Below are 72,089 nucleotides of genomic sequence, written 5' to 3'. Positions count from 1 at the left end.
TTCAGAAATTCTTTACAGCAAGAGCGCTACAAACGATTATGTTAGGTCACCACCAAGTCACAGAAAAACCCAGCCATTTTTCCAGCCAAAGAGAGGTGTCACAAAAAGCACAAATAGAGATAAAATTAATCACTAACCTTTGATGATCTTCATCAGATGACACTCATAGGACTTCATGTTACACAATACATGTATGTTTTGTTCTCTAAAATGCATATTTATATAAAGAAATCTCCTTTTACATTGCCGCGTTACGTTCAGTAGTTCTAAAACATCCAGTGATTTTGCAGAGCCACATCAATTTGCAGAAACTCTCATCATAAATGTTGATGAAAATACAAGTGTTACACATGGAATTAGAGATATGCTTCTCCTTAATGCAACCGCTGTGTCAGATTTCATTTTTTTTATTGCAAACCATGCAATAATCTGAGTACAGCGTTCAGACAACAAAGCAGCCAAAAAGATATCTGCCATATTGGGTAACATTAGTCAGAAATAGCATTATAAATATTCACTTACCTTTGATGATCTTCATCAGAATGCACTCCCAGGAATCCCAGTTCCACAATAAATGTTTGATTTGTTCGATAAAGTTCATAATTTATGTTCAAATAGCTTCTTTTGTTAGGGCGCTTGGTAAACAAATTCAAACGCACGTTCAGGTCCAGCCGAACGTCGGACGAAAAGTTTAAAAAGTTCCGTTATAGCCTGTAGAAACGTGTCAAACTAAGTATAGAATCAATTTTTAGGATGTTTTTAAAATAAATCTTCAATAATGTTCCAACCGGAGAATTCCTATGTCTATAAAAAAGCAATGGAACGAGAGCTAACTCTCTCGTGACCACACGTCAGAGCCTGTGGCACTCACAGTAGAAGCCTCAAACAACGTTCTAAAGACTGTTGACATCTAGTGGAAGCCTTAGGAAGTGCAATATGACCCCATTTACACTGTATATTTTAATGGCAAAGAGTTGAAAAACTACAAACCTCAGATTTCCCACTTCCTGGTTGGATTTTTCTCAGGTTTTCGCCTGCCATATGAGTTCTATTATACTCACAGACATCATTCAAACAGTTTTAGAAACGTCAGAGTGTTTTCTATCCAATACTAATAATAATATGTATACACTAGCATCTGGGACAGAGTAGCAGGCAGTTTACTCTGGGCACCTTATTCATCCAAGCTACTCAATACTGCCCTCCTGTCACCAAGAAGTTAACCAAACAAGAAGTTAACCAACCGTGCTATTTTGTTTGTTTTTGTTGCGTTTTACGTAACGTAGTTTGTACATAATGTTGCTGCTACCATCTCTTATGACCGAAAACAGCTTCTGGACATCAGAACAAAGATTTACTCACCTTTAATTGGACATATAATTTTTCTTTAATGAGTCGGACAAGAGGGATTTTCTCCAGACACCCAAACAGGCCCTTGTTCCCATCATTCGCAAGAGAAAGAGACAGAGATTTCACGGAAGGAGATCGGGTGCCTTTTGAGGATCATGCAAAGAGTGGATAATCTGCATTTGCCATCCGTACTACTAGCCAACGCACAATCGCTGGAAATTAAATGGGATGAACAAAAAGCATGTATATCCTACAAACGGGACATAAAAAAATGTAATAACCTATGTTTCACCGAGTCGTACCTGAACGACAACATGAATAACATATGATGGGTTATACACTCTATCGGCAGGATAGAACAGCAGCTTCTGGTAAGACAAGGGGTGGCGGTCTATATATATTTGTAAAAAAACAGCTGGTGGACAATATCTATGGAAGTCTTGATATTTTTGCTCCTCTGAGGTAGAGTATCTCATGATAAACTGTAGACAACAAAATCTACCTAGAGAGTTTTCATCTGTATCTTTCGTAGCTGTACAGACCGATGCTGGCACTAAGACCACACTCAAATAGCTGTATACCGCCTTAAGCAAACAGGAAAATGTTCATCCAGAGACGGCGCTCCTAGTGGCCGGGGACTTCAATGCAGGGAAACTTAAATCAGTTTTACCTAATTTCTATCAGCATGTTAAATGTGCAACCAGAGCGAAACAACTCTAGACCACATTTACTCCACACACAGAGATGTGTATAAAGCTCTCCCTCTCCCTCCATTTGGCAAATCTGACAACAATTCTATCCTTCTGATTCCTGCTTACAAGCAACAATTAAATCAGGAAGCACCAGTGAATCATTCAATAAAAAGTGGTCAGATAAAGCAGATGCTAAACTACGGGACTATTTTGCTAGCACAGACTGGAATATGTTCCAGGATTCTTCCAATGGCATTGAGGAGTACACCACATCAGTCACTGGCTTCATCAATAAGTGCATCAATGACGTCCCCCCACAATGACTGAACGTACATACCCCAATCAAAAGCCATGGATAGAGCTGCAGCTTTCAAGGTAGCGGAACTCTAACCCGGAAGCTTATACGACATCTCGCTATGCCCTCCGATAAACCATCTAACAGGCAAAGCCACAATATAGGACTAAGACCGAATCATACTACACCGGCTCCGACACTCGTTGGATATGGCAGGGCTTGCAAATTATTACAGACTACTAAGGGAAGCACAGCCGAGAGCTGCCCATCGACACAAACCTACCAGACAAGCTAAATATCTTCTATGCTCACTTCGAGGCAAGTAACACTGAAACATTCAGGAGGACTGTGTGATCACGCTCTCCGCAGCCGAAGTGAGTAAGACCTTTCAACAGGTCAACATTCACAAGGCCACAGGGCCAGAAGGATTATCAGAACGTGTACTCCGAGCATGTGCTGAACAACTGGCAAGTGTCTTCACTGACATTTTCAACCTTTCCCTGTCTGAGTCTGAAATACCAGCATGCTTCAAGCAGACAACCATAGTCCCTGTGCCCAATAACACTAAGGTAACCTGCCTAAATAACACTCACATCTGTAGCCATGAAGTGCTTTGAAAGGCTAGTCATGGCTCACATCAACAGCATCCTCCCAGAAACCCTAGACCCACTCCAATTAGCATACCGCCCCAACAGATCCACAGATGATGCAATCTCTATTGCACTCTACACTGCCCTTTCACACCTGGACAAAAGGAACACCTATGTGAGAATGCTATTCATTAGCTCAGCGTTCAACACCATAGTGCCGTCAAAGCTCATCACTAAGCTAAGGACCCTGGGACTAAACACCTCCCTTTGCAACTGGATCCTGGATTTCCTGAAGGGCCGCCCCCAGGTGGTGCCCCAAGGGCAGGTAAGAACACATCCGGAACGCTTATCCTCAACACATGGGCACCTCAGGGGTGCGTGCTCAGTCCCTTCCTGTACTCCCTGTTCACTTATGGCTGCCCGACCAGGCACGATTCCAAAACCATCATTAAGTTGGCCGATGACACAACAGTGATAGGCTGATCACCGACAACAATGAGACAGCCTATAGGGAGGAGGTCAGAGACGTGACCATGTGGTGCAAGGACAACAACCTCTCCCTCAACTTGATTAAGACAAAGGAGATGATTGTTGACTACAGGAAAAGGAAGACTGAGCATGCCCCCATTCTCATCGATGGGGCTGTAGTGGAGCAGGTTGAGAGCTTCAAGTTCCTTGGCATCCACATCACCAACAAGCTAATATGGTCCAAGCACACCAAGACAGTCGTGAAGAGGGCATGACAAAACCTATTCCTCCTCGGGAGACTGAAAAGATTTGTCATGGGTCCTCAGATCGTCAAAAGGTTCTACAGCTCACCATTGAGACCATACTGACATGTTGCATCACTGCCTGGTATGGCCAATGCTCAGCCTCCGACTGCAAGGCACTACAGAGGGTAGTGCGTACGGCCCAGTACATCACCGGGGCCAAGCTTCCTGCCATCCAGGACCTCTATACCAGGGGTGTCAGAGGAAGGCCCTAAAAATGGTCAAAAACTTCAGCCACCCTAGTCATAGACTGTACTCTCTGCTATTTGCTTTGCCCCCCTCAAAGACTCCAGTCATAGACTGTTCTCTCTGCTACCTGCGTGGCAAGCAATACTGGAGCGTCGAGGTCCAAGAGGATTCTAAACAGCTTCTACCCCCAAGCCATAAGACTCCTGAACATCTAATCAAATGGCTTCCCAGACTATTTTCATTGCCCCCTCTCCTTCTAAGCTGCAGCTACTCTCTGTTATTATCTACGCATAGTCACTTTAATAACTCTACCTTCATGTACATATTACCTCGACTAACCAGTGCCTCCACACATTAACTCCTTACTGGTAAGCCCTGTGTATAGCCTCGTTATTGTTATTTTACTGCTGCTTTATAATTATTTGTTACTGTTATTTGTTACTTTTTTTGTATTTTCTCAAAACAGCATTGTTGGTTTAGGGCTTGTAAGTAAGCATTTCACTGTAAGGTCTACTACACCTGTTGTTTTCGGCGCATGTGACAAACACAATTTTATTTAATTTTATTTAATAGATCCATTCTTCAGTGCTAATGTAAACTCTCTGTCAGTGCTCGCTCGGGCAGACACACCACCAGCCTGGGTTTGTGTTTCACTTAATCACACAAACACCACATCTTCAAACACAAAACAAATAATAATCCAAAACTGATTTGACACTGACTTTAAATGAACAATGTGTGTGTACTATGTGCATGCACGTGTGTGCGTATGTGTGCATGGTTCTCTTGCTTTTTACAGTAAGTCAGGGAAAGAATCCACCTGGAAGTAATTCCACCTGAACCTCGTCTCTGAAGAGCCCTTTCCAGCAACATCCATTAATTAAACATCCCTGTGGTAGAGAGAGAGAGAGTCGAAACAGCAGGTTCGGGACAAGGTAGCACGTCCTGTAAACAGGTCAGGGTTCCATAGCCACAGGCAGAAAAGTTGAAACTGGAGCTGGAGCATGACTAGGTGGCCTGACGACAGCAAGGGATCATCAGGCCAGGCTGTCCTGAGGCATAGAGGGAGCATACTTAAATTCACAGAGGACATTGGATAAGACAGGAGAATTACACCAGATTTAACAGACTGATCCTAGCCCCCCAACACATAAACTATTGCAGCATAGAGGAGGCTGAGACAGGAGGGGTCGGGAGACACTGTGGGCCCGTCCGACAATACCCCCGGACAGGGCCAACCAGGCAGGATATGACCCAACCCACTTTGCCAAAACACAGCCCTCACACCACTAGAGGGATATCCGCAAACCACCAACTTACTACCTTGAGACAAGGATGAGTATAGCCCACGAAGATTTCCCCCATGGCACGAACAAGAGGGGCCGCCAACCCGGACAGGAAGATCACGTCAGTGACTCAACCCACTCAAGTGACGCACCCCTCCTAAGGATGGCATGGAAGAGCACTAGTAAGCCAGTGACTCATCCCCCGTAATAGAGGCAGAGGCAGAGAATCCCAGTGGAGAGAGGGGAACCGGACAGGCAGAGACAGCAAGGGCGGTTCGTCGCTCTAGTGCCTTTTCATTCATCTTCGCACCACTGGGCCAGACTACACTCAATCATAGCACCTACTGAAAAGATGAGTCTTCAAAAAAGACTTAAAGGTCGAGAACATGTCTGCGTCTCTCACATGGATAGGCAGACCATTCCATAAGAATGGAGCTCTATTGAAGAAAGCCCTGCCTCCAGCTTTTTGTTTAGAAATTCTAGGGACAATAAGGAGGCCTGCATCTTGTGACTGCAGCATACGTGTAGGTATGTACGCCGTGGACCAAATCGGAGAGATAGGTAGGAGCAAGCCCATGTAATGCTTTGTAGGTTATTAGTAAAACCTTGAAATCAGCCCTAGCCTTAACAGCAAGCCAGTAGAGAGGCTAGCACTGGAGTAATATGATATTTTTTTTTGGTTCTAGTCAAGATTCTAGCAGAAGTGTTTAGCACTTTATTCAGTGCTTTATCCGTGTAGCCGGGAAAGTAGAGCATTGCAGTAGTCTAATCTAGAAGTGACTAAAGCATGGATTAGTTTGTATGCATAATTTTTGGACAAAGAATGTATTGATATGTTCGTCAAAAGAGAGATCAGGGTCCAGAGTAATGCAGAGGTCCTTCAGTTTTATTTGAGACATTTTGGCAGTCTTGACTCAGAATTTTGAACAGAAATGCAATGGTTCATTGGATCAGTCTAAAACGTTGCATATACACTGCTGCCATCTAGTGGCCAAAATCAAAAATGTATCTGGGCTGGAATAATACATTATGGCCTTTCGCTTGCATTTCAAAGATGATGTTACAAAAAATACAAAAGAACGTTTATTTTAATTTTAATTTGATCTTCTACCAGATCTATTGTGTTATATTCTCCTACATTCCTTTCACATTTCCACAAACCGTCAAAGTGTTTCCTTTCAAATAGTACCAAGATTATGCATATCCATGCTTCAAGGCCTGAGTTACAGGCAGTTAGTTTTGGGTATTTCATTTTAGGCAAAAATTGAAAAAAAGGGTAGGATCCTTATTAAGAAACATTTTGCAACAGAATCTGTGTAATGAATAGCCTATGACCCAGTGGACAGCCAGTGAAAAATGTGCTCTTGGAACAGCTGCATAGTATAGATCCCAGCCTATGGAATAAAAGTTTGAATTCCTGCCTTTTAAACTCCCTCGTGCTATTGTCCTCCATACTGTCAAAAACAAGTTTAATTCAACTAGGCAAGTCAGTTCAGAACAAATTCTTAAATACAATGACTGCCAAACCTGGACGGCACTGGGCCCATTGTGCACTGCCCTATGGGAGTCCCAATCATGGCTGGATGTGAAACAGCCTGGATTCAAACCAGGGACTGTAGTGACACCTCTTGCACTGAATTCCAGTGTCTTAGACCGCTGCACCACTCAGGAGGAACTGTAATCCATGGTTCAGTTTTCTTTAAACAGTCATTACAAACTTGAACAGTGAACTACTCGTTTAACCTTTTAAGAACCAAATCGAAGAAAACAGAGCACAGAGTTTCTATTGGACACATACAGGTAGGTCCCTCCACATTTAGTTTATTTGCTTCCCTTTAATTGTCATATCCAACAGTAGATCTCTTTGTTTCTTGGGACCTAGAGCTAGCATCTCTGTTTTGTCCGAGTTGAAAAGTAAAAATGTGCCGCCATCTACTTCCTTAACTCTGAAACAGGCTTTCAGGGAGGGCAATTTTGGGGCTTCACCATGTGTCATGTATAGCTGTGTATCGTCCGCATAGCAGTGAAAGTTAACATTATGTTTCCAAATGACATCACCAAGAGGTAAAATATAAAGTGAAAACAATAGTGGTCCTAAAATGGGAGTTTGAGGAACACTGAAACTTACAATTGATTCGTCAGAGAACAAACCATCCACAGAGACAAACTGATATCTTTCAGACAGATAAGATCTAAACCAGGCCAGAACTTGTCCGTGTAGAACAATTGTGTCAAAAGCAGCCCCAAGGTCTAGGAGCACGAGGACAGATGCAGAGCCTTGGTCTGACGCCACTAAAAGGTAATTTACCATCTTCACAAGTGCAGTCTCAGTGCTAGGATGGGGTCTAAAACCAGACTGATGTGTTTCATATAGATTGTGTGTCTTCAGGAAGGCAGTGAGTTGCTGTGCAACAGCTTTTTCAAAAATGTTTGAGAGGAATGGGAGATTCGATATAGGCCGATAGATTTTTACATTTTCTGGGTCAAGGTTTGGCGTTTTCAAGAGAGGCTTTATTACTGCCACTTTTAATGAGTTTGGTACACATCCGGTGGATAGAGAGCCATTTATTATGTTCAACATAGGAGGGCCAAGCACAGGAAGCAGCTCTTTCAGTAGTTTAGTTGGAATAGGGTCCAGTATGCAGCTTGAAGGTTTAGAGGCCATGACTATTTTCATGAATGTGTCAAGAGATATACTGTAGGATTTAAAAAGTTGAATGTCTCCATTGATCCTAGGTCCTGGCAGGGTTGTGCAGACTCAGGACAACTGAGCTTTGGAGAAGGAGGGGGAGTCCATCATTTGCTTTCTTATGATCATGATCTTTTCATCAAAGAAATTCATGAATTAATCACTGCTGAAGCGAAAGCCACCTTCTCTTGGGGAATGCTTCTTTTTAATTAGCTTTGCAACAGTATCAAAAATTAATTTGGTATTGTTCTTATTCTCCTCAATTAAGTTGGAAAAATAGGACGATCTAGCAACAGTGAGGGCTCTTCGGTATTGCACGGTACTGTCTTTCCAAGCTAGTCAGAAGACTTCCAGTTTGGTGGAGCGCCATTTCCGTTCCAATTTTCTGGAAGTTTGCTTCAGGGCTCTGGTATTTTCTGTATACCAGGGATCTAGTTTCTTGTGACAAATGTTTTTGTTTTTAGGGGTGCGACTGCATCCAGGGTATTACACAAGGTTACATTTAGTTCCTCAGTTAAGCAGTTAACTGATTTTTGTACTCTGACATCCTTGGGTGGGTGCAGGGAGTCTGGAAAGGTAAACCGGTGTAGACAAAGATGGGCTCTCCAGTAGGTACCAAAACATTCAATGGCCATGTTCTCAAAAGTGAGGTTACAAGTTTATCAACCTTTTAAAGCAGAATGACTTTCCCATTGTTCCTCAAATGCAGTGTATAATATATCATTTTGTAGCTCTGTGTCTCTGCTTTCATCCAATGTTTTAAAAAACCACACAATTAAAAATGATGCTACTTAAGACCGAATCAAGGCGGTCGGTCACATATTGTGGATAAAGAGTTACTAGTCTAACACAGAGGGTGTTTTTTAATTGAAGCCTATTAACCATAATACAGGTAGAATCAGGAATTCCCCAGGCAGCTGTCTAGGACCCTTGCTTTTTTATTTTAATTTTATTTTTAATGACATGCAACTTGCTTTGAGTAAAGCCAGTGTGTCTATGTTTGCGGATGACTCAATGCTATATATGTCAGCTGCTACAGCGAGTGAAATTACTGCAACAGTTAACAAAGAGCTGCAGTCAGTTTCAGAATGGGTGGCAAAAAATAAGTTAGTCCTAAATATTTCAAAATCTGAAATCATTGTATTTGGGACAATTCACTAATCCCTAAACCTCAACTAAATCTTGTAATGAATAATGTAGAAATTGAGCAAGTTGAGGTGACTAAACTGCTTGGAGTAACGCTGGATTGAAAGTGTCATGGTCAAAACATGTTAATGCAACAGTAATTAAGATGGTGAGAAGTCTATCCATAATAAAGTGTTGCTATGGTTTCTTAACAACACTACAAAAAAGCAAGTCCTATAGGCCCTATTTTTGTCGCACCTGGACTACTTCCTAATCATGTGGTCAGGTGTCACAAAGAGGGACATAGGACAATTACAATTGGCTCAGAACAGTCAGAACGGCTGGCCTTAAAATGTACAGGGAGAGCTAACATTAATATGCATGTCATTCTCTCATGGCTCAAAGTAGCAGAGATACTGACTTCATCACTAGTTGATTTTGTAGAGATGATTATCCTATTATACTGAATGAACCGAGCTGTCTGTTTAAACTACTAGCAAGTCCAGAAATGACTCTGGGAGGTACACAGTACTACATAGAGCCATGGATACATGGAACTCTATTCACAATCAGGTAACTGATACAAGCAGTAGAATCAGAATTAAGAAACAGATAAAAATCAACTTTATGGAACAGTTGGGACTGTAAAGAGACACATACATACACTCTACACACACATATATTTTGAATAGTAGATATGTGGTAGTAGAGTAGTGGCCTGAGGGCACCAACTTAATGTGTTGTGAAAAGTGTTATGAAATATAATGTCATGTAATATTTTTTATTTTATATAACTGCCTTAATGTTGTTTTACCCCATGACGAAAGGTAGCAACCGCCAAACCCGCCCCTAACCCGGAAGACGCTGGGCCAATTGTGCATCACCCTATAGGACTTCCGGTCACGGCCAGTTGTGACAAAGCCTGGGATCGAACCACAGGCTATAGTGATGCGGCAACACTGCGATGCAGTCTCTTAGACGGCTATGTCACTCGGGAGTCCCAGCACAGACCTTTTTTTATTTGCCTGTGCTACAAATGCCTATATCGGTCTGCTAATAAAGGACTAGTAAAGGTCCAGTGCACTACTTTTGCGGAAAAAAATTATGTAAAAAATCTTTGTTATTATTAAGAATTTGTGATTTTTCAGGGGGTGCTGCATCACCCTCCGCACACCTACTTCCCACGGCTGTGATGTGTTGTGTCATCTGCAGGATGTTTATACTTATGACTGCCTCTGTTTGCAGAAACATCTCGGGATACAGAAGTGGAACTGAGTGAGCTGAGAATACAGGAAGCTGATGTAGATCAACAAAGCAGTATTTGTGACTCTATGACCTGATGATGTGATCAAATTGACAAAATCATATCAGCTGTGTAACATCTCTTTGTCTGCCCTTGAATAATATCTATTGAGGCAGAACGTTTAATGTGAAATGTATATCAACTGCAGTAGTTGAACACAACTTGGTTGCTTGCGTAAATGAATAAAGTCAAGAATGGAGAACTGCTTCAGTAATTTATTGATCAGAAGATGGCGGTATTGTAACACACTGAAAGTGAAAGTAGCTAAAGTAAATGGTTGCAACTGTTCATGAAAAGCATTAGTCATCAGGTGAATGTTTCTTACCATAGGTGGTGCTGTACTAAGTTTGTCCACGTCCATGTTATATTAAAGACATCCTCCAAAGCTTTTTTAAACTTTTGCTGTTGAAAAGCAACATTCCAAGTATAAATATAGTAAAGTACACACACCAAAGGGTAAAGAAGTGTTTTTTTAGACACATCTGCAAACTTCAAGAAGTAGGGATTCAAGGAGCTGTTCTGATGGTCAGGTTCCCTCTTGCTTGACGCACAATAGAGGAGCAATAGAGAACCAAAGAGGACCCCCCCCCCACACACACACACATACAAATGGATTACAATACAAATACAATACAATTGTTAAGTGTAGCTCAGTTGGTAGAGCATGGCGTTTGCAACGTCAGGGTTATGGGTTTAATTCCCACAGGGAGGCAAGATTGAAAATGTATGCACTGGATAAGAGTGTCTGCTAAATGACTAACATGTAAAAGTGTGTAAAGTTTCATTTTTAACTGAGCATAAGTTTAAAGATCATTGCCCATTAAATTACCTACAATAATATACTGTAACCCACTAAAAACACATATACGTGTTGGCCTACGATGTGTGAGGGAGAGGAAACAGACCTCTAAAGTAGAAGCAATAGACAAGAGAGCTATGGTAGGTGGGCTCATATGTAGGAGGACAGGAAGTGGAAAAAGCCTGTAGATGCAGAGGAGAGAGAGAAATATTCAAAACATATTGTCAGTGTCTCCACTCAACTCACGTTTGTAATCACAGAGGTTTTGCTCTAACTGAGTGACACAAGCATGACCTGTCTTGAGATCTCATAAGACTTTGCATCTTTGCCCTGATGGACCCACCATGGTCTGACCACATCCTGCTGGTCCTCTGTCTCCTCTTCCTGGTCTGACCACAGTTGGTTTGCTCTAACTGAGTGACACGAGCATTGAAGCTCATTGTCAGTTAAAGCACCTATAGCTATAATATACTGTAACCCACTGGACCTCATCATGAGTCTCACATAATAGAGGACATATGGATGTGAACTATTAATAAATCAATTGAATGGGCAGAGTCCTCTAATGGTAACTCTTGCAGAGACAGAATTAAAAAAATATATATACATCATAGGCCAACACAGGTGTGAGGGAGAGGAAACAGAGCTCAAAAGTAGAAGCAACAGACAAGAGAGCTATGGTAGGTATGCTCATATGTAGGAGGACAGGAAGTGGAAAAACCACATAGAGTGAGAGAGAGAGAGAGAAATCTTCAGAACATATCGTCAGTGTCGCCACTCAACTCACGTTTGTGATCACAGAGGGTTTGCTCTAACTGAGTGACATGAGCATGACCTGTCTTGAGATCTCATAAGACATTGCATCTTTGCCCTGATGGACCCACCGTGGTCCTCTGTCTCCTCTTCCTGGTGCATCAATGGCAATGCTCATGGCAAGATGTTTCATATCTTGTCACACATACTTTTTGTGTTACATTTGAAAGGGATTGATATTTGCTAATTTTGGCAATTTACTTAACATTTCCTTCAACAGTATGCTACGTACAGTGCATTCGGAAGTATTCAGCCCATTTTACTTTTTCCAAATTTTGTTACATTACAGCCTTATTTTAAAATGGATTAGTTAAAAAATGTTCCTCATCAATCTACCCACAAAATAATAAAATTAATCAAAAAATACCTTATTTAAAGATTAAGACCTTTTGCTATGAGATTCAAAAATTGAGCTCAGGTGCATCCTGTTTCCATTGATCATCCTTCAGATATTTCTACAACTTGATTGGAGTCCATCTGTGGTACATTAAATTGATTGGACATGATTTGGAAAGGCACACACCAGTCTATATAATGTCCCACAGTTGACAGTGCATGTCAGAACAAAAACCAAGCCATGAGGTCGAAGGAATTGTCCGTAGAGCTCCGAGACAGGATTGTGTCGAGGCACAGATCTGGGGAAGGGTACCAAAACATGTTTTCAGCATTGAAAGTCCCCAAGAACACAGTCACCTCCACTATTCTTAAATTGTAGAAATTTGGAACCAACAAGACCCTTCCTAGAGCTAGCCGCCCGACCAAACTGAGCAATCGGGGGAGAAGGGCCTTGGTCAGTGGAGACTAGTCAGGATTGAGGGAAAGATGAACAGAGCCAAGAACCGAGAGATATTTGATTAAAACCTGCACTCACGAACTCAGACGGGGGCGAAGTTTCATCTTCCAACAGGACAACGACTCTAAGCACACAGCCAAGACAAGGAAGGAGTGGCTTCAGGACAAGTCTCTGAATGTCCTTGAGTGGCCCAACCAGATCCCGGACTTGAACCCAATCTAACATATCTGGGGAGACCTGAAAATAGCTGGCAGTGACGCTCCCCATCCACCCTGACAGAGCTTGAGAAGATCTGCAGAGAAGAATGGGAGAAACTCCACAAATACAGGTGCCAAGCTTGTAGCGTCATATCCAAGAAGACACGAGGCTGTAATCGCTGCCAAAGGTGATTCAACATCGTACTGAGTAAAGGGTCTGAATATTTAAGTGAATGTGATATTTCAGTTTTTTGGGGGGGAAATCTGTTTTTGCTTTGTCATTATGGGGTATTGTGTGTAGAATTATGGGGGGGAAATAATGTAATCCATTTTAGAATGAGGCTGTAATGTAACAGAATGTGGAAAAAGTCAACGGGTCTGAATACTTTCTGAATGTACTTATTGATCAACCAAAGTCAGTCAGAGATGGGCGTTGGACACTGTCAAAGCGTAACTTTCAACCGCAATTTGAATATTACAGGTCTTCATATTAATTGTTAATGCTGTTACCCATTTGATACTATAAAAACAAAGAGAGTCGCAGACTCCATATGTATAACCTCCCAGTAATCAGGGTGAAGAAGGCCCAGTGATGAAGAAGTGGTGAAGAAGGCCCAGTGATGAAGAAGTGGTGAAGAAGGCACAGTGATGAAGAAGGCACAGTGATGAAGAAGTGGTGAAGAAGGCACAGTGATGAAGAAGGCACAGTGATGAAGAAGTGGTGAAGAAGGCACAGTGATGAAGAAGTGGTGAAGAAGGCACAGTGATGAAGAAGTGGTGAAGAAGGCACAGTGATGAAGAAGTGGTGAAGAAGGCACAGTGATGAAGAAGTAGTGAAGAAGGCACAGGGATGAAGAAGTGGTGAAGAAGGCACAGTGATGAAGAAGTGGTGAAGAAGGCAGTGATGAAGAAGTGGCGAAGAAGGCACAGTGATGAAGAAGTGGTGAAGAAGGCAGTGATGAAGAAGGCACAGTGATGAAGAAGTAGTGAAGAAGGCACAGTGATGAAGAAGTGGTGAAGAAGGCACAGTGATGAAGAAGTGGTGAAGAAGGCACAGTGATGAAGAAGTGGTGAAGAAGGCAGTGATGAAGAAGTGGTGAAGAAGGCACAGTGATGAAGAAGTGGTGAAGAAGGCACAGTGATGAAGAAGTGGTGAAGAAGGCACAGTGATGAAGAAGTGGTGAAGAAGGCAGTGATGAAGAAGGCACAGTGATGAAGAAGTAGTGAAGAAGGCACAGTGATGAAGAAGTGGTGAAGAAGGCACAGTGATGAAGAAGTGGTGAAGAAGGCACAGTGATGAAGAAGTGGTGAAGAAGGCACAGTGATGAAGAAGTGGCGAAGAAGGCACAGTGATGAAGAAGTGGCGAAGAAGGCACAGTGATGAAGAAGTGGTGAAGAAGGCACAGTGATGAAGAAGTGGTGAAGAAGGCACAGTGATGAAGAAGTGGTGAAGAAGGCACAGTGATGAAGAAGTGGTGAAGAAGGCACAGTGATGAAGAAGTGGTGAAGAAGGCAGTGATGAAGAAGTGGTGAAGAAGGCACAGTGATGAAGAAGTGGCGAAGAAGGCACAGTGATGAAGAAGTGGCGAAGAAGGCACAGTGATGAAGAAGTGGTGAAGAAGGCACAGTGATGAAGAAGTGGTGAAGAAGGCACAGGGATGAAGAAGTGGTGAAGAAGGCACAGTGATGAAGAAGTAGTGAAGAAGGCACAGTGATGAAGAAGTGGTGAAGAAGGCAGTGATGAAGAAGTGGTGAAGAAGGCACAGGGATGAAGAAGTGGTGAAGAAGGCACAGTGATGAAGAAGTAGTGAAGAAGGCACAGTGATGAAGAAGTGGTGAAGAAGGCAGTGATGAAGAAGTGGTGAAGAAGGCACAGGGATGAAGAAGTGGTGAAGAAGGCACAGTGATGAAGAAGTGGTGAAGAAGGCACAGTGATGAGGAAGTGGTGAAGAAGGCACAGGGATGAAGAAGTGGTGAAGAAGGCACAGTGAAACATTGGTGTTTTTTTACCCAATACATTACTGGAAGGTTATACATGTGGAGTGTGTGACTCTCTTTGTTTTATAACTTTATTCACTGTTAGTCAGCACCTCTACACTAAATCATATTCTCTTGGTGTGCGCCAGCTCATGTTATTTATTAGACCCATTTAATACTGAAAACTTTTATTCTTTTATTGTGTACAAGGTTGAAATACAGCAAACATGTCACTTTAACTTTCTAAAATATACACATTATTCAGGACCAACAAGGTCATCAAATAACGGCATAAAGGAGCAGGTAAGGAAATCTTATAGCATCTTACTATTAACCACTGGGTCATTTACTATCATGACAAAACTGGTCCTCAATATACTAAATTTGTACAAAATGGAAGCCTTGCTGTCCTGACTTTGTCTAATTGTTTTTCTCTGTGTTTAATGGAAATGTCCACACAGGCAGCACCATGTCCAGACCTCTCCTCCTGCTCTAAGGGAACCTTTGCATCATCACCATTCACACCAAACCCTGCCCACTCTGACAATCTCTACAACAATGGTCCCTATGCCAAACACATCAACAGAGCATCGGCACACAGCCTCCTGATGACAAACGGAACTCTGCCTTCCTCGCATATCACAGCTGGAGGTCAAGGGTCAAACCACCAGACCCCTAGAGAGTCCCCAAACCCCCCCATATTCCAACCCCCCAGGATGAATGCTCAGAGTATGCAGCCATCCGAGTCCACTGAGCCCATAGGCTCTGAAAGAGACCTCATCCAGACCATAACGACTCAGTGCTGCTGACTGTTTTACTGTTTAACTTGTCTTCTTTGTTGGATCTTTTCACTGAAAAAGAGGAAAACTGAACATATTTTGTGGATGAAACACTGACACGGAAAATAATCACCCACAACTCAAAAGTGAAACCAGGCTACCGAAGTATGGTTCTCAATCAGGAACAATGATATACAGCTGCCTCTGATTGAGAACCATACCAGGCCAAACATAGAAATCCCAAATCATAGAAAAAGGAACATAGACAACCCACCCAACTCACACCCTGACCATACTAAAACAAAGACATAACAAAATAACTAAGGTCATCAATGGTGCAGCTGTAGAACCTTTTGAGGATCTGAGGACCCATGACAAGTCTCCTGGGGGGGAATAGGCTTTGTTGTACCCTCTTCACGACTGTCTTAGTGTGTTTGGACCATGATAGTTTGTTGGTATTGTTGACACCAAGGAACTTGAAGCTCTCAACCTGCACCACTGCAGCCCCATCGATGAGAATGGGGGCATGCTTGGTCTTCCTTTTCCTATGGCCCACAATCAACTCATGTCTTGATCACGTTCAGGGAGAGGTTGTTGTCCTGGCACCACACGGCCAGGTCTTTGTCTCATTGTTGTTGGTTATCAGGCATACCACTGGCATACCACTGGTGTGTCATTGGCACACTTGATGATGGTGTTGGAGTCGTGCCTGGCCATGCAGTCATGAGTGAACAAGGAGTACAGGAGGGGACGAAGCACGCACCCCGGCCCATCAGGAAGTCTAGGATCCAGTTGCAGAGGGAGGTGTTTAGTCCCAGGGTCCTAAGCTTAGTGATGAGCTTTGAGGGCACTATGGTGTTGAACGCTAAGCTGAAGTCAATGAATAGCATTCTCACATAAGTGTTCCTTTTGTCCAGGTGGGAATGGGCAGTGTTGAGTGCCCAAAGAGATTGCATAATCTGTGGATCTGTTGGGGTGGTATGCAAATTAGAATGGGTCTAGGGTTTCTGGGATAATGGTGTTGATGTGAGCCATGACCAGTCTTTCAAAGCACTTCATGGCTACAGATGTGAGTGCTACGGGTCAGTAGTCATTTAGGCAGGTTATCTTAGTGTTCTTGGGCACAGAGACTATGGTGGTCTGTTTGAAACATGTTGGTATTACAGACTCAGTCAGGAACAGGTTGAAAATATGCTTTTGTCACTTATAGGTTAGACTACTGCAATGCTCTACTTTCCAGCTACCCGGATAAAGCACTAAATAAACTTTAGTTGGTGCTAAATACGGCTGCTAGAATCCTGACTCGAACCAAAAAATTTGATCATATTACTCCAGTGCTATCCTCTCTACACTGGCTTCCTGTCAAAGCGAAGGCTGATTTCAAGGTTTTACTGCTAACCTACAAAGCATTACATGGGCTTGCTCCTACCTATTTCTCTGATCTGGTCCTGCCGTACATACCTACACGTACGCTACGGTCACAAGACGCAGGCCTCCTAATTGTCCCTAGAATTTCTAAGCAAACAGCTGGAGGCAGGGCTTTCTCCTATAGAGCTCCATTTTTATGGAACGGTCTGCCTACCCATGTCAGAGACGCAAACTCGGTCTCAACCTTTAAGTCTTTACTGAAGACTCATCTCTTCAGTGGGTCATATGATTGAGTGTAGTCTGGCCCAGGAGTGGGAAGGTGAACGGAAAGGCTCTGGAGCAACGAACCGCCCTTGCTGTCTCTGCCTGGCCGGTTCTCCTCTTTCCACTGGGATTCTCTGCCTCTAACCCTATTACAGGGGCTGAGTCACTGGCTTACTGGGGCCCTCTCATGCCGTCCCTGGAAGGGGTGCGTCACCTGAGTGGGTTGATTCACTGATGTGGTCATCCTGTCTGGGTTGGCGCCCCCCCTTGGGTTGTGCCATGGCGGAGATCTTTGTGGGCTATACTCAGCCTTGTCTCAGGATGGCAAGTTGGTGGTTGAAGATATCCCTCTAGTGGTGTGGGGGCTGTGCTTTGGCAAAGTGGGTGGGGTTATATCCTTCCTGTTTAGCCCTGTCCGGGGGTGTCCTCGGATGGGGCCACAGTGTCTCCTGACCCCTCCTGTCTCAGCCTCCAGTATTTATGCTGCAGTAGTTTATGTGTTGGGGGGCTAGGGTCAGTTTGTTATATCTGGAGTACTTCTCCTGTCCTATTCGGTGTCCTGTGTGAATCTAAGTGTGCGTTCTCTAATTCTCTCCTTCTCTCTTTCTTTCTCTCTCTCGGAGGACCTGAGCCCTAGGACCATGCCCCAGGACTACCTGACATGATGACTCCTTGCTGTCCCCAGTCCACTTGGCCGTGCTGCTGCTCCAGTTTCAACTGTTCTGCCTTGTTATTATTCGACCATGCTGGTCATTTATGAACATTTGAACATCTTGGCCATGTTCTGTTATAATCTCCACCCGGCACAGCCAGAAGAGGACTGGCCACCCCACATAGCCTGGTTCCTCTCTAGGTTTCTTCCTAGGTTTTGGCCTTTCTAGGGAGTTTTTCCTAGCCACCGTGCTTCTACACCTGCATTGCTTGCTGTTTGGGGTTTTAGGCTGGGTTTCTGTACAGCACTTTGAGATATCAGCTGATGTACGAAGGGCTATATAAATACATTTGATTGGATTTGAAATATCAGTGAAGACACTTGCCAGTTGGTCAGCACATGCTCGGAGTACACGTCCTGGTAATCAGCGTGGTGGGCAGGGTGGTGCCAGAAAATTAACCTATCCCTCAACGTAACCAAGGCTAAGGAGACTATTGTGGACTACAGGAAAAGAAGGACAAAGCATGCCCCCATTCTCATCGACGGGGATTTAGTGGAGCAGGTTGAGTTCCTTCGTGTTCACATCAACAACAAACTAGAATGGTCCAAACACACCAAGACAGTTGTAAAGAGTGCACGACAAAGCCTATTCCCCTCAGGAAACTAAAAAGATTTGGCTCTGCAGCTGCACCATCGAGAGCATGGTTGCATCACTGCCTGGTACGGCAACTGCTCGGCCTCCGACCACAAGGCACTACAGAGGGTAGTGCGTACGGCCCAGTACATCACTGGGGCTAAGCTGCCTGCTATCCAGAACCTCTACACTAGGCGGTGTCAGATGAAGGCCTTAAAAATTGTCAAAGACCCCAGACACCCCAGTCATAGACTGTTCTCTCTACTACTGCATGGCAAGTGGTACCGGAGCGCCAAGTCTAGGACCAAAAGGCTTCTCAACAGCTTCTACCCCCAAGCCATAAGACTCCTGAACAGGTAATCAAATGGCTACCCGGACTATTTGCATTGTGTCCCCCGAAACCTTCTATTACACTGCTGCTACTCTCTGTTTATCATATATGCATAGTCACTTTAACTATACATTCATGTAGATACTAGCTCGTTTAGCCCGACTAACCGGTGCACCCGCACATTGGCTACCCAGACTATCTACATTGTGTCACGCCACCCACCACCCGCCAACCCCTCTTTTACGCTACTGCTACTCTCTGTTTATCATATATGCATAGTCACTTTAACCATATCTACATGTTCATACTACCTCAATTAGCCCGACTAACCGATGCCTGTATATAGCCGCGCTACTGTTGTAGCCTCGCTACTGTTGGAGTCTCGCTAGTGTTATTTTTCACTGTCTTTTTACTGTTGTTTTTATTTCTTTACTTATCCATTGTAAACCTAATACCAATTTTTTACTTAAAAATTGCACTTTTGGTTAGGGCCTATAAGTAAGCATTTCACTCTAAGGTCTACCTACACCTGTTGTATTCGGCACGCGTGACAAATAAACTTCGATTTGATTTATTCATGTTGTTGTTCAGCCACAACTCGGTGAGACATAAGATATTACAGTTTTTATTGTCCTGTTGGTAGGATATACGTGATCGTAGTTCGTCTATTTTATTATCCATTGATTGTACGTTGGTTAATAGGACCGATGGTAAAGGTAGATTACCGGATCCTAACAAGACACCCAGATCTTCAAAGAAATACCACCTTCTCTTTCTCCTGCGAATGACGGGGATGAGGGCCTTGTCGGGTGTCTCAAGTAAATCCTTACCGTCTGACTGATTGATGGAAAAGTATTCTTCCAGTGTGGGGTGAGTAATCGCTGTCCTGGAATCTAGAAGGTCTTTTCGGTCATAAGACACGGTGGCAGAAACATTATGTACAAAATAACTTACAAATAACACGAAAAAACATACAGAATAGGTTACGGGATCGTAAAACGACAAGCTTCTCATTCGGTGTCACTGACTAAGCCATTGCCTGCGCCATGCGGATGTATTGGTTATTACAGCATAAGGCTCCACAATCATAATTTATTTAGATAAAAACAAGGACATTAGGACCTGCTGAGACATGAGGACATACATTATAAATTAAGGGGGTTTATATTATAGTGTAATTAAAAAGGCCATCATCAAAGCGTTAATGAATCTCCCTTTATATTGGGCTGAATGGAATTCATCCTCCTAATATGAGCGTATGTCAGTCACTGCCTCTGACCTTCTCCCTTGGAACGAACACATACATAAAATTGGCCCATGCTCTAATATCTGCCTGTTGGTCTTATCTGCAGGTCTGGACACACTAGTGGCTGTGTGTGTTTTATTTAGTGGACAAAGCCCTCTTTCAGCCACCAGAAGGATGGAGAGAACGCACCGTCGGAGGGAGGGGTGGTAGAAGGGGACAGCTGGAGAGACAAGGCAGACTGGAACCGGACTGAAGTCATTCTTTATGACAGAGCAGAAAAGGTGTGTGGGAGGCATATTACTGTGGGTTTAGTACATAATCAATCCAAGCAGCACATTAGAATAAATCTCTTAGTATAAGGGAAGCTGTTTGCGTCACTGGAGGCCAGTGCAGCATAATGGGAGGAAAACATGAGAATCTTGGCAGATTCCAAACCTTATACTGGTGGAGCAAGTATCCAATCTTCTTATGTCTACAATGAGCCTGTGAAAATTGTTACAGCTGATTATTACTAGTTTGATTATTATTATTATTGTTTGATTTAGTTCTGAAGACACACAATCATATCCCCAGCCTTGCTAGAGGCTCTATTACAATCATTGGAAAAAAACACTCCAACCCACCTTCACTGTAGAACTGGCCTTACAGATTGATGCTGGATGATTTGCAGCTATGACTGTGTTCTCCAAAGCTCCGTAACCCTCTCGAACCCCATGGCTCAGGATAAAACAGACTTGGAACAAAATGCATATGGAAGCCAGATCTGAACAAACAGCAGCCAAGAGAATACCTCCACCTTTTTCTCTTTCTCTAAGGTTAATACAGGTGTACAGAGACTGCACCCAGAATTCCATTCGAGGCACATAATCAAAAACCTCCTGAAAATATTTCAACTTGACATTTTCCGTGTAAATTGCAAATGTATTCAATAAGCAATAACACACTACGCCTATTTCTAATTTCTTTATTTTACATTTCATGACATCATACATTTCCAAGTAACAGCATCTTCCTTCATACGGGGGGAGCTGTGTTAACCTTTAATGTGGTTAGTTGCATTTCTGCATGTGAAGTGACTGACATTATGAAAAGCAGGTTACCTGGTAAGACAGCCCTCCACACACATATTCAATGCTTACATCCCAGATCACAGCAGTCAATGTATGGAGTAGAAATAAACATCCGAACAAGTAATGATGTGTATGACGATTCAGAGAAATACCAGACAATGCAATATGATAGCAAACCATGACAGTTTTCTCCTAAAAAGCAAATCAACCTTGACTGCTTCATGTCCTACGCTCATACAAGTTAATAAAATATGGTCAGTATTTCATGAAGCTTGAATCTGCAGAGACCTAATAATACTGATGACCTGGCCACTTTAAAATGTGTTGGTGGCTGGGATTCAGAAGGAAAGCCCCCCCCCCTCCACACACACATTTTATCTTTAAACACCCCCTAGCAGTACTGGCAGCCAACCAGCCATATTGAATTCCTCAGAAGGCACCCACAGAATCTCACCATTGCGTATTCTACTAAAAATCACATCAAAACATCTGACCATTGAATCTGAAAACAGATTACTGTGCCCAGGCCACCTGGCAGTGGGTGTCCCCAGGTCAACTGTTTTGCCTGCGGCTATGGAACCCTGACCAGGTTGGCGTCATTAAAACTCATTTTTCAACCAGTCCACACATTTCTTGTTCACAAACTATAATTCTGGCCAGTCAGTTAGGACATCTACTTTGTGCATGACAAGTCATTTTTCCAACAATTGTTTACAGATTGTTTCACTTACAATTCACTGTATCACAATTCCAGTGGTTCAGAAGTTTACATACACTAAGTTGACTGTGCCTTTAAACAGCTTGGAAAATTCCAGAAAACTATGTCATGGCTTTAGAAGCTTCTGATAAATGATGCCAATTAGCCTAAGTCAATTAGAGGTGTACACGTGGATGCATTTCAAGGCCTACCTTCAAACTCAGTGCCTCTTTGCTTGACATCATGGGAAAATCAAAAGAAATCAGGCAAGACCTCAGAAAAATAACTGTAGACCTCCACAAGTCTTGTTCTTTTTGGGAGCAATTTCCAAACACATGTGGGCACCACGTTCATCTGTACAAACAATAGAACGCAAGTATAAACACCATGGGAACACTCAGCCGTCATACCGCTCAGGAAGGAGACGCGTTCTGTCTCCTAGAGATTAATGTACTTTGGTGCGAAAAGTGCAAATCTATCCCAGAACAGCAAAGGACCCTGTGAAAATGCTGGAGCAAACAGGTACAAAAGTATCTATATCCACAGTAAAACGAGTCCTATAAATCGACACAACCTGAAAGGCTACTCAGCAAGGAAGACGCCACTGCTCCAAAACCGCCATAAAAAAACAGACTACAGATTGCAACTGCACATGGGGAAAAATATCAAACTTTTTAGAGAAAAGTCCTCTGGTCTGATGAAACAAAAATTGAACTGTTTGGCCATAATGACCATATAGTTATGTTTGGGGGAAAAAGGGGAGGCTTGCAACCCAGAGAACACCATCCCAACCGTGAAGCATGGGGGGGGGGGGCAGCATCATGTTGTTGGGGTGCTTTGCTGCAGGAGGGTCTGGTGTACTTCACAAAATAGATGGCATCACGAGGAAAGAAAATGATGTGGATATATTGAAGCAACATCAGGAAAACAGTCAGGAAGTTAAAGCTTGGTCGCAAATGGTCTTCAAAATGGACAGTGATCCCAAGCATACTTCCAAGTTATGGCAAAATGGCTTAAGGACAACAAAGTAAAGGTATTGGAGTGGCCATCACAAAGCCCTGACCTCAATCCTATAGAAAATGTGTGGGCGCAACAGTATAGACTTTATGCCCGTCCCCTCGCCCCGACCTGGGCGCGAACCAGGGACGCTCTGCACACGTCAAAAGTCACCATCGAAGCATCGTTGCCCATCGCTCCACAAAAGCCGCGGCTCTTGCAGAGCAAGGGGAACCACTACTTCAAGGTCTCAGAGCAAGTGTCTTCACTGATTGAAATGCCACTAGCGTGCACCACCGCTAACTAGCTAGCAATTTCACATTGGCTACATGGGCAGAACTGAAAAAGCATGTGCGAGCAAGGAGGCCTACAAACCTGACTCAGTTACACCAGCTTGGTCATGAGGAATGGGTCAAAATTCTCCCTACTTATTGTGGGAAGCTTGTGGAAGGCTACCCTAAATGTTTGACCCAAGTTAAAGGCAATGCTGCCAAATACTAATTGAATGTAAACTTCTGATCCACTGGGAATGTGATGAAACAAATAAAAAGCTGAAATAAATCTCTTTCCAATTATTCTGACATTTCCCATTCTTAAAATAAAAGTAAGTCGTGATCCTAAATGACCTCAAACAGGGAATTTTTACTGGGATTAAATGTCAGGAATTGTGAAAAACTGAGTTTAAATGTATTTGGCTAAGGTGTATGTAAACTTCTGACTTCAACTGTAGATTCCTGCCTTTCTAGGGAGTTTTTCCAAGCTACAGTACTTCTACATCGACATTGCTTGCGGTTTCGGGTTTTAGGCTGGGTTTCTGTATAGCACTTTGTGCCATCGGCTGATGTGAAAAGGGCTTTATAAATACATTTGATTGATTGATCTGAAAACACACACACGCTGATATTCTTACTTATAACCACATTTATTCATCCTCAAATGGCTATAAAATAATTTTATCTGACCATAGTCTACCACACACTCTCCAACCCTGCTACAGTTCTGAGTAGGAGGTCTACAGTATGTCTGAGATTTGGGCCCAGATTCACAAAACAATCTTAAAAATGAAATGTATTCTTAAGTGTAATTTTTTCTTCACTTTATACTAAAAAATATTACAAAAAGTTACTATTCCTCAATAAAGTTATTGAAAATGTTCTTAAGTTTCTTCCTAAGGAAATTGTTAAGAAATGTGATTCTTGAAAATAAAGTCAGTGGATTTCTTGGAAATGTTCTTAATTCCGAAATAGCTAAAGCCTGCTCTTAAATGGATGGAAGTGAGAAAATAAGATAATGAAAGCAATTGAACATGTTTACTTGACTCAAACTTCATCTGAAAGTTCCAGTATTGAATGTTTTTAAATCCCCCACACCCAATTTTCTCTCCAGTTATCGCAGTAAGAAATATGCTAATAAGATTGCGCTTGCCGGCAAGATAGCGAGCTAGTTCAGTTGCTTAGCCACAATCATCTTAAAAAGATATGAGACGTTCGTAAGAAAAGCATGAATCTTAAGAAATATTTGAGGATTTGTACTAACAAACCTGTTTTTTTTCTTAAGAAGCTTCTTAAGTTTTGCGTTTGAAGTGTTTTGGGAATCTGGGCCCTGGGGTTGAAAGCTTACAGATAGCCTATGAGGCTATGATAAATTAAGAGTACAAGTAGAGTAGAATCAAAATAATGTATTCTGGGGGATTCAAACAGGGTAGGTCTTCCACAGGAGCTGCGTTGCAGTGGTCTAAAGTGGGACATTAAAGTGTAAAATCCAACACAATAACTTTCCTCATCTGCATTCAGTGTATCGTAAGACATTATGATCACTGAATACGAAAATGTATTTTCACTTCATTCAGAGTTTTCCCACGACTTCTGTCCATTAGGTCGTGAAAACCACATTCATCTTGGGAACATACTTTAAAATGGCACAATGAAACCAAGGCGGTTACAAGAACAAAATAATTCATGATAGATATGGATAACAATTAGGGTTCTCGGAGGACAAGGTTAGGTTCAGATCTGTTCTGTTAGGATCTGTGGTGATCATAGTGTCCAGTATTCACAAAATAGTCTGAGTGGGTGTGCAGATCTAGAATCAGGTCTCCTCAGTCAAAACTATCTAGTTCATTACGATCTAAAAGGGAAATCTGAATGCATATCAGCACTTCTATTCTGAAACACTTCAAACTCGTGTATACGAACCATTGTGACTAAACAAAAGATGTTGTGTTGATGGATTCAGTTTCTCAGTGACCCTGTGATGTTGGTCACGACAGATTGTATTCTGTGCCGCCTTGAGGTGGGCCTTGCTTCACTTCTGAAAGTGCAGTAGAATGTTGAGGAACAGTCGCTGAGTGGCTGAGTTTCACTTCCTCCTTTTAGACTCCATCTGTGCAGAGGAGAGCGCGAGGGCGAGAGGAAAGAGAGAGATACGATACACTAAAGCAAGTAGACCAAAATTACATTATATAATAACTGTAAATGAAATGAACAAGGTCAGATAGAAGTCAGTGCTGAGTCATTGGGTTCAGATGGTCAATGTGTGATAGAGGCTCCATAACACAGTAACGAGACCAACCAAGCATTTAAATCAAGTTTGCACTACAGGCCTATAACTGCCTCTGAAAGTGTGTTAACCAGTATCAAGGAAACACACAGACAATCAACACATAACTCAAATTCTCCCCTCTAATTTACTGACACTGTGTGAGGACTCTGGGAAGATTTCGGAGACTTATTCTGTCTAATTTTAAAATCAGAATATTGTACTCAATTAAACGTGTTATACAGTGTTAAACCCATCTAAACCTGGCTGGCAGTCTGACCATGGTTCTCCACCACAAATGTCTGTCTTATACTTGTACCCACAGTTATTTGTTATTGTCCCCATACGATCCTTTGTGTATAATACCTCCATTCTCCATAGAGCCATAAAGTGGCAATGCTAAAACCAGCGATGAAACAGAGGTTCATTTAGTTTACCCCACAGAAAGAGGCCACAGGTAGGGCAGCAAGTACACTACAGGTACTTTATTACTTTATTTTGCGAAAGCAGCAGCTGCTCCTCCTGGGGTCCACAAAAAACATGACATAACACAGAACATTGATTATCAAGAACAGCTCAAGGACAGACCTACATGAATACAATTTTTAAAAACAGCACAGCCTACATAACAGAGACAAACTATCAAGGTGAAATAGGGGAGAGACGTTGTGCCGTGAGATGTTGGTTCATCTGTTTTTTTTAACCAAGTCTGCTGTTCATTTGAGCAATATGAGATGGGAGTTCCATGAGATAACGCCTGTACATAATACTGAACACTTTCTTGAATTTATTCTGGATTTGGGGACTGTGAAAAGACCCATGGTGGGTAAGTGTGTGTGTCAGAGCTGTGTGTAAGTTTGGAATTTTCAACACATGAAAGTTTCTTATAAAAATATGTGATGCCTTCAGTCTCTCCTCAACTCTTAGCCAAGAGAGACTGGCATGCATAGTATTTATATTAGCCCTCTGATTACAATGAAGAGCAAGACATCTCCCTCTGTTCTGGGCCAGCTGCAGCTTAACTAGGTATTTCTTTGCAGCACTTGGCCACACGACGGGACAATAATCAAGGTAAGTCAAAACTAGAGCCTGTAGGACTTGCTTTCTGAAGTGTTGTGTCAAAAAGGTAGAGCATTTCTATTATGGACATAGTGCATTTGTTAAGTATTCAGACCCCTTGACATTTTCCAAAATTTCTTACATTACAGCATTACTCTAAAATGTATCAAATTTTTTCCCCCTCATCAAATCTACACACACAATAACCCATAATGACAAAGCAAAAACAGATGTTTAGAATTTTATAAAAAAATCTAAAACAGAAATACCTTATATCTATAAGTATTCAGAACCTTAATACGAGACTTGATATTGAGCCCAGGTGCATCCTGTTTCCATGAATCATCCTTGAGATGTTTCCACAACTTGATTAGAGTGCACATATGGTACATTCAATTGATTTGGATAGTAACACACCTGTCTCAATAAAGGTCCCACAGTTGACAGTGCACGTAAGAGCCAAAACCAAGCCATGAGATCGAAGGAATTGTGCGTAGAGCTTCGAGACAGGATTGTGCCGGGGAAATGATCTTGGGAAGAGTACCGTAAAATTTCTGCAGCACTGAAGGTCCCCAAGAACAGTAGTCTCCATCACTCTTAAATGGAAGAAGCTTGGAACCAACAATACTCTTCCTAGAGCTGGCCACCCAGCCAAACTAAGCACCATCCCTACGGTGAAGCATGGTGGAGGCAGCATCATGCTGTGGGGATATTTTTCAGTGGCAGGGACTGGAAGACTTGTCAGGATTGAGGGAAAGATAAACAGAGCAAAGTAAAGAGAGAGATCCTTGATGAAAACCTGCTCCAGAGTGCTCAGGAACCCAGACTGGGGCGAAGGTTCACCTTCCAACAGTACAACGACCCTAAGCACACAGCCAAGACAACACAGGAGTGGCTATGGGATAAGTCTCTAAATGTCCTTGAGTGGCCCAGCCAGAGGCCGGATTTGAACCCGATCGAACATCTCTGGAGAGACCTGAAAATAGCTGTGCAGCAACGCTCCCCATCCAACCTGACAGAGCTTGAGAGGATCTGCTGAGAAGAATGGGAAAAACTCCAAATACAGGTGTTGTGACGTGACTAAACATTAACCTGATTACTTTTATGTATCGAATTAACAATCTAAACTCAGCAAACAAAAAACCATCCTCGCACTGTCAACTGTGTAAATATTTGTATGAAAATAAGATTCAACAACAGACAAACTGAACAAGTTCCACAGACATGTGACGAACAGAAATGGAATAATGTGGAATAATGTGTCCATGAACAAAGTTGGGCTCAAAATCAAAAAGCAAGTCACTATCTGGTTTGGCCACCAGCTGCATTAAGTACTGGAGTGCATCTCCTCCTCATGTACTGCACCAGATTTGCCAGTTCTTGCTGTGAGATGTTACCCCACTCTTCCACCAAGGCACCTGCAAGTTGCCGGACATTTCTGGGGGGAATGGCCCTAGCCCTCCCCCTCCAATCCAACAGGTCCCAGACATGCTCAATGGGATTGAGATCCGGGCTCTTCGCTGGCCATGGCAGACCACTGACATTCCGTTTTTTCAGGAAATCACACACAGAACGAGCAGTATGGCTGGTGGCATTGTCATGCTGGAGGGTCATGTCAGGATGAGCCTGCAGGAAGGGTACCACATAAGGGAGGAGGATGTCTACCCTGTAACGCACAGCATTGAGATTGCCTGCAATGACAACAAGGTCAGTCCAATGATTGCTGTGACACACTGCCCCTGACCATGACGGACCCTCCACCTCCAAATCGATCCCGCTCCAGAGTACAGGCCTCAGTGTAACGCTCATTCCTTCGACGATAAATGCAAATCCGACCATCACCCCATGTGAGACAGTGAAGAGCACTTTTTCCCAGTTCTGTCTGGTCCAGCGATAGTGGGTTTGTGCCCATAGGCGACGTTGTTACCAGTGATGTCTGATGAGGACCTGCCTTACACAGGCCTACAAGCCCTCAGTCCAGCCTCTCTCAGCCTATTGTGGACAGTCTGAGCACTGATGGAGGGATTGTGCGTTCCTGGTGTAACTCGGGCAATTATTGTTGCCATCCTGTACCTGTCCCGCAGGTGTGATGTTCGGATGTACCGATCCTGTGCAGGTGTTGTTACACGTGGTCTGCCACCGTGAAGACGATCAGCTGTCCGTCCTGTCTCCCTGTAGCACTAGCGTATCACAGTACAGACATTGCAATTTATTGCCCTGGCCACATCTGCAGTCCTCATGCCTCCTTGCAGCATGCCTAAGGCACGTTCAGGCAGATCAGCAGGGACCCATGGCATCTTTCTTTTGGTGTTTTTCAGAGTCAGGACACTAAAGTGCCCTTTCTATCAAGTGTTCATAACTGTGCCCTTAATTGCCTACCGTCTCTAAGCTGTTAGTGTCTTAATGACCGTTCCACAGGTGCATGTTCATTAATTGTTTGTTTCATTGAACAAGAATGGGAAACGGTGTCTAAACCCTTTACAATGAAGATCTGTGAAGTTATTTGTATGTTTTTTAGTTGCTTATACACTTGGAATTACGCTCACAGTAATCATAATACTTTGCCCGAACCGCCGCCCATTTTGGGTAAGAAGTAATTAATGTATTTGTGTGTTTGGATGTCCTCCTTCGCCATTTATCTCTATTGCACCCAGGCCTTCGTGGAAATGGTTCCGTTGTCCTTCTCCCAAGCTCTTAAGTGTAAGGGTCTGATTGTCCACAAGAGGTCACAATGTCCTTGTCCTGAAGTCTGAAGCAGACTAACAGGGTGGTGTTCACTTTCACTAACAGGAAGAGGCGCCCTCTGAAGACAGCTAATCAGCCATGTCGATGATCCCCAGTGGACTGATGAGAGCAGTGTAGTTGACAATCATTTGAAGAGAGGAACAGGATGGTTCTACTTATTCACTTTCTAAGAAAGTAGCTGTTCTAAGTACTCAGCCGTAACATTGATGGTTAGAGATGCTACTTTGTCATCTTCACCTCGTGTTGGTTTTCAGGGTCGCAACCAATGGAGACCTAACCTGCAGCTTCAGTCCTTCTGGTCCCATATGTTAATTCTCAACTAATCCTTTCTACACTCTGGTAAAAAAAGGGGAGTTTCCGTCACGCTGATACCCTCTGACCTCCCTCGAGCGTGGCTACTTACTGGGACAAAGTATCATGAAAATCTGATTTCATTAGAAAACTAAAATCACATTCCTACCTTAACAAAACATTATCATAATCTTTGAAATTTCCGACACAGCGTAAATGTCACGCCTTGGTCATTGTAATTTGTGTTTTTCGTTATATTTTTTGGTCAGGCCAGGGTGTGACATGGGTTTATATGTTGTGTTTCGTATTGGGGTTTGTATTATTTGGGATTGCGGCTGATTAGGGGTGTGGTATAGGTTTGGCTGCCTGAGGCGATTCTCAATTAGAGTCAGGTGCTTATCGTTGTCTCCGATTGGGAACCGTATTTAGGCAGCCTCAGTTTCGCTTTGTATTTCGTGGGTGTTTGTTCCTGTCTCTGTGTTGTAGTCACCAGATAGGCTGTAATTAGTTTCACGTTCCATTCTGTTGTTTTTGTATTTAGATTCAGTTATTTCATGTACCACGATTCTTTCATTAAAGTCATGAATAACCTACATGCTGCGTTTCGGTCCGACTCTCTTTCTTCAACAGACGAACGCCGTTATAGTAAAGGATGAAACCCTGACATTTACAGTGTGCATACGGTTCAAGTTACAATATTTTCGTTATAACATTTTTGTATGACATTACAAAAATCGACATTTGTATTCCATAGACCACCTCTCATCATTCCCTACATCCGGATGTTAGGAATATTGTTCCGGTGTCCACTTTTGGACGTTAGAGTTTTTGGGCAGCAAAAAGTCTTTGTAACAAAAGGACGTTCCAATCACCAACTAACGTTCCAAAACCAAAAGCTAAAAAGGGTCCTCTGCTGCATAAGTTTACGACCGGGTGTGAGGGACCTCTGCAGGTGAGAGGGATCTGGTAGAAGTTGATCCATGGTAACCTGATATTTGGATCCTCATAGGAGAGTCATGACACAGGTGTGCCAAGCTTGTAGCATCATACCCAATGAAACTCAAAGCCGTAATCGCTGCCAAAGGTGCTTCAGCAAAAAGTACTGAGTAAAAGGTCAGAATTCTTATGTAAATGTGATTTCAGATGGTTATTTTTTATAAATGAGCAAAAATGTGTAAAAAACTGTTTTGCTTTGTCATTATGCGGTAGAACAAGGCAGTAACCTAACAAAATGTGGAAAAAGTGAAGGGGTCTAAATACTTTCTGAATGCACTGTAGCTCTCCCCATTTGTACAACCATTGAATCTATGTTTTGACCATGACAGATTAGAATCTAAAGTAATACCAAGTAATTGTGTTTCCAAAACTTGTTTAACAGCCACACCATTCATTACCAGATTCAGATGAGGTCCATAGCTTACGGAATGATTTGTACCAAATATAATTCTTAGTTTTAGAGATGTCCAGGATAGGTTTATTACTGGCCACCCATTCCAGAATTTAATGCAACCTCTTGTTAACCTCTCTAGGGTATGTGGGATGCTAGTGTCCCTAGCGTCCCAAACACTTCTGTGAGCAGGCCTTTCTAATCGACCTGGCCCGGGTATCCTGGAAGGACATTGACCTCATCCCGTCAGTTGAGGATGCCTGGTCATTCTTTAAAAGTAACTTCCTCACCATTTTAGATAAGCATGCTCCGTTCAAAAAATGCAGAACTAAGAACAGATATAGCCCTTGGTTCACTCCAGACTTGACTGCCCTCGACCAGCACAAAAACATCCTGTGGCGGACTGCAATAGCATCAAATAGTCCCCGCGATATGCAACTGTTCAGGGAAGTCAGGAACCAATACACACAGTCAGTCAGGAAAGCTAAGGCCAGCTTCTTCAGGCAGAAGTTTGCATTCTGTAGCTCCAACTCCAAAAAGTTCTGGGACACTGTGAAGTCCATGGAGAACAAGAGCACCTCCTCTCAGCTGCCCACTGCACTGAGGCTAGGTAACACGGTCACCACCGATAAATCCATAATTATCGAAAACTTCAACAAGCATTTCTCAACGGCTGGCCATGGCTTCCGCCTGGCTACTCCAACCTCGGCCAACAGCTCCGCCCCCCCCCCGCAGCTACTCGTCCAAGCCTCTCCAGGTTCTCCTTTACCCAATTCCAGATAGCAGATAGTTCTGAAAGAGCTGCAAAACCTGGACCCGTACAAATCAGCTGGGCTTGACAATCTGGACCCTCTATTTCTGAAACTATCCGCCGCCATTGTCGCAACTCCTATTACCAGTCTGTTCAACCTCTCTTTCATATCGTCTGAGATCCCCAAGGATTGGAAAGCTGCCGCAGTCACGCCCCTCTTCAAAGGGGGAGACACCCTGGACCCAAACTGTTACAGACCTATATCCATCCTGCCCTGCCTATCTAAGCTCTTCGAAAGCCAAGTCAACAAACAGGTCACTGACCATCTCGAATCCCACCGTACCTTCTCCGCTGTGCAATCTGGTTTCCGAGCCGGTCACGGGTGCACCTCAGCCACCCTCAAGGTACTAAACGATATCATAACCGCCATCGATAAAAGACAGTACTGTGCAGCCGTCTTCATCGACCTTGCCAAGGCTTTCGACTCGGTCAATCACCATATTCTTATCGGCAGACTCAGTAGCCTCGGTTTTTCGGATGACTGCCTTGCCTGGTTCACCAATTACTTTGCAGACAGAGTTCAGTGTGTCAAATCGGAGGGCATGCTGTCCGGTCCTCTGGCAGTCTCTATGGGGGTGCCACAGGGTTCAATCCTCGGGCCGACTCTTTTTTCTGTATATATCAATGGTGTTGCTCTTGCTGTGGGCGATTCCCTGATCCACCTCTACGCAGACGACACCATTCTATATACTTCCGAGCCCGTCCATGGACACTGTGCTATCTAACCTCCAAACGAGCTTCAATGCCATACAACACTCCTTCCGTGGCCTCCAACTGCTCTTAAACGCTAGTAAAACCAAATGCATGCTTTTCAACCATTCGCTGCCTGCACCCGCACGCCTGACCAGCATCACCACCCTGGATTTTTCCAACCTTGAATATGTGGACATCTATAAGTACCTAGGTGTCTGGCTAGACTGTAAACTCTCCTTCCAGACTCATTTCAAACATCTCCAATCGAAAATCAAATCAAGAGTCGGCTTTCTATTCCGCAACAAAGCCTCCTTCACTCACGCCGCCAAACTTACCCTAGTAAAACTGACTATCCTACCGATCCTCGACTTCGGCGATGTCATCTACAAAATTGCTTCCAACACTCTACTCAGCAAACTGGATGCAGTTTATCACAGTGCCATCCGTTTTGTCACTAAAGCACCTTATACTACCCACCACTGCGACTTGTATGCTCTAGTCGGCTGGCCCTCGCTACATATTCGTCGCCAGACCCACTGGCTCCAGGTCATCTACAAGTCCATGCTAGGTAAAGCTCCGCCTTATCTCAGTTCACTGGTCACGATGGCAACACCCATCCGTAGCACGCGCTCCAGCAGGTGTATCTCACTGATCATCCCTAAAGCCAACACCTCATTTGGCCGCCTTTCGTTCCAGTTCTCTGCTGCCTGTGACTGGAACGAATTGCAAAAATCACTGAAGTTGGAGACTTTTATCTCCCTCACCAACTTCAAACATCTGCTATCTGAGCAGCTAACCGATTGCTGCAGATAGTCTATCGGTAAATAGCTCACCCATTTTTACCTACCTCATCCCCATAATGTTTTTATTTATTTACTTTTCTGCTCTTTTGCACACCAATATCTCTACCTGTACATGACCATCTGATCATTTATCACTCCAGTGTTAATCTGCAAAATTGTAATTATTCGCCTACCTCATGCCTTTTGCACACAATGTATATAGAGTCCCCCTTTTTTTCCTACTGTGTTAGTGACTTGTTAATTGTTTACTCCATGTGTAACTCTGTGTTGTCTGTTCACACTGCTATGCTTTATCTTGGCCAGGTTGCAGTTGCAAATGAGAACTTGTTCTAAACTAGCCTACCTGGTTAAATAAAGGTGAAATAAAAAAATAAAATCTGGCCAACATCCAGTGAGATTGGAGAGCGCCAAATTCAAATACAAAAATGCTCATTACAACATTTCAGAAAACAAAACATATTTTACATAGGTTTAAAGATTAATTTCTTGTTAATCCAACCACGGTGTCAGATTTATAAAATGCTTTCCGGCAAAAGCATACCTAGCCCAGAACATACCTAGCCCAGAACATAGCCCAGTTGACAAATTATTACAAACAGTAACCAGACAAAAAGCGTTACAAAACTCAGAAATAGAGATAAAATGAATCCCTTACTTTTGATGATCTTCATATGGTGGCAATCAGAAGACATTCATTTACTCAATAAAAGTTACTTTTATTCGATAAAAAGTCTCTTTATATCCAGAAACCTCCGTTTTGTTCACACGTTTTCTTCAGTAATCCACAGGCTCAAACGCAGTCAGAACAGACAGACAAAAGAAATCCAAATTGTATCCGTAAAGTTCATAGAAACATGTCAAACGATGTTTATATTCAATCCTCAGGTTGTTTATAGCCTAAATGATCTATAATATTTCAACCGGACAATAACTTTGTCAATATAAAAGGTAAACAAGAAATGCACTCTCTCGAGATTGCACATGAAAAAGCTCTGTGACACGGTATGGTCCACTCATTCAGAGTGGTCTTACTCCCTCATTTATAAGAATACAAGCCTGAAACAATTTCCAATTTCCAAACAATTGACATCTAGTTGAAGGCATAGGAACTGCAAATTGAGTCCTAAGTCAATGGATACTGTAATGGCATTGAATAGAATACTACAAAAAAAACTACTTCCTGAATTGATTTTTCTCAGGTTTTCGCCTGCCAAATCAGTTCTGTTATACTCAGACACCATTTTAACAGTTTTGGAAACTTTAGGGTGTTTTCTATCCAAATCTACCAGGTATATGCATATCATATCTTCTGGGCCCGAGTAGAAGACCGTTTAATTTAGGCATGCTTCTCATCCAAAAGTCTGAATGCTACCCCCTACCCTAGAGAAGTTAAGGGTTTCAGTGACTTCATTAGCTGTGGTTGCTGACAGGTATATGGTTGAGTCATCAGCATACATGAACACACAGGCTTTGTTTAATACCAGGTCATTGAAAAAAATATTTAAAAGAGTGAAGGGCCTTGAGTGCTGCCCTGCGATACACGACACCTTACATGTTTGACAGAGAGTCTTGCATGAAAGAAAACCTGAGTTCTTAGATAGATTGCCATATCGTGGATTCAGAGCAGAGGTTGAAAAGCCATACAACATGTTCTTTCAAAAACAGGTAATGGTCATTAATATCAAAGGCTGCACTGAAATCTAACAGTACAGCTCCCACAATTGTCGCAATTGTAAATGAGAACTTGTTCTCAACTTGCCTACCTGGTTAAATAAACCTCTTAGGGCTCGGGACTTTTTTTTCAACGTTTTGTTAAAAATCGCGCAAAATTTCAACGTCCTGCTACTCAGGCCAGGAATATAGTACATGCATATGATTAGTATGTGTGGATAGAAAACACTGAAGTTTATAAAACTAGTTCAATTATGTCTGTGACTATAACAGAACGTGTGGAGCAGGCAAAAGCCCAAGGAAAACTGTTCACCCCAAAAAAAAGAACAAAAAAAATCCGCCAGTTGGCTGTATTGTCTATGGCAAGGGAAAATAGATGGCTCCCAGTTTACAAGTCCTACAGCTTCCACACAATGTCGCCAGTCTTGGCAATTGGCTTGAAGTTGATCCTTGGTCAAATGAAGAAGAGGCACTTCATGTCATCCGGTACACGACAGGATGTTTTGGAAGAAAGAATATCGACCATCATTTCAAGACGTGGAGCTATTGAATACACATCACCCCGTGATCCATTTGATCGATTATTAACGTTTACTAATACCTAAAGTTGGATTACAAAAGTAGTTTGAAGTGTTTTGTCAAAGTTTATAGGCAACTTTGTTAATTTAAAAAAATGACGTTACGTTTTGTAAAGCAGTTTTTTCCTGGATCAGACGGGCTTCATAAATGGACATTTTGGGTATACATGGACGGATTTAATCGGAAAAAAGACCCAATTGTGATGTTTATGGGACATATAGGAGTGCCAACAAAGAAGCTCGTCAAAGGTAATGAATGTTTTATACTTTATTTCTGCGTTTTGTGTAGCGCCGGCTATGCTAATTATTTTGTTTACATTCCCTTCAGGTATTTCGGGGTGTTGCATGCTATCAGATAATAGCTTCTCATGCTTTCGCCGAAAAGCATTTTAAAAATCTGACTTGTTGGCTAGATTCACAACGAGTGTAGATTTAATTCAGTACCCTGCTTGTGTGTTTTAATGAAAGTTTGAGTTTTAGAAAGTACTATTAGCATTTGGCATTGAGCATTTGCATTTCCTGTTGGCTAAGTGAGACACAGACGTCTCACCTAGCCCTAATTAAATAAAGGTGAAATAAAAAAATAAAAACAATCTTCTTATTATCAATTTCTTTCAACCAATCATCAGTCATTTGTGTTAGGGCAGTACATATTGATTGCCCTTCTATATAAGCATGCCAAAAGTCTGTAGTCAATAGTTTTACAGAGTAATGTCATTGTATTTGGTCAAACACCTTTTTTTCCAAAAGTTTGCTAAGAGCAGGCAACGAGCTGATAGGTCTGCTGTTAGAATCAGTAAGGGCCGCTTTACACCTCTTGTGTAGAGGAATGACTTTGGCTTCCCTCAAGGCCTGAGGACAAACACCTTCCTCTAGACTCAGATTAAAGATACAGTATTGCACATAGCTGACTCTATGGACACTCCTACCAACCTCGGTAGCTTTTCAGGTTGAGTGCCCCCTTTTGTCCCCCGGTATCACACTTCCTTTTGCCTTCTGGCACACAATTGGATCACTTAAATCCCAGGGTGTTCCATGCCTACTGTACAGGCTCAAACACACACAATTAATGAAGGTGATAATGACCTCAGATCCATCTTCTATTGTACTATGAGGGCGTTTCCACACACACACACACACACACACACACACACACACACACACACACACACACACACACACACACACACACACACACACACACACACACACACACACACACACACACACACACACACACACACACACACACACACACACACACACACACACACACACACACACACAATAAACCTCTTATCCAAACAGTAGTATTGTACTATGAGGGTGGCACCAGCCACACACACACCGTGGTATCATAAACCTCTCATCCAAACAGCAGCGACCAGGTCATTCAAGATCAACTTCCTCTGAAATGAATGTCAAGGTGATGAGGCAGTCAGGAAAACTTCCAACACATGCAATAACATACCAGGAAACTGAAGGACCCAGAACAATATACTGTAGCACTCACACAAGAGAAACACACAGGACAAACACACTGTAGTTACACAATTCCCACAATACACACAGAAACACACCCTGATTGATTCCTGGAGAAAAACCAGCTGCATGGAATCATGGTGGTGACAACTATTAGCCTGAGCGCTCAAAAATAGCCAGCAAGGTCAATGAGGTCAGAACATTTCTCATACAGAAACCGAGGAGGACCTTTCTCCCGCTTTCCTCTGGGACAGAGTTAAAAAGTATTGTTCTTGGATAAGGACTCTTATGGCTGTCCATTGAGATCGGTCGATGGAGGGGGATACACACACTCACCGTCTTCTTTCCGCAAGAAACACTTCCAGAGACAGAAGCAGAGACTTATGACCAGCAGAGCAGCTACAGTGGTCACCGAGATCAGGATGGTCAAAGCTGTCCCAACTAGACAGGGAGGAAGGGAGAAAGAGTGAAACAGGTGAGACAGAGGATCGAGAGACAGGATCGAGAGACAGATTCAGTGAGTGAGAGAGAATTGAGAGAGGAAAGAAATCTGGCAACAAATCAAACTTCATAAAAGTATCAAGAATGTTAATTGGTTTAAACAGCTTCAGATTAACATAGTTTTCATTTCATTATGTACAGTCTCCTCCCAAATTATTGGTACAATTGATAAAGATGGAGCAAAAAGTACAAAAATAAACAAAACAAATACCGAGCTACGGTATATTGTATGCAACAACAAAAGTATGGGAAATTATATTATTTTACATTAATACAATTACTTTGAGAGAGATTTTGTTGAACAAGTAATACAACTAATCTCAAACAGATAGGTGTCATTATTATCAGCACACCTAAATATTCATATTAATAAAATAAAATCAGTAATAACATAGTAGTTTAAATGAATCTCAGTTTAAGAAACAGCATAATTGTGGCATTCCATGGCTTCCCGTTTCACTGGGGTATAAACCCTTTGTCATCCATTACCATGGGGAAAGGCAAAGAACAAAAACATTTAGACATTTACATTACATTTAAGTAATTATGCAGACGCTCTTATCCAAAGCAACTTACAGGAGCAATTAGGGTTAAGTGCTCTGCTCAAAGGCACATCGACAGATTCTTCACGTAGTCGGCTTGGGGATTCTAACCAGCAATCTTTCGATTACTGGCTCAACCCTCTTAACATCTCAGTTTACATGGCCTTGATAAATCCAACAATGGGTAAAAAAAATGTTTTGATATAAATAAATATACCACTTACCATTACTAGGGTAATAAGACATTTAAAACCACTGGAACCGTGGTAAACTTGCTGTAAAAGGACGCATATGTACAGTATCTTGTCCTCACACAGTTCGGAAGGTGGTTTAGGAGGCAAAGGATATCCAAGGGCCACAGATACAAATAAAATCAAATTGTATTTGTCACATGCGCAGAATACAACAGGTGTAGACCTTATAGTGAAATGCTTACTTACAAGCCCTTAAGCAACAATGTAGTTTTAATAAAACACCAAAAAGAAAAACAAATAATTAAAGAGCAACAGTCAATAACAATAGCGGGGCTATATACAGGTCACAGAGTCAATGTGGGGGCACCGGTGGAGAGGTAATTGAAGTAATTATGTACAATGCAGGTAGGATTATTAAAGTGGCTATTCATAGATAATACGAGAGTAGCAGCAGTGTAGGGGGGTGCAAATTGTCGATGTAGCCATTTGATTAGATGTTCAGGAGTCTTATGGCTTGGGGGTGGAAGCTGTTTAGAAGCCTCTTGGACCTAGATTTGGAGCTCCGGTACCGCAGAGCAGTCTATGACAAATGTGGCTGGAGTCCTTGACAATTGTTAGGTCCTTCCTCTGACACCGCCTGGAATATATAGGCCCTGGATGGCAGGAAGCTTGACCCCGTTTATGTACTGGACCATACACACTACCCTCTGTAGTGCCTTGCAGTCAGAGGCCGTGCAGTTGCCATACCAGGCAGGGATGCAACCAGTCAGGATGCTCTCGATGGTGCAGCTGTAAAACCTTTTGATGATTTGAGGACCTATGCCAAATCTTTTCAGTCTTTAGGAAGAATAGGTTTAGTCATGCCCTCTTCACGACTGTCTTGGTGTACTTGGACCATGTTAGTTTGTTGGTGATGTGGACGCCAAGGACGCCCCGTCGATGAGAATGGGGGCGTGCCCAGTCCTCCTTTTCCTGTAGTCCACAATCATCTCCTTATACTTGATCACATTGAGTGAGAGGTTGTGGTCCTTGCACCACACGGTCAGGTCTCTGACCTCCTCCCTATAGGCTGTCTCGTCGTTGCCGGTGATCAGGCCTACCACTGTTGTGTCATCGGCAAACTTAATGGTGGTGTTGGAGTCGTGCCTTGCCGGACAGTCATGAGTGAACAGGGAGTACAGGAGGGGACTGAGCATGCACCCCTGAGGGGCCCCCGTGTTGAGGATCAGCGTGGCGGATGTTGTTACCTACCCTTACCACCTGGGGGGCGGCCCGTCAGGAAGTCTAGGGTCCAGTTGCAGAGGGAAGTGTTTAGTCCCAGGACCCTTAGCTTAGTGATGAGCTTTGAGTGCACTATGGTGTTGAATGCTAAGCTGTAGTCAATGAATAGCATTCTCATAGGTGTTCCTTTTGTCCAGGTGGGAAAGGGCAGTGTGGAGAGCAATAGGGATTGAATCATCTGTGGATCTGTTGGTGCGGTATGCAAATTGGAATGGGTCTAGGCTTTCTGGGATAATGGTGTTGATGTGAACCATAGAACTGCCTTTCAAAGCATTTCATGGCTACAGACGTGAGTGCTACGGGTTGGTAGACATTTAGGCAGGTTACCTTAGTGTTCTTGGGCACAGGGACTATGGTGGTCTGCTTGAAACATGTCGGTATTACAGACAGACGAGGAGAGGCTGAAAATGTTCACGGAAGACACCTGCCAGTTGGTCAGCACATGCTCGGCGGCCTTATGAACGTTGACCTATTTGAATGTCTTATTCACATCGGCTGCGGAGAGTGTGATCACATAGTCATGCGGAACAGCTGATGCTCTCAAGCATGTTTCAGTGTTACTTGCCTTGACGCGAGCAAATAAGTTATTTAGCTCGTCTGGTCAGCTCATGTCACTGGGCAGCTCTCGGCTGTGCTTCCCTTTATAGTCTGTAATAGTTTGCAAGCCCTGCCACATCCGACGAGTGTCGGAGCCAGTGTAGTACGATTCGATCTTAGTCCTGCATTAAAGCTTGCCTGTTTGACGGTTCATCAGAGGGCATAGCGGGATTTCTTATAAGCTTCCGGGTTAGAGTCCCACTCCTTGAAAGCGGCAGCTCTGTGAGAATGTTGCCTGTAATCCATGGCTTCTGGTTGGGGTATGTATTTACAGTCACTGTGGGGACGAAGTCATCGATGAACTTCTTGATAAAGCCAGTGACTGATGTGGTGTACTCCTCAATGCCATCGGAAGAATCCCGGAACATATTCCAGTCTGTGCTAGCAAAACAGTCCTGTAGTTTAGCATCTTCATCTGACCACTTTTTTATAGACCGAGTAACTGGTGCTTCCTGCTTTAATTGTAAGCAGGAATCAGGAGGATAGAATTGTAGTCAGATTTGCCAAATGGAGGGAGAGCTTTGAGAACTACAGAACTGTGTTGCATATTGGGGTCTTCAAATCTATAATTAGATGCAACCTGCACACCAATAGGCTTTCTGGAAGGGTTGTCTGAAAAAAAGGCTTAATTGGGAGCAACCAAGAATGTAAAATGCTTTGAGTTTGCTAAACGGAACTTGCACTAGGATGGGAACTCGGTGCAAATGTCAGATAAGTCGAAAATATAGTTTTTGGTCACGTACACCAGCAATGGGTTTGGCATCGAAAAGGATGCCTGTGCGGGAAATAACCTAATATCTACAATAAAATATGGTGATGATTTGTTTTATCTTATTGGGCTGATTGCCTCAAAGGAAGCTGAAACTTGCAAGACAACGACCCCAAGCACAAGTCAGAATCCCCAAATAAATGGTAATTTCACCACAAAATCTAAAATTTCGCAGTGGCCAAATCAGTTTCCAGACTTCAATCCCATTGAAAACCTGGGGTTTGAATTGAAGAGGGCAGTCCACAAGCGCAGTCCAAAGAATTTAAAGGTTTTGTAAAGATTTTGTATGGAGGAATGGTCTAAGACCCCCCACCCCCAATGTGTTCTCCAATCTCATAAAACTAGAAAAAGGCTCAGTGCTGTTAACCTCACAAGCGAAGTTGCATAAAGTACTGAAACAATCATTTTGAACCTTATCTTTTTGAGAGAAAAATAATTAATAGCAAAATAGCAATACAGCTCAGTATTTGTATTATTTATTTCATAGTCTTTTTTGCTCATCTTTATCAAGGGAGACAATCATTTTGGAGGAGACCCTTTGGGTGTGTAAACTAAACCTGTTTGGCAATGACTTCAACAGAACAGATCTAAACTCTAACACACTGTTTACGATAAGTCATTATTGTTTGCCAGACAATGTTCATCCATCCCTCAGGGATCAGTATTCTTGGCTTTGGTCTGGTTTGGTCAGGCTACATTTTCCAAAAGTAGCTAACTTAAAAACAAGTGTAAGCTCGGAGCAAATAAAAATGGAGATATTTGCATCCTTCCAGTGTGTGTGCGTGTCTCACTCACTCTTGGTGTTCATAGAAACAGCGATGGGTGACTCCAGACCCTTATGGTGGACGAGACATTTGACGGACACATCCTTCAGCAGCCCTGATTGGACAGTGAGGGTGCTGATGACCAGGGTGGTCCCATCCCCCTGCTGGAGCTGTGATGTCACAGGAGGTCCCATAGTTCGGTTGTCCCTCTCCACGTTCCACACTATCTCCGCCGGGGGCCGGGACACGGCTGTACAGTTGGCCTCAATAACCCCTGGAGACGTGTTCTTGTAGCTCACCTGGGGTTTAGGCAGTACTGGGGAAGACACAGATGCAACCAAAAATCAATATTGAGTTTACTGAAACAATGTTTTTCAGGTGGGTAATCCTACTGTTATTATGACTAGGTCCTGGATAGAGACTCTTTTTGATTACCTGGGTTGGGTTACACCAAGTTAACCACTGAGATGTGTCTAGTTTTGTTATTCTGATGTCAATAACGGAGTACACTTAAGAAAGATAAAGAGCATATCCAAACTTATTTGGGCAGATAATCAATGTCACAGATGATATCAATGTGTGAAAACATTAAGCTTGTGAATACAGTGCATTCGTAAAGTATTTAGACCCCTTGACTATTCCACATTCTGTAACGTTATAGCCTCATTCTAAAATTGATTTAAAAATTCCCCCTTCAATCTACACACAATACCCCATAATGACAAAAGAAAAAACAGGTTTAGACATTTTTTAAAATGTATTAAAAATAAATGGAAATACCACATTTACATAAGTATTCAGACCCTTTAGTCAGTACTTTGTTTAAAGCAGCTTTGGCAGTGATTACAGCCTTGAGGCTTCTTGGGAATGACACTACAAGCTTGGCACATCTGCATTTGGGGAGTTTCTCACATTCTCCTCTGCAATTTGGAAGGTGAACCTTTGCTCCAGGCTGAGGTTCTGAGCGCTTTCATGAAGGATCTCTAGATTTTGCATTCCCTCGATCCTGTCTAGTCTCCCAGTCTCTGCCGGTGAAAAACATCCCAACAGCATGATGCTACCACCAGCATGCTTCACCATCTGCCAGGTGTCCTCCAGACAAAGCTAGGCATTCAGGCCAAAGAGTTCAATCTTGTTTCTCATGGTCTGGGAGTCCTTTAGGTGCCTTTTGGCAAACTGCAAGTGGGTTGTCATGTGCCTTTTACGGAGGAGTGGCCTCCGTCTAGCCAGTCTACCATACAGGCCTGATTGGTGGAGTGCTGCAGATATGGGAGAACCTTCCAGAAAGACAACCATCTCCACAGAGGAACTCTGGAGCTCCATCAGAGTGTCCATTGGGTTCTTGGTCACCTCCCTGATCAAGGCCCTTCTCCCCCGATTGCTCAGTTTGGCGGCCAGCTCCAGGAAGAGTCTATGTGGTTCCAAACGTCTTCCATTTAAGGAGGCGACTGTATTCTTTGGGACCTTCAATGCTGCTTAATATACAATGTAATGTATGCAATGTATGCTGTTGAACGCTGAACGAAAGCTGAACGAGAGACCTTGGTTTATTGATTTCCATTCCCATTTGAGATCGGATCTGTAGGTACCTGCGTCTTCGTCCTCTGTTCTGTCTCTTTTTCCTGCAGCTTCTACCTCGGGTTCAGATCCTCAGAGCTCCTACCCTCGTCAGACCGTGAGGCCCATTCAACATCACCAGCAGCTCTAAGGTGAGAAACATCTCAGTTCCCAATGCAAAAACCCTGTGCTTACTCAGGAGCACAGTCTGTCTGTTCTACGACAGATGCTGGGAGCGGACGCTGTCATAGTCCATGTGGGGTCAAACAACATCAGGAGGGCTAGCATGGAACATCTGAAAATGAATTTTAAAGAACTGATTTTTGCATTAAAATACTTTCATTGGGCCGTTGGTGTGAAAGATTCAGCAGGCTACTGGCATTACACATCTGTCTAAAAGATTCCTGTAGCTCTGCTGGAATAACTTTTAAAAAGATAACTGACACCTTCTGGAAACAGAAGATACTCTACAGCAGGTATTCCCAAACTTTGGAACGAGCAATGCCGTCAGATGTATGCCAAAAAAAATGTGATTCATTAAAAAATATATATAATCTTCTGTGCAACTGGGTCCTGGGATTCCTGACGGGCTGCTGCCAGGTGGTGAAGGTAGGAAACAACATCTCCACCCTACTGATCCGCAATACTGCGGGACCTGCAAGGGTGCGTTCTCAGCCATCTTCTGTACTCCCTGTTCACCCATGACTGTGTGGTTATGCAATCTTCCAACTCCATCATCAAGTTTGCAGACGACACTACAGTGGTAGGCCTGATTACCAACAACGACGAGATAGCCTACAGGGAAGAGGTGAGGGCCCTCGGAGTGTAGTGTCAGGAAAATAACCTCTCGCTCAATGTCAACAAAACAAAGGAGATGATTGTGGACTTCAGGAAACAGTAGAGGGAGCACCCCCCCCCCCCATCAACGGGACAGTAGTGGAGAAGGTGGAAAGTTTTAAGTTCCTCGGCGTATACAGTGAGGGAAAAAAGTATTTGATCCCCTGCTGATTTTGTACGTTTGCCCACGGAAAGAGAAATGATCAGTCTAATTTTAATGGTAGGTTTACTTGAACAGTGAGAGACAGAATAACAAAACAAATCCAGAAAAATACGTCAAAAATGTTATAATGATTTGCATTTTAATGAGGGAAATAAGTATGACCCCTCTGCAAAACATGACTTAGTAGGTGGCAAAACCCTTGTTGGCAATCACAGAGGTCAGATGTTTCTTGTAGTTGGCCACCAGGTTTGCACACATCTCAGGAGGGATTTTGTCCCAATCCTCTTTGCAGATCTTCTCCAAGTCATTGAGGTTGAGGCTGACGTTTAGCAACTCGAACCTTCAGCTCCCTCCACAGATTTTCTATGGGATTAAGGTCTGGAGACTGGCTAGGCCACTCCAGGACCTTAATGTGCTTCTTCTTGAGCCACTCCTTTGTTGCCTTGGCCGTGTGTTTTTGGTCATTGTCATGCTGGAATACCCATCCACGACCCATTTTCAATGCCCTGGCTGAGGGAAGGAGGTTCTCACCCAAGATTTGACGATACATGGCCCCGTCCATCGTCCCTTTGATGCGGTCTAGATGTCCTGTCCCCTTAGCAGAAAAACACCCCGAAAGCATAATGTTTCCACCTCCATTTTTGACGTTGGGGATGGTGTTCTTGGGGTCATAGGCAGCATTCATCCTCTTCCAAACACGGTGAGTTGAGTTGATGCCAAAGAGCTCCATCTTGGTCTCATCTGACCACAACACTTTCACCCAGTTGTCCTCTGAATCATTCAGACGCTCATTGTCAAACTTCAGATGGGCATGTATATGTGCTTTCTTGAGCAGGGGGACCTTGCAGGCGCTGCAGGATTTAAGTCATTCACAGAGTAGTGTGTTACCAATTGTTTTATTGGTGACTATGGTCCCAGCTGCCTTGAGATCATTGACAAGATCCTCCTGTGTAGTTCTGGGCTGATTCCTGACTGTTCTCATGATCATTGCAACTCCACGAGGTGAGACCTTGCATGGAGCCCCAGGTCGAGGGAGATTGACAGTTCTTTTGTGTTTCATCCATTTGCGAATAATCGCACCAACTGTTGTCACCTTCTCACCAAGCTGCTTGGCGATGGTCTTGTAGCCCATTCCAGCCTTGTGTAGGTCTACAATCTTCTCCTTGACATCCCTGAAGAGCTCTTTGGCCTTGGCCATGGTGGAGAGTTTGGAATCTGATTGATTGATTTCTTCTGTGGACAGGTGTCTTTTATTCTGGTAACAAACTGAGATTAGGAGCACTCCCTTTAAGAGTGTGCTCCTAATCTCAGCTCATTACCTGTATAAAAGACACCTGGGAAACAGAAATCTTTCTGATTGAGAGGGGTCAAATACTTATTTCCCTCATTAAAATTCAAATCAATTAATAACATTTTTGACATGCGTTTTTCTGGATTTTTTGTTGTTATTCTGTCTCTCACTGTTCAAATAAACCTACCACTAAAATTATAGACAGACCATTTCTTTGTCAGTGGGCAAACATACAAAATCAGCAGGGGATCAAATACTATTTTCCCTCACTGTACATCACAGACAAACTGAAAAGGTCCACCCACACAGACAGTGTGGTGAAGAAGGCGCAATAGCCAGTCTCTTCCAGATCTGCCAGACAACCAGTCTCTTCCAGATCTGCCAGACAACCAGTCTCTTCCAGATCTGCCAGACAACCAGTCTCTTCCAGATCTGCCAGACAACCAGTCTCTTCCAGATCTGCCAGACAACCAGAATCTTCCAGATCTGCTTGTCAACCTGAATCTTCCAGTTCCGCCAGCCAGCCAGGATTTACCGGAGCCTACTACCTGCCTGAGCTTCATCTCAGTACTGGGCTTCCTCTCAGTACTGGGCTTCCTCTCAGTACTGGGCTTCCTCTCAGTACTGGGTTTCCCCTCAGTCCCGAGCTGCCCCTCAGTCCCGAGCTGCCCCTCTGTCCCGAGCTGCCCCTCTGTCCCGAGCTGCCCCTCTGTCCCGAGCTGCCCCTCTGTCCCGAGCTGCCCCTCTGTCCCGAGCTGCTCCTCAGTTATGTGGGGATCTGGGTGAGGACTATTAGGCCATGGTCGGCGGAGAGGGTGGATTATCCCAGGACGCGAAGGGGAGGAACAAGGACATTAATGGAGTGGGGTCCACGTCCCGAGCCGGAGCCGCCACCATGGACAGACGCCCACCCGGGCTGATTAGGGGTGTTGTATAGGCTTGGCTGCCTGAGGCGATTCTCAATCAGTCAGGTGATTCTCGTTGTCTCTGATTGGGAACCGTATTTAGGCAGCCTGAGTTTTGCTTTGTATTTCGTGGGTGATTGTTCCTGTCTTTGTGTAGTTTCACCAGATAGGCTGTAATAGGTTCACGTTCCGTTTGTTGTTTTCGTCTTTCAGTTATTTCATGTACCGCATTTTCATTCATTAAAGTCATGAGTAACCAACACGCTGCATTTCGGTCCGACTCTCTTCTTTCAACAGACGAACGCCATTACAGGGTAGTGCAGTCTGCACAACGCATCACTGGGGATAAACTACCTGCCCTCCAGGACACCTACAGCACCCGATGTCACAGGAAGGCCAAAACTACCATCAAGGACAACAACCACCTGAGCCACTGCCTGTTCACCCCACTATCATCAAGAATGTGAGGTCAGTACAGGTGCATCAAAGCTGGGACCGAGAGACTGAAAAAAAGCTTCCATCTCAAGGCCTTCAGACTGTTAAACAGCCATCATCAACAGAGGCTGTTGCCAACATACAGACTCCAATCTCTGGTCACATTATTAAATGGACTTAATAAAGGTATCACTAGTCAATTTAAATAACGTCACTTTAATAATGTGTACATAGAGGTATCACTAGCCACTATAAATAACGTAACTTGAATAATGTTTACATATCCTACATTACCCATATGTATATACTGTATTCTACACCATCTACTGCATCTTGCCTATGCCACACACCATCGCTCATCCATATATTTATATGTACATATTCATGCCTTTACATTTGTGTGTATAAGGTAGTTGTTGTGAATTTGTTAGTTAACTTGTTAGATTTTACGGCATAGTCGGAACTAGAAGCACAAGCATTTCGCTACACTCGCATTAACATCTGCTAAACATCTGTATGTGATCAATAAAATTAGATTTGGATTTGATACCTCTGTTGATCCTACAGCTATTGTATGCAGTAATCATGAGCCTATGAACAAGAGTTACACTGATAGCACTGAGGCGGTGTGCCCTAGTAGGAAGGCGACTGTGTGCAGCTCACCTAGCACTATCAGCTCCAATATAAATAAAATGAGAAAGTCTACTTCTGATAAGCTTCCCAGTAAAGCATTACAAATAATCAAGCAACCCAGAAGTGCTAAAAATAGCCCATATTAACATATGTAGCCTGAGATCAAGGTCCATGAAGTCAATTACTTGCTTGTAACAGATGACATTCATATTCTGACTCTCACTTAGATAATACCTTTGGTGATACACTGGTAGCAATAAATGGTTATAACATCTACCGAAATGACAGAAACGGCCAACAGGGGCGGTGTTGTGGTCTATATTCAGAACCACATTCCTGTGAAGTTGAGAGACGATCTCATGTTAAATACTGTTGAAGTAATATGGCTACAGGTTCATCTGCCTCACTTAAAGCCCATTCTTGTGGGAAGCTGCTATAAACCTCCAAGTTCTAACAGTCAGTATCTGGATAATGTGTGTGAAATGCTTGATAATGTATGTGATACTAACAGAGAAGTATATTTGTACTTGAATAAAGCCAGTATGTCTATGTATGCGGATGACTCAACACTATACACGTCAGCTACTACAGCAACTGAAACGACTGCAACAAGTGCTGCAGTTAGTTTCGGAATGGGTAGCAAGGAATAAGTTAGTCCTAAATATTTCCAAAACTAAAAGCATTGTATTTGGGACAAATCATTCACTAAACCCTAAACCTCAACTACATCTCATAATGAATAATGTAGACATTTTGCAAGTTGAGGTGAGTTGAACTATCATTGAGGCAAGTTGAACTATCATGGTCATAACATAGATACAACAGTAGCTAAAATGGGGAGAAGTCTGTCCATAATAAAGCGCTGCCCTGCCTTCTTAACAATACTATCAACAAGGCAAATCCTACAAGCCCTAGTTTTGTCACACCTAGACTACTGTTCAGTAGTTTGGTCAGGTGCCACAAAGTGGGACTTAGGAAAAATGCAGTTGGCTCAGAACAGGGCAGCACTGCTGGCCCTTAACCTTTTGAAGCTAGGGAGCACTATTTTTATGTTTGGAAAAATAACATTCCCAAAGTAAACGTCCTATTTCTCAGGACCAGATGCTAGAATATGCATATAATTGACAGATTAGGATAGAAAACGCTCTAAAGTTTCCAAAACTGTCAAAATATTGTCTGTGAGTATAACAGAACTGATATTGCAGGCGAACCCTGAGGAAAATCCAATCAGGAAGTGCCTCTTATTTTGAAACCCTTCTGTTCCTATGCATGTCTATCGTCCATTAAAGGGATATCAACCAGATTCCTTTTCTCTGGCTTCCCTAAGGTATCAACGGTCTTTAGACATAGTTTCAGGCTTTTATTTTGAAGAATGAGCGTGAAAGATCACATTGCGTAAGTGAATAGGTGGGGGCTCTCAGAGTGAGTTTTTGCGCTACAGAGTAAAGCCTCCATTGTTCCTCCCGCTGTTATTGAAAAACCTACACACTCGATTGATATATTATCGAATATATATTTTAAAAACTACCTGAGGATTGATTATAAAAAACGTTTGACATTTTTATGGACATTATGAAGACCATTTGGAATTTCCGTCTGCGTCGTCGTGACTGCTCTTTCCTGTGGATTTCTGAACATAACGAGACAAACTAACTTCGGTACTTTGGGTATAAAAATAATCTTTATGGAACAAAAGGAACATTTGTTGTGTAACTGAGAGTCTCGTGAGTGAAAACATCCGAAGATCAAAGGTAAACGGTTAATTCGATTGCTTTTCTGATTTTCGTGACCAAGCTTCCTGATGCTAAGTGTACATAATGCTATGCTAGGCTATCGATAAACTTACGCAAACGCTTGGATTGCTTCCGCTGTAAAGCATAATTTCAAAATCTGAGACGACAGGTGGATTAACAAAAGGCTAAGCTGTGTTTTGCAATATTGCACTTGTGATTTCATGAATATGAATATTTTTTTGTAATATTATTTGACTGTTGCGCTATGCTATTCAGCGGTTGCTGACGAAAATGATCCCGTGGCGGGGATGGGTAGCGTCAAGAAGTTAAAAGTACACGGAGAGTGAACATTAATGACATGCATGTCAATCTCTCATGGCTCAAAGTGGAAGAAAGATTGACTTCATCACTACTTGTTTTTGTAAGAGCTGTTGACAAGCTGAATGAACTCTATTCCACATCAGGTAAGTGATGCAAGCAGGAGAATCATAAAAAAAACAGGTAAAAATACACCTTGTGGATCAACGGGGATTGTGAGGAGACACATTGTGAAATTGTTGTATGGTGGTATTAAACATTTTGTATTGTATAGATATGTAGTGGTGTAATAATGTTATGATATACTGTTGGATCTTTTGTTTTATATGTAATGTAAGTGCTTTAATGCGTTTGGAGTCTCATAGCAAAGACTCTGAATACTTATGGAAACAAGGTTATTTCTGAGGGAATTTGAGGGATTTTTAAAATCCATTTTAGAATAAGGCTGTAACGTAACAAAATGTGGAAAAAGCGAGGGGGTCTAAATACTTTCCAAATGCACTGTACGTGTGTACTTGAGCTCCATAAGCAACACATCGCCTCTGTTTAAAATGTTGTGTCCTCAGAGCTGTGGAAGGAATGCTATTCAATAGAATTGGCCACAGATATTTGGCCCTGACAGCAGCAGTGTCTTCACAGGCGTTTCTACACTTAATCATATGAACCAACAACCTGGAGAAGATCTGTGGTAGAGGTTGGGCAAACCCTGGAGGAATTCAAACAACTGAACTTTGCACTGTGATATCATACAGTACATTAATATGAGAGAGAGAGAGAGTGAAAGAGAGAGAGAGAGAAAGTGACATAGAAGTAGAGAGTGTGAGAGAGAAAGTGAGATAGCAGTAGAGAGTGTGAGAGAGAAAGTGAGATAGAAGTAGAGAGCGTGAGAGACAAAGTGAGATACAAGTAGAGAGTGTGAGAGAGAAAGTGAGATAGAAGTAGAGAGCGTGAGAGACAAAGTGAGATACAAGTAGAGAGTGTGAGAGAGAAAGTGAGATGGCAGTGGTGAAGAAAGTGCAAGACAATTGTTATCTCTGGCATCTCTCACGCTTTTCTGCTGGAATCTTTGGCCGTTACATTTGAGACAAAAGCCTTGCTGTTTGACTGGGCTGAAAGATGGAGAGTGAGTGAGAGAAAAAGGGAGAGATAGAAAGGTGAAAGCCACGAAAGAGGGAGAGTTGATGAGACAGTAGGGATCACTGTCTGCGTGAAACAGTAATACAGTCATGACTTTGGGTGTCACAATTTACTCCCCCCCTCCCTTTAAAAGATCCATTCTTCAGTGCTAATGTAAACTCTCTGGCAGTGCTCCCTCAGGCAGACACACCACCAGCCTGGGTTTCTGTTTCACTTAATCACACAAACACCACTTCAAACAGACAGAAACCTAATGATAATCAAACACTGATTTGACACGGAAATGAACAATATGTGTGTGTGTGTGTGAGTGTGTACTGTATGTGCATGCACGCGTACGTGTTTATGGGTGTCATGCTTTTTACAGTAAATCAGGGAAATAATCCACCTGGATGTAATCCCATCTGAACCTCATCATTACCAGCAGCATCCATTAATTACACAGCCCTACAGACTGTACCTCTCCATCTCAGCCATAACCATGTCAGGAAAAGCAGTGTCTAGAGACACTCCTTTCTACCTCGATCCCTTCAGAGCTGACTGCAGGTGCAGTACTCCTGACCTACCCAGTCCCAGCCCACATATATAATATATGGCTGTTCAGGGAGCACCTCGGTGCTATAGCACACTGTAGCAGCAGTAATCAAACTAGGAGGAGCTGCATATTGTTATATTGCCTCTTTCACTGTCACTACTATAGTTTTCATAATTTAAGACTGAATGCTGTCAGTGAACACAGAGGTCAGAGCCCATACAAGCACATACATTCACACCCACATCAAATTATCTCCCCCTCTTCACTAGGTGAAACTATGCTAAAGCAAACAAAAACATCACCCTGCTGTAAACTAATATTTCCGAATACATTGACCACCATCAGCCAAACACAATAGTAGCATATCATATTATTCCTCACCTTAGGGTCTGTACTCTATGGAGTGAAAGAGCATTCACCAGTCTGGTTCGTTCAGCACAGTCAGGTCTGTATCATATTAACTATCATGCTGGGGATTCAAACATCATGCACTACTCAGGCTCACACTGAGTTACACCCATACAGCACAGTGTAAAACACAAGCACCTGAAGGTAGGTATGCTGGCATTATAATCTAGTATCATTACTATAGACAGTGAGGAGGATGTTTAATTTAACCCTACCAAAGACAGTGAGGCAGACGGTAGCACTCTTGGTGCCCTCTGGGTAGGTGTGGTACTCGCAGGTGTAGCAGCCCTCATCCTGGATGATGACTGGTCTGATGGACAGCTGGCTGTGGGAGAGGGAGGGGGTCAGCCAGGCCCTCTCCTGGTAGGGTGGCTCGATCATGGGGTCGCTGTATTTGGCATAGGAGGCTACTCCGCTTGAGTCCCGCTGCTTTGCTGTATGTCTCCACAGCACTTGCTGTACCTTCTCTGGCAGGCCATAGGAGCAAGACAGGGCTGCCGCCTTACCACTCACCGCTGTCTTGTTACCCTCTGCAGTCACACGGGCTGGAGGAGGGGGGAAAGAACATGCTAATACAGGATTAAAAGGGCAGACACACAGACAGAGAGACGGGCAGACAGACAAGTACACACACGCACTATGGTATGCTATCTGTACGTCTAACTTTCTGTCTGGAACAGCTGTTTCTGATTGTCAGTATGTGCATCCCCTCCCCTCCTCAGTCAGTGGTCAGTAACCACACAGGACCCATCAATAACACATGAGTATGCTCCCACAGCTTCTACTTAAAATGCTGATATGGGAACATAAAACAAAACACATGGGGATGGGAGTCTTGATATCTCTATTGTATAGAACAGGGATCAAACTATACTGAACAAAAATATAAATTCAACATTTGAAGTGTTGATCCTATGTTTCATAAGCTGAAATAAAAGATTACAGAAATCTCCCATACGCATCTAAAGCTTACTTCGCTCAATTTTATTTTTTACACCCCTGTTAGTGAGCATTTATTATACATGTATAGTCACTTTACCCCTACCTACATGTACAAATGACCTCGACTAACCTGTACACCCGCACATTGACTCTGTACCGGTACCCCCCGTATATAGCCTCATTATTGTTATTTTATTGGTTACTTTTTATTTAGTAAATATTTTCTTAACTCTATTTCTTGAACTGCATTTTTGGTTAAGGGCTCTTAAGTAAGGATTTCACGGTAAAGTCTACACCTGTTTTACTCGGCGCATGTGACAAATATGATTTTATTTCTCCTTTGTCAAAATAATCCATCCACCTAACAGGTGTGGCATATCAAGATGCTGATTAAACAGCACAATCATTACACAGGTGCACCTTGTGCCAGGGACAATAAAAGGTAACTAAAATGTGCAGACTTGTCACACAACAGAATGCCACAGATGTCTCAAGTTTTGAAGGAGCGTGCAATTGGCATGCGGACTGCAGGAATGTCCACCAGAGCCTTTGAATGTTCATTTCTCTACCATAAGCTGCCTCCAACGTTGTTTTAGAGAATTTAACAGTACATACAACCGGCCTCCCAACCGCAGACCACATGTAACCAGGCCAGGACCTCCACATCCAGCTTCTACACCTGCGGGATTGTCTGAGACTAGCCACCCAGACAGATGATGAAATGGTGGGTGTGCAACACCAAATAATTTCTGCACAAACTGTCAGAAACTGGCTCAGGGAAGCTGATCTGCGTGCTCGTCGTCCTCGCAAGGGTATTGACCTGACTGCAGTTCGGCTTTGTAACAGACTACAGTGGGAAAATGCTCACCTTCGATGGCCACTGGCATGCTGGTGTTTTCAGTCTTTTATGTCCAACAATTAAATAAAAATCACCCGCCAGTTTGGGAACCCTGGTACAGAGGTTTATCAAAAGATGAGTGAATAGGGAAAGGCGTGTGATTTGTTTTTGTAATCTGCAGATAAGTAGCATGCACTGAGAGTTCACTGAGAACAACGTAGGGCACCAAAAAAAAAGGATGTGCAGAAAATAAAGTCTACATTTTATTCAGAAACAATAATAGGCTCCTCTTAAACTTTATCAGAGTGCCCAAGCTGCTGACCAGAACATTCAGTCCTTTCTTTCTGTTCCTCACAGTCATATTAACTCCTCTAAGATCACCAATTCAGAAGGAGGGAGGGAAGGAGGGCAGGAAAGAGGCACACAGGAAAGGGAAAATTATGAAACAATGATTGGCACATGCTCATGTATTCAGCTGTAACCCTTAGACTACTATCAAAGAGTGACACCGCGTCAATCTGAATGGTCTCCTCTACTTACATGTGACGGTGAGGCAGGTGTGTCCCTCCTGCGATCCCGCCGGGTACAGGTCAAAAATGCATGTGTAGCAGCCCTCGTCTCTGAAGCCCACCCTGCGGATGGTGATGGCTGAGGTGTCCTTGGGGGAGGGGGCCAGCTCGACATGCTGCTGGCCGCTCACGCTGTCCTTCTGGCTGGGCTCGTAGGTCAACAGAGTCTTGTTCTGGACATCCAGCCAGCGCACCTGTTTAAGGGTGTCCCCACGCCCCTTGGATACCATGCAGGACAGAGTGAAGGGGAGCTCCACTGGGGCCTCCACGCGCTCAGGAGCCGTTACCTTGCCTGGGACACGGATAGGGGTGGGGACAACAGGGTTTACAGATCAGTCAAACAACGCATGCACTTGTGGCATGTAAAATGTCTAGCACTGTATACAACATATTGGTTGGTGTAAACGTGCATTGCCACAATATATGTGAACTTCCTAATAAAAATAAAAATGTGTCAATATTTTGTGTGCTATGTCCACTCACACTGCAGTCTGACCACCATCAGTAGGGACACACACAGCTGCAGGCATCGCATCAGGGAGGACTCACACATCATAGTCTGCTTTGGGCAGAGTAGAGAGGCAAGAGGCATTGGACTGGGGGACTGGGGTCAAAGTTCAAAACTCCAAGACCAGGGTAAGTCACTAACTAAAATAGTTCCAAATAACCTCTGTCTGTGCCATCATCCCAAAACATGTAACTTACGGTCTGAACACGCTTCTTGAGTGGTTTATAGGAGTCTCATCTTATGCTCTGTCTCCTAGGAAAGATGACACACATGAATTTGGGTTAAGCCCGTATTGAAATCTGCCTTTGAAGTGAAGATATAGGATCAGTTAACTAAATTAGACATTTTAAGGCAAAATGCAGGGCATAATTCCATCATCAAGGGATCAGCCACGCCCATTACACACAAGCCTTTCCTTTGATTCAATGGTTGCCATGCTCTACCAGACCGAGGCTACAATTGAGTCCATTGAGGACAAATGATCATGAACCCAGCATTTGCTTTTGAAATATCCAATTGAATAAAGCCCACCTCAAAAGAAAAACAAAGGCTGTTTTGAGTTTTGCCTAAAATGGAAAGGGGTGTGTTGTAAAATGCAATCGCTTCACTTTCTTGAATAAGATTAGGCCACTTGCCAGCTTTGAAATAGTTATTGTGAAAAATAACCTGTTATCCTATGATCACTTAGACCAGTGCTTTCAAAACTTCGGGCTGCGCCCCCACTATCAGATTCGGCAGGAAGGGGTTCAGAGGTACAGGGAGATGAAAAAAATGGGAAAAAACCTTGATTTGACCATTAATTCATTAAAAAACAAGTTCCCATCTCAAGAGGTCAAATAAAGAACAACACTATGTGCCTATTAAGTGCGAGGCCAATTCCAAGGTAACAGAGTGATGCTGAGACGTTTTCACTTTAAAATGTTTGCCAAACAAACACCAATGATTAAAGTTAAACAAACCATGCAACTCTATCCACAAGGACGACTTTTAACAATTTACAGACACTTTACAAAAACTTGAAAAATGTCATGTCTAGCCTGTCTATGCATAACAGCGTTGACATGTCATGCTACAATCAAATAGTTTCCCCATCACGAAACACCAGCAAATGGCCACAAAGAGACACCAGAAAATGACCACAAAGAGTAGAACCAGCTCACCTGCTTTTACACTATGATTTGACTATTATATCTTCAATGTTTCTTTTGAAACAAATATTTTAAAAAGGAATAGTTTCACCATATTAAGATGAGTTCAGTTCACAAAACAGGGTTTACCTTAAAATGAGAGACAAAAGTAAATGAATCACATTAAATAAATCTTCAGAATTTAATTTGTCAAAGCAACAAAATAACTAGCTTTACAATGATGGTAAAAACTTGAGACATTTTGAGGTTAAAATCTTCCTAGATGTCACAGAGGGTGCACCAAGGGACATGTCAAAATGCAGAATTTTAGTAAGTCCTTATTCACATAAAAAAAACGACTCTCCGTGTGGTCTATATTAAAGTGCACTTCATTTAGTAAAAGCTTTTAAAATTCAATATTGGTGGTCAATTTCTACTTAAAATATCACAGCGATGTAAAACGCGCCCATTTCGTGGTTTGACTGCATCATCCTGAAACGTTATCCTATACAATACATTTAATAGTTTACCTCTCTCTGTGTGTGGTGTAGTCTGCGGGCGTTACTTTGATAGCTAGATTGCACACTTTACTCTCACCGTCCGTGTATTTCATTGAGTGTCTATTACGGGTGTATTTAGAGCAGGTCCGGGTAAAATCTCGCCTACCTGTGTGAGTCTACTCAAATCAGGACCGAGTGAATGGACGGGTTAGTTGTTACAAATCTAAACCGATGCGTGCGCAACTATGTTTCTTATGGACAGAAAAGAGCAGAGGCTCTGAGCTGTCCGATCAGGTCCATTGTCTACTTGCGCAACTATGGGGCAAAACAAATTGGTTTAAATTGTTGACAACATGTAAACTATATTTCGTCTACAATATATTTTTTTAAACAAACACATTTGACCAATTACATGACATCCGTCAAAACAAGCTATAGTATCAATAACAAGATGAAAGGAGCTACTTACAGTTCCCCACATGGGAGTTTTGTCAATCTTGCTTGTAATCTGGCCATCCAGAATCACAGAAACATGCTGTCCCATGGAAGCGCAGACATTGTTTTCGTGACGTTGTCCGCTAACCCATCTCTATGAAAGGGCATTGGGCAACAGAGAAAAAGACCGGTTTTGTCGTAATGCATGAAATTGTAGGTTTATGTCACGGTGCCAACACTGGTCAATGCTTCGGGTCAAATAATTGCATGTCCTTTTACCGCACTTGTGTGCATAATAGTGGTGCTGACAAAAAGGCACAGCTATCACTCAACAGCTTGTGGTGTGGGAAGGCTGCCCTTTAGTGCTGCGTATTGAAAGTTCAAAGCATATACAGTAGCTTCGGTTTACTCCTAGTAGTCCAGCTGATAATTGTTCAATTTTATGACAACTATCAAACTTGTTACACTAATACTAGATACCTTACCTTGAGACATTTTAAAACATTAGAGGCAGTATGTGTAGCCTGTCAGTCAACCATTAAAATGTCTGCCATCCTGATTTCCTTTTAGTAGAAAATAGGGTAAAATCAGTCCAAACAACATAAGGTTGATTTTGCAAATATGGACACTTTTGTACGTAAAATGTTTTTGAAAATAAAACCTATTGAAACGTATTTTCTTCACTCTGTCTGGAAACAAGATGTAAAGTAACTGAGACCATACTTTTAAGAATATAATGATTTTTAAAAATCGGTTTCCGAATACCAAAGGGGAAATGTCATTACCACCATGTCATAAAATGTGCTATTTTAGGTGAAACGGTCATTACAGAAATTGTACCTAAGGTATTTTGTATAACATTTCACATTATATATATATATATATATATATCTTTTTTAAAACTATTTTGAAGTTTTAATTATATGTATTCATCATTGTCATGTCTACATATGCCTTGATGATACTCAGAAACATGTATTTACCAAATCAAAATGTTAAGATTATTCCTAAAATATAAAATATTAAGAACATGCATACAGTATAAAGGTTCACATATGGGAAAAATCATCAATATCAGTTATTGATTTAGTATTGTGGTAATGACAGAGTGCGGTGGAAATTGCATATCATATACAACTGATGAAAAATACCATTCAATATTTTGTCACAGTAATTTTATTGAAGATATGGGACAGACCATAAAAAACCTCAAAAAACTAAAAGGTCACATGCCTCAAGAACTTAAAGAATATTTTATAACAATTTGGGATTCAATGCATTAGGCATAAATACAAGGTTAGAAACACTGGTTGACATTAAACAAAGTATTGGTCACTGGCTGCAGTCTATTGATTCAGAGACATGAGACAGGTGTGTGCTCACTTAAGATGAGGTTTTGCCCTTAACCCTCTCTGGACATAGACATAACTGATATGGGCAGAATGCTTAAATTATTGTTAATCTAACTGCACTGTCCAATTTACAGTAGCTATTACAGTGAAATACCATGCTATTGTTTGAGGAGAGTGCACAGTTATGAACTTGAAAATGTATTAATAAACCAATTAGGTACATTTGGGCAGTCTTGATACAACATTTTGAACAGAAATGCAATAGTTCATTGGATCCGGCTCGGTCCTCCCCTCCCGCTCCGTGGCTCGATGACTCATTGCGAGCTCACAGAACAGGGCTCCGGGCAGCCGAGCGGAAATGGAGGAAAACTCGCCTCCCTGCGGACCTGGCATCCTTTCACTCCCTCCTCTCTACATTTTCCTCCTCTGTCTCTGCTGCTAAAGCCACTTTCTACCACGCTAAATTCCAAGCATCTGCCTCTAACCCTAGGAAGCTCTTTGCCACCTTCTCCTCCCTCCTGAATCCTCCGCCCCCCCCCCCTCCTCCCTCTCTGCAGATGACTTGGTCAACCATTTTGAAAAGAAGGTCGACGACATCCGATCCTCGTTTGCTAAGTCAAACGACACCGCTGGTTCTGCTCACACTGCCCTACCCTGTGCTCTGACCTCTTTCTCCCCTCTCTCTCCAGATGAAATCTCGCGTCTTGTGACGGCCGGCCGCCCAACAACCTGCCCGCTTGACCCTATCCCCTCCTCTCTTCTCCAGACCATTTCCGGAGACCTTCTCCCTTACCTCACCTCGCTCATCAACTCATCCCTGACCGCTGGCTACGTCCCTTCCGTCTTCAAGAGAGCGAGAGTTGCACCCCTTCTGAAAAAACCTACACTCGATCCCTCCGATGTCAACAATTACAGACCAGTATCCCTTCTTTCTTTTCTCTCCAAAACTCTTGAACGTGCCGTCCTTGGCCAGCTCTCCCGCTATCTCTCTCTGAATGACCTTCTTGATCCAAATCAGTCAGGTTTCAAGACTAGTCATTCAACTGAGACTGCTCTCCTCTGTATCACGGAGGCGCTCCGCACTGCTAAAGCTAACTCTCTCTCCTCTGCTCTCATCCTTCTAGATCTATCGGCTGCCTTCGATACTGTGAACCATCAGATCCTCCTCTCCACCCTCTCCGAGTTGGGCATCTCCGGCGCGGCCCACGCTTGGATTGCGTCCTACCTGACAGGTCGCTCCTACCAGGTGGCGTGGCGAGAATCTGTCTCCTCACCACGCGCTCTCACCACTGGTGTCCCCCAGGGCTCTGTTCTTGGCCCTCTCCTATTCTCGCTATACACCAAGTCACTTGGCTCTGTCATAACCTCACATGGTCTCTCTTATCATTGCTATGCAGACGACACACAATTAATCTTCTCCTTTCCCCCTTCTGATGACCAGGTGGCGAATCGCATCTCTGCATGTCTGGCAGACATATCAGTGTGGATGACGGATCACCACCTCAAGCTGAACCTCGGCAAGACGGAGCTGCTCTTCCTCCCGGGGAAGGACTGCCCGTTCCATGATCTCGACATCACGGTTGACAACTCCATTGTGTCCTCCTCCCAGAGCACCAAGAACCTTGGCGTGATCCTGGACAACACCCTGTCGTTCTCAACCAACATCAAGGCGGTGGCCCGTTCCTGTAGGTTCATGCTCTACAACATCCGCAGAGTACGACCCTGCCTCACACAGGAAGCGGCGCAGGTCCTAATCCAGGCACTTGTCATCTCCCGTCTGGATTACTGCAACTCGCTGTTGGCTGGGCTCCCTGCCTGTGCCATTAAACCCCTTCAACTCATCCAGAACGCCGCAGCCCGTCTGGTGTTCAACCTTCCCAAGTTCTCTCACGTCACCCCGCTCCTCCGTTCTCTCCACTGGCTTCCAGTTGAAGCTCGCATCCGCTACAAGACCATGGTGCTTGCCTACGGAGCTGTGAGGGGAACGGCACCTCAGTACCTCCAGGCTCTGATCAGGCCCTACACCCAAACAAGGGCACTGCGTTCATCCACCTCTGGCCTGCTCGCCTCCCTACCACTGAGGAAGTACAGCTCCCGCTCAGCCCAGTCAAAACTGTTCGCTGCTCTGGCCCCCAATGGTGGAACAAACTCCCTCACGACGCCAGGACAGCGGAGTCAATCACCACCTTCCGGAGACACCTGAAACCCCACCTCTTTAAGGAATACCTAGGATAGGATAAGTAATCCCTCTCACCCCCCTTAAGTTTTAGATGCACTATTGTTAAGTGACTGTCCCACTGGATGTCATAAGGTGAATGCACCAATTTGTAAGTCGCTCTGGATAAGAGCGTCTGCTAAATGACTTAAATGTAATGTAAATGGATCACGCTAAAACTTTGCACATACACTGCTGCCATGTAATGGCCAAAATCAAAATTGTGCCCAAACTGTTTCTTTGTATTATCTTTTATCAGATCTAATGTGTTATATTCTCCTACATTCATTTCACATTTCCACAAACTTCAACAAAGTTTTTCCTTTCAATATGCATACATGTATCCTTGCTTCAGGTCCTGAGCTACAGGCAGTTAGATTTGGGTATGTCATTTTAGGCAAAAATTTGCAAAAAGGGGTCCGATCACTCTATTGCTTAACGAGAGACCAAATTTCCTCCCAGACGTCGCCATCAAGCATCACATGCCATTTTGTCACTGGATGAAGCTCAGAGACAAGCACAAGCACATTTTCTGTTTGGTACTGTACCATACAATGTCCTCTCTCATTGGCCAAAATAATCGGTTGGCTCCCTCACGACTCATGGTTTTTCAATACCTTGTATAATACCAGGGTAAAGGGTCAATATCATATTTCACAACACACCACTTCTCCAATCAGTCTCTCAACACACCAATTTATTTTCTCTTGAGGTATCTTTTTTTTGTTTCTTAAGATACTCTTGGTATCTTATAGGATCTTGTTTGATTTCGTTTAAATACACACTACATTACCAAAAGTATGTGGACACGTGCTCGTCGAACATCTCATTACAAAATCATGGGCATTAATATGGAGTTGGTCCCTCCTTTGCTGCTATAACAGCCTCCACTTTTCTGAGAAGACTTTCCACTAGATATTGAAACATTGCTATGGAGATTTGCTTCCATTCAGCCACAAGAGCATTTGTGAGGTCCGGCACTGATGTTGGGCAATTAGGCCTGGCTCGCAGTCAGCGTTCCAATTCATCCCAAAGGTGTTCGATGGGGTTGGGGTCAGGGCTCTGTGCAGGCCAGTCATATTCACCCACAACAATCTCAACAAACCATTTCTGTATGGACCTCGCTTTGTGCACAGGGGCATTGCAATGCTGAAAGAAATGGTCTGAAACAGGAAGGGGCCTTCCCCAAACTGTTGCCACAAAGTTGGAACCACAGAATTACCTAGAATGTCATTGTATGCTGTAGTGTTAAAATGTCCCTTCACTGGAACAAAGGGGCCTAGTCCGAACCATAAAAAACAGCTCCAGACCATTATTCCTCCTACACCAAACTTATCAGTTGGCACAATGCATTGGGTTGGGTAGCGTTCTCCTGGCATCCACCAAACACAGATTTGTCCATTGGACTGCCAGATGGTGAAGCGTGATTCAACACTCCGGAGACAGGATGGATAGCTGATCGTCCTCGCAGGATCGGAACATCAAATCAAAGTTCATTTGTAACGTGCGCCGAATACAACAGTGAAATGCTAACTTACAGGCTCTAACCAATCGTGCAAAAAAGGTGTTAGGTGAACAATACGTAACTAAAGAAATAAAACAACAGTAAAAATACAGGCTATATACAGTAGCGAAGCTATAAAAGTAGCGAGTCTACATATAGACACCGATTAGTCAGGCTGATTGAGGTAGCATGTAGATATTGTTAAAGTGACTATGCATATATGATGAACAGGGAGTAGCAGTAGTGTAAAAGAGGGGTTGGCAGGTGGTGGTGGGTGACGGGACACAATGCAGATAGCCCGGTTAGCCAATGTGCGGGACCACTGGTTGGTCGGCCTGGTTGGTCGGCCCAATTGAGGTAGAATGTACATGAATGTATAGTTAAAGTGACTACGCAAATACGATAAAAATAGCAGCAGCGTAAAAAGAGACAATGCAAGTAGTCCAGGTAGCCATTTGATTACCTGTTCAGGAGTCTTATGGCTTGGGGGTAAAAACTGTTGAGAAGCCTTTTTGTCCTAGACTTGGCGCTCCGGTTCCGCTTGCCATGCAATGGTGGCCCTCTTGAAGCATGAGGGAACAACAGACTGGGATGGGGATTGATTGAATATGTCCGTAAACACACCAGCCAGCTGGTCTGCGCATGCTCTGAGGGCACGGCTGGGGATGCCGTCTGGGCCTGCAGCCTTGCGAGGGTTGACACGTTTAAATGTTTTCCTCACGTCGGCTGCAGCGAAGGAGAGTCTGCATGTTTTAGTTGCGGGCAGTGTCAGTGGCACTGTATTGTCCTCAAAGCGGGCAAAAAAGTTATTTAGTCTGCCTGGGAGCAAGACATCCAGGTCTGTGACTGGGCTGGTTTTCTTTTTGTAATCCGTGATTGACTGTAGACCCTGCCACATACCTCTTGTGTCTGAGCCGTTGAATTGAGATTCTACTTTGTCTCTATACTGACGCTTAGTTTGTTTGATTGCTTTGCGGAGGGAATAGTTACACTGTTTGTATTCGGTCATGTTTCCGGTCACCTTGCCCTGATTAAAAGCAGTGGTTCGGGCTTTCAGTTCCATGCGAATGCTGCCATCAATCCACGGTTTCTGGTTTGGGAATGTTGTAATCGTTGCTATGGGAACGACATCTTCAACGCACGTTCTAATGAACTCGCTCACCGAATCAGCTTATTCGTCAATGTTGTTGTCCGACGCAATACGAAACATATCTCAGTCCACGTGATGGAAGCAGTCTTGGAGTGTGGAATCAGATTGGTCGGACCAGCGTTGAACAGACCTCAGCGATCGAGCTTCTTGTTTTAGTTTCTGTCTGTAGGCAGGGATCAGCAAAATGGAGTCGTGATCAGCTTTTCCGAAAGGAGGGCGGGGCAGGCCCTTATATGCGTCGCGGAAGTTAGAATAACAGTGATCCAAGGTTTTTCCAGCCCTGGTTGCGCAATCGATATGCTGATAAACTTTAGGGAGTCTTGTTTTCAGATTAGCCTCGTCAAAATCCCCAGCTACAATGAATGCAGCCTCGGTTGACACACGTGTTGGTGTGATTATGCTAGAATTGGTATCATCATAGCTGATGAGACAGCCAGATTGGCAGCTTCCTGTTGTCACACACATGCATTCTATTTATAGTCGTTTGTGTCATCTGAAACTACTGATCTTGAGAAACAGCAGCAGGCTGATATTCTCAATCACTCAAAGTGTGGAGGGAGAGAGGGTGTGCTCTCTGTCCTAGGTCTGGCTTATGGCTACATCTTTTGTCTGGCATGCCCTGTTTACCATCAACCGTGATCTTTAATATTTGCCGATTGGCTCATGGATTGCTATGGATTTCATAGACATGGTAGAGCGAAAAGAAAGAAAGAGATACTGCCTGGTGATAATTGACAGGTTTACCAGGTGGGTGGTACCATCCCACTACCAACTGTTATTGCCGAACAGTTGCAAAATTGCTAGTTAGGGAAATTATACTCAGGTTCGGAGTGCCTTAGGTTTGTCTGCAGACAATGGGACCCATGTCATAGGAGATGTGGTTACCCAAGTGGCCAAAATGATGGGTGTTGACCAGAAGTTTGTGTCAATCTATCAACCGCGGCGTAACGGGAGTTACTGAGAGGGCTAATCAGACCCCGAAAGGCTCCCTTGCCAAACTAAGCCATTCCACAGGAATGACATGGGTAGAGGGATTACCTCTTGTCCTTATGAAAATCTGCAGCAGCCTTAACAAAGGTTTAGGGTGTACACCTTATGAAATGTTAATAAGATGACCAATGAACACCCCAGGGGTGAGACCTATGACTGACCGACAGATAGACATAACTAACACATAGTGTGACCATTTTGAGTAAATGAAGGAACTTGCTTCTGTAAGTGTTCTCCACTCTCACACTAGGAAAGCAGCAGAACCAATCCAAGAGGTCCGGATGGCACCACCTCTCCCATTCCAGGCTTCTCCCAGGCTGGCAACCATCCTGCTTGGAGGACACAGAGGTGGAAAGAGGCTGAGATCCACTGATGAGAAGGGCCGGAGGAGAAAAAGGGGAAGACCACAACCAGAGGGCTGAGACCAAAGGCCATAAGAACCAACAGAGGGTTCAGCCACAGAACCTGAAAAGTTATGTATCTACAACTCAGGGAATGTGGATGTAGGAAACACCACTAATTGCATGTCTTACACAGGCCTAAAAACAGATACCAATCATTTTGATGTACTTGTTGGGAAACAATTTATATCTCGGGTAAATATGTCAAACATAGGCAAATGCATGGGGACACCTCCAGATCATCTCTGGATCTGTGGGTGTAATGGCTACATTTCTCTCCCCATCGGATGGAAAGGATGTTATCTGGAGAAAACTGAACTGACAGCAGCATCATTACCTGCTTGTGAGCTGCTGAACAGTTCTTTGAAAATTAGTTTCAGATCGAATGGCTAAAAGAGCAGTGGCTCAAATTAATGAGGCTTATGGACACATGCTGTCTCAGAGAGATGGCAGCCCTAGTAATCTTTCCAGGTGCAGGAGTTGTAGTAAAGGGTAAGGGGATTAACAATTTGACATACTCCATGCAGGCCCTTACTAATATGATTGTACAGGGTTTTACCCAGTTGTCACAAAATGTGCAGAAATAGAAGGCAGTAGTGACTAGAGATGAAATGGCACTCAAGTATATATTGGTTGCAGGGCCCTTGGAATAGACGATGAGGATTACTGTGTCATGTTGCTTACTGACTCCTCTGACAACACTATTATTGATGACCTGGCTAAATTAAGTTGTACTCTGGGAAAAGCTGACAACTGTCACAGCTGGCTGAAGGACTGGACCAAAGTGCAGCATGGTAAGCGTACATTTTCTCTTTCAAAAATGCCACCGACAAAACAAAGAACAAAAAACAAACAGTGACACTTTGAGCTCTGTGCCCTTAACAAAGACAAAGTTAACTTCCCACAAAACAGGTGGGGGAAAAGGGTACCTAAGTATGGTTCTCAATCAGAGACAACGATAGACAGCTGCCTCTGATTGAGAACCACACCCGGCCAAACACATAGAAATAGAAAATCATAGAACATAGACTGCCCACCCAAATCACACCCTGACCAATCCAAAATAGAGACATAAAATGTTCTCTATGGTCAGGGCGTGACAACAACACCATCTTTGACCAAATTGGACACTGGTTTAATGGTGTATTTGGAAACGTGATGGGTAAGGTAATGATGCCCCTGTCTGCCATGATTGTTCCAATTCTGGTAGGACTACTGTGTTTTGCTGTTGCTTTCTGTATAATAAAGTACTTGGCTAAAAAGACTATTGAACATTTGGGGATGTCAGAAGAAGGGAGCAAATGTACCTAATGTGGTAAAGGGAAGTATGTAGATCGTGTATATATGGGTCAACTGAGAGAAGAGTATAGTGATAGGATAATCTATACTGAAGGCGATTTTAATGTGATTTACAACGACAGGTGTAAACCTTTCCAGGATAGAGGAAGGCATGAGAGCACCTTTTGGATGGATGTGGGTATGCAGCGATAAGGGGTATCTCACTTTACCTCTGGGATGAGGGGGATGTTATTATTTGGGTAGAACAGAAATGTACATGTTAAGAATTCTTTCCAATGAGACAGGTAAAACCATGCCAAACGACTCATCCCAGACAATCAGGAAGCCTATGGTCATGTCCTACACCCGAGTGAGATTTCTGGTATGCTCGTCATACCCTCCTGGGGTGTGGCTGTCCTTGGAAAGTGGGTAAACAATTTTACCTACTCTCTACAGGCTCATATGAATTTAATGATCCGAGGGTTTAGCGAACTCTCATTAGATGTTCAAAATCTGAAAAATCTGTTTTTGACAAAACTGGTGACTGGTTTAATGCTACATTTGGAAATGTAATGGGGGAAGTTATGTTGACTTTTTTCATTGTTTACTCCTATACTTGTAGGCGGTTTTCATGATTTTGGCTACAGTTTATATTTGTAAGAACATGACTGTAACTGCTCTTGAACATGCTGGAGTAATGGTGTTGGTGGAAGCATACAACTCGTGCTGGTGCTGTTCTGGTTTCTCTTAATCCCATTGTTTATTCAACTCGTGTGGTTCTTCCCAGAACTCAGGAGGAAATGGGAGTATAGACAGACACACCCCACCCCCACCAGCATTCCAGGAACCTCAGGAGTTGTTTCTACCTTTAGCAGGCCATCACTGGGATCAAATGGATCCGGAGGATTGCCAAATCTGTTTGATTTCAGAGGAGAATAATATGATGGAAAGTGTAGGGGGAAATGGGGGAATGATGGGGTCAAATTGGGGTCATGATAGGGGCTGCACCAAATGTTTGATGTATTATAATAATTGATTATGCTTATGTTATATTAATAGTAGGGGAGGGGCTATCGGACCACTCCTCCACATTTATGGGGTTGCTGTACCAGGCCATAATGCAGCCTGACAGCAAGTTCTCAATGGTGCATCTATAGAATTTTGTGAGGTTCTCAGGGGCCAAGACAAATTTCTTCAACCTCCTTCGCCACACTGTCTGTGTGAAGGGACCATTTCAGGTAGTCAGTGATGTGCACACCGAGGAACCTGAAGCTTTTGACCCTCTCCACTGCGGCCCGTCGATGTAGATGGGGGCGTGCGTGGCCACGCCATCATGAGTGAACAAGGAGTACAGGAGGGGATTTAGCACACACCCCTGTTGGGCACCCATGTTGAGGATCAGCGTGGTGGAAGGGTTATTGCCGACCATCACCAGTTGGGGTCAGCCCGTAAGGAAGTCCAGGAGCCAGTTGCACAGGGAGGGGTTCAAACCTGGGGCCCTGAGCTTAGTGATGAGCTAGGAGGACACTATGATTTTGAAGGCTGAGCTGTAGCCGATGAACAGCATTCTTACATAGGTACTGTATTTCTCTTGTCCAGGTGGGATAGAGCAGTGCGCAGTGCAATCAGAATTGCGTTGTCCGTGGATCTGTTGGGGCGGTATTGTAGTGCATCTAGGTTGTCAGGTAAGGTGGAGGTGATATGGTACTATTAACTAGCCTCTCAAAGCACTTCATCATGGCAGAAGCGAGTGCTTCCGGGTTGATGGTCTTGTTATGAAAAAAATGCCTTTGTTTGTTTTGGTGGTCGCCAGCGTTCAGAGTTAGGTGGCTGAAGTCTACGCCCCTTCATTGGGGATTGGTCAACAGTAGGGATCCTTCAATGAAGTGTTTGTTGTCATTCAATGAGAGACGACCATGTTCATGCTAATTTATTTTTTTCACTTGAAATATACTACAGAAAACATCTTAGATGTAAAAGGGTGTGACTAAGACCTCTGCAAACATCAAAATTAATTACAGATTTCTTGACTTATCTTAGATTAATTCAGACTATTTTGAGGAATTGTACTTGCTGATTTGGCTACAGCGTCTCAAGACGGACAAACAGTAATATTGACTCTTTTCTTTCTAGTTTTTCAAGCCAAGTTATTTTAAGGGAGTATGCGAGCGCAGATGTTCACTTCACCTAGCTGCATTCTACATACTGAGGCATATTGATGAGACACTAAGAAGACGTTGCATTTCAGTTCAATTGTTTATTGAAACTCGACATTTAATGAAGTTCCTCTCATGCATCTCCGATCTCACCCTATCACCTGGTCTTGCTCTCCACCATCAAGCTGGAATTGCATCCCTCTCTTATTTTCTCTACATCTTTTTCTCTCCTTTCCCTCTCATCCTTATCACTCAAGACCTTTCTCCTATCATTCCCCTTCCTGCGATAGAACCTGTCATTGCTCTGGTAACTCCCGGAGTGTCAACAGGATTGGCAGGCGTCCCTGGCATGACGGTGCCAGTGTCTGATGTAGGCGGTGTTACTGTAGACCGGTTCATCTGTGGAAGGGATCATCTCACATCAGATCAGTTACTCTCACTCGAAATCAGTTACATTACATTAAATACATTCAATTCTAGGGTCCAGAGTTTTTTTTTGTCGGTCAGGTTACAAGGTCGTGTGAAGCTCTAGGACGTAATCATTATTATATTATATTATTAATATTATTATTATATATTATTATATTATTATTATTATATTATCATTATGCAACATACATAACTTAAAATAACATTGTAAATTGAGATTCAATTTTCTCCCCAAAAAGATTGTCAAAATAGTTTACCTTTGCTGTATCTTTGCCTCTTTCTCCATTGAAATGCAACCACAGCCAGCACACTAGTAAGAAACACCGCTGAGCATCCACCCACTGTGATGATAATCCACAGTGCTACCCCTGTAGCCCCACCAACTGGCACATCTGGGGTGCTAGATGAAGTGTTGGTTGCAGTCATGTTCTGTGAATCTGAAAATCTAATAATAAATATCCAGGCCACTAAAACATGCTGGGTTAAAAACAACTAAATTTGGATTATTTGGTAACCCAGCGCTGGGTAAATATTGGACAGAGCTCACACTAGTAAATTTTGACCCAGACAGTTGGGTTGTTGGGATTACCCGAACATGGGTTCATTTAACAATCAATTGGGTATTTTTAACTCTCATATTGGGTTGGCTTAGCAGCTGGCTCTTTTTAGAGTAATCCTTAGGTTATTTTCAGGATGTGTGGCTAGTTAGGAGTTTGGCTTTCAGGTAGATCATATTAGCCACCCATGTCATGCCTGTTCATCATGTAAAGTTTACATACAAATTTCCCCTTATTTTGTGTGCATTTTCCACATTCGTCTAGAATAGTAAGATTACCTCATTAGAATATGTAATAAACATACTACCTTATTGTATCCCAACAGTGAGATTTACATAGGCTTTTAGGGGAATTCATACACTTCTGTAAGGCTCATTGAAGCTACAAAAATGCTAATGTTTGATAACTATAGAACAGATGAACATGAAAGAATGACATTTACTATCATGCTTGAATAAATAGCCATACCCCTACTAAACTATGCCTCCAGTCTTCTGATCTGACACACTGGGTCACATCTTTAATGCAAACTACCTAACTAAGTGACCCAATTCCTGCAACACAGCAGTTGGGTCAACCAAACCACCCAGTATTTTTTGTATAATCTCAAACACAATGAAATTAAATGTTTTATCCTAAATTGTCAATAAAGCCTTTGAACTTAAATCATTTATACAGTACTCAAGGGGTAGACAGCATCCAGATCACACTGAAGATTGGGGTCTGAAGGAAATTAGATTCTGAGCTTCTGTCTGTTCCTACAAATAACTCGAAGCTAAAAATAGCCTCAGAAAATACAAATAAACTGCTCATACCTGAGATGACACTGACAGTTGGGTGTGATTCCCTGTCCACCCGCACATTCAATGTAACAATGTATGTCTGGATGGTTCTGCCTGTGGAGACCACACTGCAGGTGTAATCCCCTGAATCTCCCTGACGGAGACCCTGGATACTCAGAGATCCATTATTCTGGATCTGCATCCGTTTGGTAAAGATGGTTGTCTTGTGGTCACCATCTTTGAAAAATTGTACTATAGACAGCAGCTTTTTATTTCCAGGTTGGCTATATCTCCATTCAACCTGACTTTGAGGTTCAATCTGCTCAGGTAAGGTCAAAATGATGGACTGACTCTCAAAGGCTATCCTTGTCTCAGCCACAGCCAACACCTCTGGGACCTCTGTTTGGAGGAAGGAGGAGATGTTTATGTTAGTGGAAATTTAAAGTAAATAGGTCATCGTAAGACAATCAATAAATGTTTCTTACCTATGGAGAGAAGCTGGAGAGATAGGAAGACAATGATATGATGGGGCTTCATTTGTCCCAGAAGGTAATCCTATGAAATCTGTGTCAGGTAGGACTGTTTGACGATGCACTAACTGACTAGGTATCCCTCTTTCCCTGGTATCTCTCTTGTTCTTCTCTCACACCCCAATGCTACCATGGGTTTTTCTATTTTACATAAAACGACATCGCTGAACCACAAAATGGTTTCTCTAATGACATGGCTACAGAGAGCAACACAGTCTCCAATTGCAGAGCCTCTAGAGCATAAATTGCATACTCGTGCCTCTACTTCCTGTGTACAAGGATGTGGTTACTGAAGTTAGAACCCTACACAGTATAGGGCTGAAGGCCATTGCCAGCGTGGGTCAGAGGAGATGGTTAGGTTGTGGTTGGAGGTGTGTTGATCTATTGAGTAGGCTCTATGACCTGAACACAACCGTGATCTCTGCAGATAAGCATCATTTATTACATCCAAGTCCATTCTGACTGACATACAGCCCCCAGTGGTTTCATGTTTTGCAAGTTCCTGCCATATGTGTCTGCTAGATTGCGTTGCTCTCTCTATGACATATTAAAGTGAAAAATGAATGATGCCTGTCATACATCACCGAAGCACCGACATAAATTAATATTATTTGTGTATGTCAGAGCATGTTTGAAATAATTACCTGTATATTGTTAGCACTGCTCACATAATCCATACATTTATGGGCTTTATTCCATGATCATAGAGCCCCACAGTGGAGGTGTCATAATACCCATAAAACCTAGCAGTCAAACAGGACAACGGTTCCAATAATTTTTCTCATAGTGGATTTTTCAAAACACTTCAAATAAGGGCAGTGTTTCGCGTAGGCTTATCCTGGCATGATGTTTTGATAACCATGTAAATCTCTCGGACAAGGTGACTTGTATCAATATATTGGGCTCTGTTTACTCTCACATACAAAAATGTTAATTAGGTATCAAAGTAGAGATCATGCAAAACTACAAATCCCTGCAAGCTCCTGCATATCATCTCTAGCTGTCACCTTTGCTAACAGGTATTGTGCCAATTAAAAGCTTGCACAAGACAGTTCACAGAATAAACCATTTAAAGAAATTTAGCAAATGTATTCATTACTACATTTAGCTAACAGTTGATAGTAAATCCGATTCGGCAGTCTAGACCAGATCACCATGGCATTTGTAGTTCTTTATGATAGCCACATTAGCAGCTAATTAGCATTTCATTTTTGTGGGTAAATACAGGCAAATATATTAATAGTCACCTTGTCCTAGAGAGATTTACACAGTTATCAAAACCATACCGCAGGGTAAGCTTACACAAAACATAGCCCTTATTTTAAGTCTTTCTAAAATCCAATTTGGGAAAAATGAACAGTAGAAAAACAATTGGAACAACTTCCCTATTTGACAGCTAGGTTTTGTGGGTATTATGACTCATACTGTGGTACTCTATTTTGGAAGCATTTGTTTGAAGCCCAGTCAGAAGAGGCCCAACCTAGCAACTACCGCCCTCCTTGTGCATATCATTATGCATATAGGCTATCAATCTTATTGTTAGTCATTATCATTAGGCCTAAACATATTTTTTATAAACTATTGCAAATCATGTAGGCTAATCTTTACTCTAAATTACAGGTGTAATTATTAGTCCAAAGAGTTGCAAGAGTTTCTATTAGACAAATTCGTGAATAAAAGTTTTGCAACAGAATCGGCATAATGAATACACCCCTGGTGTCAAAGTCATTCCATGGAGGGCCGAGTGCCTGTGGGTTTTTGCTCCTCCCCTGTACTTGATTGATGAATTAAGGTCACAGATTAGTAAGGAACTCCCTTCACCTGGTTTTCTAGGTCCTCCATGGAATGTTTGACCCCCCTGCTCTAAATCATTGAAATAATAATTGTTTGTAGCCATTGAACTCTGTTTCCCATCATAATAGTATAGTGGCAAACCTGGGCTATGTTCAGTGCGAAAAAACATAATAGAACATTAAATGAAACGGAAATGGTACTGTACTAAACAACCAGTTGAAAAATGTGCAGGAGTTGGGTTAAATACATCACACATTGCTTCAAGCGACACCCCATAACACCCATCAAATTGAGAAAACGTACCTCAAAGTCTGTTCAAGAACGTTTTGGGAAACAAAACATTCCACAACATAGCAAACGTTCAATTAAACTGAACTCAATCCTGATTTGGAAGATTTTAAGGTCTTTTAGTGGAGGGTAGAGCTCTAGGTAGACCCTCCCGCCAAACTTCCCGGGGTTCAAACTAAGT

At 43.0% G+C, this 72,089-nt stretch overlaps 1 protein-coding gene across 9 annotated transcripts; it reads right to left on the bottom strand.

Annotated features, from left to right (window-relative positions):
* Positions 1-23,541: 23,541 nt before the first annotated feature.
* On the bottom strand, positions 23,542-62,061 carry LOC124045660 (OX-2 membrane glycoprotein-like). Of its 9 annotated transcripts, none has more exons than XM_046365192.1 (9): positions 56,517-56,788; positions 55,087-55,142; positions 54,618-54,672; positions 54,396-54,474; positions 53,884-54,204; positions 51,779-52,108; positions 41,643-41,927; positions 37,300-37,404; positions 23,542-25,287 (listed from the first exon to the last, which is right to left on the bottom strand). In XM_046365192.1, the coding sequence occupies exons 4-9, from the start codon at positions 54,466-54,468 to the stop codon at positions 25,277-25,279; spliced, it is 1,125 nt and encodes a 374-aa protein (XP_046221148.1). In that variant the 5' UTR covers positions 54,469-54,474; positions 54,618-54,672; positions 55,087-55,142; positions 56,517-56,788; the 3' UTR covers positions 23,542-25,276. The 9 variants fall into 9 exon arrangements, with proteins under 9 accessions (XP_046221148.1, XP_046221106.1, XP_046221114.1 ...); XM_046365150.1 differs by having other exon boundaries at positions 54,396-54,471; XM_046365158.1 differs by lacking the exon at positions 56,517-56,788 and adding an exon at positions 56,078-56,232 and having other exon boundaries at positions 54,396-54,471.
* Positions 62,062-72,089: the final 10,028 nt, after the last annotated feature.

This window comes from Oncorhynchus gorbuscha, linkage group LG01, assembly GCF_021184085.1.
Source record: "Oncorhynchus gorbuscha isolate QuinsamMale2020 ecotype Even-year linkage group LG01, OgorEven_v1.0, whole genome shotgun sequence".
NCBI classification, from domain to species: domain Eukaryota; kingdom Metazoa; phylum Chordata; class Actinopteri; order Salmoniformes; family Salmonidae; genus Oncorhynchus; species Oncorhynchus gorbuscha.
The sequence above is the reverse complement of the archived record's forward strand: the minus strand, read 5'-3'. Positions and strand labels throughout refer to the sequence as shown.

Coding starts and splice junctions, on each gene's coding strand:
- LOC124045660 (XM_046365172.1), bottom strand. CDS start 54,468: ATGATGTGTGAGTCCTCCCTGATGCGATGCCTGCAGCTGTGTGTGTCC. Junction 54,205..54,395: donor GATGGTGGTCAGACTGCAGT/GTGAGTGGACAT, acceptor TCCGTGTCCCAG/GCAAGGTAACGGCTCCTGAG. Junction 52,109..53,883: donor CACCTGCCTCACCGTCACAT/GTAAGTAGAGGA, acceptor CCCCTCCTCCAG/CCCGTGTGACTGCAGAGGGT.